The sequence below is a fragment of the Eschrichtius robustus genome, chromosome 13 (assembly GCF_028021215.1).
Source record: "Eschrichtius robustus isolate mEscRob2 chromosome 13, mEscRob2.pri, whole genome shotgun sequence".
Classification (NCBI taxonomy): Eukaryota; Metazoa; Chordata; class Mammalia; order Artiodactyla; family Eschrichtiidae; genus Eschrichtius; species Eschrichtius robustus.
The window spans coordinates 77,108,607-77,169,554 of NC_090836.1; the positions used below are offsets into that span (position 1 = coordinate 77,108,607).

The 60,948-nt window shown below is 37.8% G+C and overlaps 1 protein-coding gene across 1 annotated transcript; it reads right to left on the reverse strand.

Annotated features, from left to right (window-relative positions):
* Window positions 1-55,876: 55,876 nt before the first annotated feature.
* On the reverse strand, window positions 55,877-57,034 carry CCER1 (coiled-coil glutamate rich protein 1). Its single transcript, XM_068562110.1, has one exon. It carries the CDS (start codon window positions 57,032-57,034, stop codon window positions 55,877-55,879), a length of 1,158 nt encoding a protein of 385 aa, XP_068418211.1.
* Window positions 57,035-60,948: the final 3,914 nt, after the last annotated feature.

Consider the following 60,948-nt stretch of genomic DNA (forward strand, 5'->3'; position numbering starts at 1 on the left):
GAGAACTATAAGTTCTTTAAATTTATTGGCGCTTAACTAAAGTTGGAAGCTTAATTAAAATGATGGAAACATTAATACGGGGTAGATTATTAAGGGCACTATACACCACATAAAAGATGTAAGTATCCATCCTCAAGGACATAGGTGAACAAAAAAAGCTCTTTAAGTTAAGAGAGTGACAAGCTGAGATGTTCATTTCAAAAAAGTCATGCAGACTGCAGTACGGGGAACGGATTGGAGAAAGTGATTGATTAGACTAAGGATGACAAGTTAGGAGCTGATGATGTTGGTAAACACTGCATAAACAAACAAATAAACAAAAAATACTTAAATTAAGGAGACGGTAATGGCAATGGATCTGGAGAGGAGGGGAGAAATCCAAAAGATGCTAAGTATATATATATATATATATATATATATATATATATCTATCTATATCTGTATGCTCTAGGGAAAAGACAAATATGGGTGAGAAAAATGTCAGAAATTATTTCTACACTTTTGACTTGGGCACCTGAGTATATATACCTTCAGTGGTACCATTCACTGTGTTTTGTTTTGTGTTTGTGTTTGAGGGGAAGGAGGAGGAGAAATTAATCCATATTAAGCTATGTTGAGTTTCAGTGCCTATGGACATTAAATGTAGGTATTCAGCAGAGAGTTGAAAATATGGATCTGCTACTTAGAAGGCTGGATTTAAACTAAACCTTTGTCAGATGGTTTAGAGAAAGAGAAGAAAGTCGAAGAAAGATAGCATCAAGATTTAAGGTGGTGATTGGGACACAAAGAAAAAGGGACAGGGCTTAGAAGGAGCTGTCAGAGAGGAAGAAGGAGAAACAGATAAAATGGTATAACAGGATACAAATAGAAGACAGATATATAGTGATAATTATGTGACAGGCACTATTCTAAACATCTGATCTTTACAACAACCTTATGAAGTAGATACAATGATTATCACCATTTTACAGACTGGAAACCGAGGCACAGAGAGACTAAGTGAAGTGCCTGAGGTCTCGCAGTTCATCAGTAATAGAGACGGGACTTGAGTCTGAGTTCATTATCCACCACCCTGGCAAGGGAAGATACAGGTCTGAGAACGGGAATGGTCAGCAGGTTAAATACAGGGCTGAAAGAATCTCATTAGTTTCAGCAACAAGGATATCATTAATAACTTTTATCAGAATAGTGTCAATGAGGAGATGAAGACAGAAAAGCAGGCTTTGGTGTTGCCCATTGACATCCTCTGTGGCAAATTTTCTGACTTCAGATCCCCCAGTCCTTCTACACAGGTAGGGATTTTCCAGAATCAAACACTGAGACCATATTCAGGATGTAAGCTGTATATCACAGATCTGCTGTGCAAGAAAGAGGGAAGAAGCAATATAGGAAAAAATAAAAGAAGTCAAATTGCGATGCAGACCTGAAACAGTTTTAGCCAATCTGATAGGGAGATCTAGAGGAATTGTTGAGTATTAAAGTTGTTCTACATTGGGTTAAAATAGTTCAGCTTTATAACCACTCTTTTTAAAAAAAATTTAATTTTATATTGGAGCACAGTTGATTAACAATGTGTTGTTAGTTTCAGGTGTATAGCAAAGTGATTCAGTTATACATATACATGTATCTATTTTTTTCAAATTGTTTTCCTGTGTAGGTATAACCATTCTTGGCTCCGTCATCAGAGATGGCTGTTCCAGGAATAGCATGACCTTGGATGGGGGTGTGGGTGGTGCTCGAAACTGAAACAGCCCTTAAAATGATGACAGCCCGAAGCTGTTTGCCCACCCAAATATCTGCAGAACTTCTTTGAAGGAGAATGTCTACCACTCCTCCCAATAACTTTCTAAGCTTCTATTTCCTTATATTAAGTGTTCGTATTTGGGTAATTAAAAGTGGCTTTTTCCACTGACTGATACATAAACCTCAAGCAATTTTTGCATTATATTTTAATTATTTCCTTGATATCTGTCTCTTTAATAGAACAGTAGCATCTTAAGGTCAAGGAACTTATCTTTTCATCTTACTTTTTTCAACATCTAACACAGCAATATGACTCATAATAAAATGTGTTGACAGTTGAATAGGAGGGGCATTTGAGATGGGTCTTAAAGGATGACTAAGAGTTTGTTAGAGCACAGGACCAAAGGCTAAACAGCTTGCGTGCCAATTAAACTTGCAGTCGCTATTCTATTTTTCTTTGTGTATTTTTTAAATATATAAATGAATAGTTTCCATTTATTCACTGCATTGTAAAAGCTTACGCACTTCCCTAAGCAGAAGTGTCTCCAAAAACAATTGGAAGAATAAGTAAAACACACTTATTTTCAGTAATTTATTTAAATGTAATTGTTTCAGTGTGTGAACTATTCAGTGAATTTTTGAAATGTTTAAATTGAATTTGTAAATTTTATAGGTTTAAATTCAATATAAGATGAGAAAATTAAGGTGATTTTTTCAAAGACTTTTAAAAAATACAAAACCATTTTTCTGTTTGTATTATATAAGATGTACATTATTTTCTGCCTAATTTTGTGTGAGTTTTACTCTATGCTAGGTACTGTTTCAGTTCTTCTCCTATAAATAGGATAATAATTTATAGATTTTTATGAGAATTAAATTAAATAAGATCTAAGGTATCTTGGGTATAATAGATCATAAAAGATGCCTTATTTTTTGTACCTTAATTATCTCCTTATATGGGGAAGCAATTGCCTTTCAGCTCCATATTTTCAGTATCTAGTACAATGTTTGATCTAGAGTATGTGCTAAATATTTCCTGAATCAATAGAAAACCAATGAAAGCAGGATCAAAATTATGAATAAGAATTTTAAACAATTATAAATCAAAGAAAAAACTAGTCTGAAGAATATAAAGTAAGCATTTAGAATTTATATTGCATTGTTCTTTCTTCAACTATTAGCTTACAAATAATGTTTCTGCATCACCCAAACAAATTTTCATTCATGAAGTCTGAATGATGACTCAGAAAGGAAATCTGAGATTACCTACCCCTCCTTTTCAGATGATAATATTAAGGTTGTACAACTGCATTTGTGGTAGACTGAGGGATGGAAATTCAATCTCCAAACATATAATTCACAATCATTCTTTCTCAGTCAAAAATATTGATGGTAAGACTATTAATGTTTCTGTCATCTACTCTTATAGGTTTGTAAAGGATAAAAGCACAAAGTAGGTTTCTTTGCATGGTCAAATTATCTTCATGTTGTAATCCAGCAAATATTTATTTGGTGGCTCTGCAATGTGTTAAATTTCTTTTTTGCATCAGTAAAACTTTAAATCGGTAAAACTACTTGCATAATAGATCCATTGATGCAATACAATATAGTCAGTCCATAAAACACTTCTATTGACAGTTTACCCCAGCGCTTACCTAAAATACTCATTCCTCTTGTTATCTAAAGCCTGCCCATCCTTCACTACCAAGATCAGTTTTGTTAGGTGCCTAGGATATTGAAAATCACGGTTCTCGTTCTGGGTCACTTCTAACTTAAGCTGCATTATGAGCTTGAACTCTCTTTGTGTATAAAACAAGGGTTTATGTAGATGATTTCTAAGTTCCTTTCCTGTTTAGAAATTGTGTGGGCCACAGAGCTCTTTGCCTTATCTTACCCTTTCTTTTCTGATTTCCTACAACATTCTAGACCTACTATCATATAACTTGGTGCTTGGAAGTTATATGTATGTATGTTTGTCTTTTTTTTTAAAAAAAAGATTGCAAATTCTTCAAGAAGATGCTGTACTTAATCTCCTTTAGTCTCTCTCTCACTTACTGATTAGTAATACCAAGAACAAACTTGATACTTTCTGGTTCCTTTAATAAAGCCAATGTTTAAACACTAAAGCTTGGGAAACAATTAGGTGATGATTATTACTATTATTGTATAAAAGGAATCCATTGCTTTACTTCATTCATTGCAAAGTTCATTGCAAAATGATCCATTGCAAAGAACTGACATTTGAGAGATGTATGGAATTGTCAGAACTTTCCATAGCTTTTTCCAGGTAGACAGACTTGACCAGAGAAGGTTCCTAAATATGTCCATCACGCTTCTCTGCCTTCTGTCTTTAAGAACTACATTTACCCACACCTACCCTCCAGAAAATGAATAAACAAAGTTTGGACTACCAGTGCCAACTCCTGCCAGAGGAAGAAAGAAGAAACCAGTTGGGAAAATGGCACTTTGATGACAAATGGTGTGTAAGAGTTCTTTTCTTTATACCATCTCTCCTTCCCGCACCGATTAATCTGGAACGGTCTCCTTGTTCTGAATATGTCTTTCTCTCCTATCTCTTCCTCCACCTGAGCATAAGGCTCAAGAAATGATTTTTCATGTGCAGTCTGAATGGCACTTCAGAGTTACGGTCTCATTTGATCTGCCTAAGAACCTTGTGAAGGTTCTATAGAATTCTATAGAATTCAGCATCTAAATGGTGCAGAGTGAAGAAATTGAGCATTGAGGTGAATGAAAATGATGGAGATGGGTTCAGAATCTAGACTTTCTGAAGCAAATTCCTTCGAGTAACTATATAAAACTAGGAGGCAAATAATAGTAACATATCCTATTTCTCTACTTTTTGTATCCTAATTTTCTTTCTTTTTAACTTTAGTCCTTAAATTTCCTTTCTACTACACTGAGGTTGTTTAAATATTAAGTAATAAACAAAAGACACTAAACACTCTGAAGATAAAAGCTGAGGCATAGAGCAGTTTTCTTTTTAGAAAAATCATTATATCCTTCATTATGTGAATAAAATGAATAGACAGATTATATACTGTAATGTGAACAATATCTTAATATAAGATATATGTGAATTACATTAATGCAAACAGTTCTTAGATGGGTAAAATTCAGAGGGAGGGAGCTTATTTTTGAAATGTTAGGGCCAGTTTTCTCTCTTACCTCTGTCTTGGTAAGTGGTTTTCATGGGGATTATCCAGGAACTAGTAGGAGAGTATGGTGAACTCTCATTTCTTCCATATTCTTGACTCTGGCTTCTTGGAGTATCAGATTTTCTTTTTAAGCACTCTGCAATAAATCAAGTAACACCAATTTAAATTTAAAGAATATATGCCAAATGTTTCCCATAAAAAATTTTGTGATGTTATTACTGTGATCTGCAAACTGATCAACTTTGCCCTTTTCTTTTTCTTGTGAAAGCCTGCAGGTAGGTACCAATCCATTCCAATTAATATCTAATGATGATGATAAACTAAAGACAAAATCCCAGCTAACAGCTTCCATCTGTGGTTATGCATAAAATATCTGCTTCTGGCAAGTGATGCTATATGCAAATTTAAAAATTTCAGTGCTGCAGTAGTTACATAATGTATTCATATACACCTAAAATAGAGATTTTCCCCCTTTTCACCACCTTTCCTTTCTTTAATGTTCAGGAACTCTATAAACACAGTTAGAAATACATTTTCATCTTTATTTCTTTTTGTTAGTATGTTTCTTTTAAAATATTCTCTTGTCATGGTTGCCAATACCAATGAATGCATAATATTTTGGCTCTCACATTAAAAAAATATTTTGTAAAATATGTTCAATTTCACTGGTATTAATATTAAAAAATTGGCATTGCTTTTGGCATCACTGTAACATTCTTAAGGCTGGTGGCCATATGTAACTAGTACTATGTTCCCCTAGGACCTAATATTTAGCATATACTTGCTGCCTTAAGGCCTCTCTGTATTTGCTACCAGCAAAATTGTCCATCCTTATGAGTTACCGTACTCAGACTTAAAAATGGATGTAAGCAATATATTCCATATGCAGCTATACAGAGTTTTAACTCCTGTATTTCAGAAAGGAAATTGTCTAGTCCCCCTCATCTCTCTCCCTTTCTCTCTCTCTCTCTCTCTTTCTGTAGGAAGTTCCTGGTTGGTTTTAAGTTGTTCCAGTTTTGATGACCATATATTTATGTATTAGTCTAATATTAATTTCAAGACAGAATCAGCCGTAGGGAACCCTGTCCCTAAGAATGAATTGTAAAATTAATAAATTAACGTGACATTAAATGGATGATTCTTGATGGTATCCAAGGGCTCAGAAGGAATGTTAGCAACTTGGGAAGTCTCAATGACAAAACCTTTTAAAGCCAATGTGCTCTTTATGAATGTATTACTATGACTGTATGCCTGATATCAAGAAGCATGTGTGATTTAACAGTACAGCTCTGTTGTCTGCTAATAAGTATGCCATCTTACATGACTTGGAACCAGGTAAACTCTAGAAATTAAAGAAAGAATAGATGTAAAAAGTGAGGAGATCTCTTTTTAGGCGTATAAGAACACATTATATAACCTCTACAGCACTTGATTTTTTTTTAAGTCAAGTGGGAGATAGGAAGATAAGATTCCAGTATCTTTTGATGGGCCAGAACAACGTAGTTTTGGTTTTCTTTAAATCTTCCTGTGGAAAAGTATGTGTTCCTCACATTTCATTAACTCCTGAAGTGGGTACTTTAACTTGTAAACCACGCAGGCTAATTCTTCTCTCACATGCAGGATTCAATCACAAAACATAGTGAGAAAAGGAATTCTTAAGGTGTCTTTACATAGGTATTGTGCAGTGTTTGTGTTGACTTTTATTTTGTTCTTTTTAGATACTCACTGAGTTTAGCTGGGCTCTCTCCAAGGTATTAGAATGATGGCAATTTCATGATCAGTAAATGGTCTAGGAGTAGAACATCTTGAGTTTTGAGAAGGATGGAAAGGCAGGGATGTGTATCCTTTGGGATAAGACACATAATGAGGAATCACACCGAGCAATTTTTTTAGTCTATGAGAACTCTGAGAGGAACAATTCTCACAGCCAGATAGATGTTTGGGAGTAGCGATTCTCTGAATGTGGAGAGGGTGGCCCTGGATATGACTAATCAAGAATGAATGAATATAATGTTACAGGGATTAAACAAAAAGATATTGGAAAAAATAACATACCAGAGAAATGGTTTAGGCAATATACCTACTAACCTTCAGAAGGTAGAACTCAACCAATCATTTTGACCCAGGCAGAAGTGCTACTTTATTGGTGAACAGAGCTCCATGTTCAATGTCTTATTAAGCTTTGTAGCAGTTGCTTTTGGAAATACTGCCCAGTTACAACCACAATTTCTTCATCCTGTTTCCTCCACAATGACCAACCTTGGCACCCATTTAGATCAGTACATCCCTTCTGCTTATAGTCTTGATTGATTAAAACAGAAGCCACTGAGAGTCTGACTGAGAATATGTACATAGAAGAGACTGTTGTTTGGGGTAACTAACACAGTAAAGTACAAGTACAGGAAGCATAGAATGACCATATTTTATCAGACATATGAACTAGAGAAGCCAAGAGGGAAAAATAAAGAAGGTACACAGAGAAGAACAGAGATGTGAAACCAAAGTCAAGATGGCATGGCAGTCCCTTATTTCAGCATGTTTCTTCCTCCCTTGAGTTCCCATGAGACAGCCCTTATCTAAACCACTTCTGCCTTTTTTTCCCCATAAGCTAGTTTATATAGGTCACTAATAGCTAAATCCTAAAGCTTAACTCAAGTATTTCTTCTGTTAAGCAGTGAACTACTCACATTTTTACATTTCCTAATGAATTATTTTACATTTCCTAATGAATTATTTCTATTAATAAGTAGAGTCTGCAGAAGCAGACAATATCACCTAATAACATTCAAAGTGAGAAGCCTATTACCTGTTATTAACAAACAGAGATGAAATGCAGCAAACAAAAAAATTATTGTGGTTGTTGCTATGACTATTTACTTCCCTTTTATTACTGATTAATTTCAAAATTAAAGCTAATATAAATTACATTTAATTTTAATGCTTAGTATTAAATATTTAAAATACAAAAAAAATCAAAATTATGATCCTTTTCAGAAGACGTATTTTTAATCTTATAAAGGAAGAAAAAAGTATGTATAATTAGATTCAGAAATTATTTATTCAGTGTGGTTAACCCATCATCACTTTGATGTGTAGAAGCACTGGAAAAGCTTGCTAAAAAAATGTAGAGTGTGGGAGTACAGGTTAACAATTCTGATACTGCTATAAATGAATACTGGAGTTGAACAATTAAATAAATGGATGGTGGATGGTAGGATTCAGGTTTCTCACTGTTGAAGTGAGAATTTACAGGTAAGCAAGGAGAAAAAGAATGATTCATGTAGTGATGGAATCGAGTTGAAGACATCAGGAAAAGCTCATGTTTAGTTTAATATAGTTAGCTTAATAGCTTAAACACAGATGGTTACATACTGAAATACTTATAGATATGTGTATGTACACAGGTTAGTATAAACATATATATTTTCTTATTCTGTCAGCTGAGAGTACCTATAAAAAATGAGACCCCAGATGTAATGAGCACGCCTAGCACAGAGATCTTGGTGTCTAATGCCATTCTGCAATAAAATAAAACATGGCACCTCAGAGAAATGGCTGATTCTACACTTGGGACAGGAAACGTGAGCCCAGAGCATCTCATACTGCCAGAAAGTAAGAAAGTGCTAAAACCGAACCCATCTTAATAGAGACTATCAAAGGGGCTTAGAAGACAACTGAAAGAGCTCCCAATGGCCAATGCTGGAATAATTTGATCAAACAGAATAAAGTCATATAAGATTATAGCCCAAAGTATAAAATAAATATTCATGAATACATAGTGATATAAATAAATGGTTGAATAAGGTATTAAAATCGGAGAGAACAGACAAATCTCCCATGTATAACAATTCCAAATAATTTATGTAGATACTCTGCCCTAAAAGGAGTTGTGGGCTTAAGTGTGGTGTGAGTATAGAAACTTCCTTCCAAAGAGTACAGTATGAAAAAGGGAAAAAAGAGTAACGTAACAGTGAAGAAACCTGATAAACACTGCCTCAGCCAGGTGATCAAGGTCAATATCAACAATCATAAAGCACACTGATAGTACATACCCTTGATCTGCGACGTAAATGGAAATTTATCTCTTCCATTTTCTTCCCCCAAACCCATAACCTTAATCTACTTATGGGAACAACATCAAATAAATCCCCAAACTGCCAATGTTGGTACACTGTACATAATACTTTACCAGTATGCCTTAAAATTGTGAAGGTCATCAAAAATAAAGAAAGTCTAAGAAACATTCACTGACAAGAGGAGCCTAAGGAGATGTGACTATTAAATGTAATAGGATCCTGGAACAGATGAAGGACATGAGGTTTGAAAAACTAAAGAAATCTGAATAAAGTATGGACTTAATAACAATGCATCAACATTGGTTCATTAGTAGTAACAAACATATCATACTAATGTAAGATGTTAATAATAGGGGAAAAATATGTGAGGTGTATACAGAGACTTTCTGTACTATCGTCCCAATTTTTCTGTATACCTGAATCAATTGTTAAAAGATAAAGTCCATTTTTAGGGGAAAAAAGTAGATTCTGAGACCTCCCCAAAAGATTCTTATGTAAGAGGGCTGAAGTGGATTACTGATGATTCTGATTCCTCATAAGCACATTTGAAGGAACATTGCCCTAATGTGTGGTGTTTTTTCATGGTAGGAACAGTCTTGTTCATTGTTGTAGCTCCAGGCATCAGATGTAAGTATGTGTTAGGCAACCAGTAAATATAGTGTCTGCCGACTGTTGATTTAACTTGTCATTAGTAAATATATTTCGGTTACATCTCTGTTTAAGACAAAAACAGATAACTACCTTCCTGTGATCATCACTGTTTTGCAAGCTTTATAGTTTTCTTATTGTTTTCTTTTCCTATATGGTTGTTCATTTCAGGTACATCTCTATAATGCTCATGTATATTAAATTTTAATTTCTTCCCATAAACATTCATGGAACTATTGATAACAGATTGATACAATTTGTCACATTTATAGTATATACATTAATATAAAAATAAGAATATTTAATAGAGATCTAAATATAAAAATTGCTATTCAAGGAATCTATATTCTCAGATTACTTCCCTTTCTTTTGAGGATACGTGTGGTCCAACATGTAATACAGGATAACTTCTCCATCTTGAGATGCTTAACTTAATTCTATCTGCAAAGTCATTTTTGCCTTATAAGGTAACATTCACAGGTTCCAGAGATTAGGACATGGATATATTTTGTAATGCTATTATTCAGCCGCAATCAGTTATGAATCTGAAATTCCCTCCATAGTCTTTCTCGCTGATATCATGACATTATATCCTATCTCTTAACTTCAGATATCGTATCTTGGTTGAGAGCACCAACATCTTCATATTTCCCCCTTTTCTCTCTTCCAAATTCTGCTCTCTGTACTCCAACTGCCTACTAATACATTGCTACAAAACTTATTTTACATCTTGTAAAATTCAACTAGCTGAAATCAAAGTCATCAATCATCCTTCAGATGTGCCCACCTACATAATTCAATGTTTTTCTTACTTTTATTATAATCAAAACCTACTTATGCTTCAAACCTTACCCATTTTTGGAATCACAATATATCCAATAAGGCATCCGTCAAGTATATCATTTCTGTAAATTCTATAATGTTCAATTTACATTATGTCCAGTCCCCTGGCTTTAAATACCATCTGTATGCAAATGACTGTGAAATGTACACTTTCATCTCTCATGTTTCTCCTGAACTCCAAACTAGTAATCTAACTGCCTAGGCAATATCTCCATTTGAATATCCAAGAAATGTGATGAGAAAACAGCTGTTCTGAGTTGCTGCCTAGGCATTTTACAGTATGACAACCCTGTTTTCCCCAGAGTTTGGACAGTTAAATAAGGACCTGAGCTTAGGATTCCCACCACAAGTTCCTTTTTGTTTTTCCTGAGGCACCTTTTAAAATAACCTCTTAGAGGTGAGTCCACAAAAAGTGACCTCCACCCAAACATCTTATAAGTAATAGGTACTTGTTACCCTGCTCCCTCTCTCCTGCTCGATCGTGACCTGGGATGGAAGACTGCCCTGCACTAGCTCGTTGGATACCCCCAGCCCGTTTTCTGGAATCTCTAAGTAACAAATCTGGTGACTTGACTTCTTTTGTGTGGGTGTATTGAAACTGCACCTTCAATCAAAATGACCAAGGGGTTTTTACTTCACAAAAGTGGGAGCTCAGAAGCTGAGGGAGCTGTCTGCCAGCCCTATGTGAGGGGCTTATGCCTCCTCATTTAAAAGGTATAATCTGCATAGTCTTAATTTAATACACAAGTTATGCCCTCTCCCCCTGCCCAACACACCAACTCAAAAGGAATTAAGATCTCACCACATTTTCATAAATGCTCTTCATCAGGTTAAGAAAGTTCAGGTTAAGGAAATCCTTTTTATTCCTAATTTGTTGAGTGTTTTTATCACGTGTTTTATCAAATACTCTTTTTGAATCTATTGAGTTAATCATGAAGTTTTTGTCCTTTATTATATTAATATTGTAACATTGATTGATTTTAGGGTGTTAAATCAACTTTGTCTTCCTCAGAAAAATCCCACTTGGTCATGGTATAAAAACATTGTTATATGCTAATGGATTTGGTTTGCTAGTATTTTGTTGAGGATATTGGTATCGATATTAATAAAGAATATTGGTCTATAACTTTCTTTTCTCTTGTATTTGTCCAGTTTTAGTGTCAGATTAATACTGGCCTCATAGAATGAGCTGAGATATCTTCTCTTTTCTTCCATGCTTTAAAGGAGTTTGGGAAGGATTGATATTAATTCCTCTTTAAAGTTTTGGTAGAATTCACTGGTTAAACCATCAGGTCCTGAACTTTTCTTTGTGGGAAAATTTTTAAATTACTAACTCAACATTTTAAATTATTATTGGCCCATTTAGACATTCTATGTATTCTCGAGTCAGTTATGGTAGTTTGTGTCCTTCTAAAAATTTGCTCATTTCATCTATATCAACTAATTTCTCAGTTGTTCACAGTATTCCTTTATAAGTCCTTTTATTTCTATAAGATCAGTAGTAATGGATCCCTTTCCTTCTCATTTTAACTTATTTGAGTCTTCTCTTTTTTAATTGGTCAGTATTGCTTCAAATTTGTCAACTCTATTGTTTATTTTTTCAAAGAAATACATTTGATTTGATAGATTTTCTCTTCTGCATTCTCTTTATCTCCACTCTAAATTTTAGTATTTTCTTCTGTCTTCTTCTTTTAGGTTTAGTTTGTTCTTTACAATGAATTTTAAAATTCCAAACCCAGCAACATTTGACACTGCATAACACTCCATCCTTTTTACTATACTCTCTTTCTTAGCATCTCCCACCCAACGTATCATTTATCTTTTTAATTATCTGGCCTCCCCTCCCCTTCTAATTCTATTTTCCTGGCTTATCTTCACATCCTGGAACTTTAAAAGTTAGAGGTGTTCAAGGGTTGGTCGTAGCATCTTTTCTTTCACTTGTGGTGGATGCTTCTCAAATTCAGCATGGTAGGGCCCATTCTCTGGGAATATCTGTCAGAGAGCCCTTGTCTGTTAGAAGAGGATTCGTTCAATGACTGGTCAACAGAGGACTATAAAGGCCTGAAACCTTCCCTTAACTTTGGACAATTCTGAAATTCTGTTCTGGTTTCAGGTTCTCTGAGGCCTTTTATATTGCCTCATAGTGCAACTTCTCTCACTGCCCTATCCTGACTCTTTTTTTTTTTCATATTTTTTTGATCCTAAGAATACTCTCTAATAAATGGCCTACATGCTAATTCACATCACAGAGTTTGTTTCCTGTGAAACTCAAAGTGCAACATTATTGTATACTCTCTCCACTGGTGATTTCATCTATATCAATAGTTTCCTTTCCTATCTAGAGGTCTCTATCCCAGACCTCCTCTAAAAGCCAGACAATATATCTCACAGATGTCTCAAAATATTCACTTTAATACCTCAGAGTCAGCTAAAAATAAACACACCACAAATGGAAGTCATGATTTCTGTTCTGAAACTTTATCCTCCTGCAGCCCTGCTTAGTTTAGCTGGAATATATTCTAAGAAAATCTTTGATTTAGACTTTTCCAAGATCTGGTGGCATGTATAGGACTCAATACAGTCACCACAACACTGAAAAGATAAGTAGAGACCAGTAATTCTAATGTAAGGCATTTTCCTAAGCACTTTACGTGTATTAACTCATTTACTTCTCACAACAACTCTATGAAATAAGTTTTATTATATTTTTCTATTTTTATAGAAAAGTACCATACAAAGGGTATATAAATTATTCAAGGTCCTAATATCAAAACAAGGATTTGTATATCAATAATATGTGTCCTAAAATTCCCATGCTAATTATTTTCTTACACTGCCTCATTGATGCAACTGTTGGTTTGAGCTTTGAATGTATTTGGTTGAGATGGATGGGTAAAAGACACAGCTGTTCATATACATATGTGTTTGGTAAGAACCACAATGGGCAGCAACGTGTGATTTGACAGTGCTATCATTTTTTACATCTTTTGGGATTGTTGAAAAGAATATCAGCTTCCCATGACCAGAAGGGAAGATTCCTGATCCCAGGGTGCCCAAAGTCTTCCTGAATAAGCTCATACTATGTTCCTTTCTGTTAGTATGTTTGGAGTAATACTACACAAAATATAAAGCCTATCTAACTATCTAGCGTTTATCTGTATATCCTCATGTGTGTATACCAGAGTCAAAGATTTATCCACACATCAGCTGAGCAAGCTAGAAGCCAAAACTTGATGTTAACTGAAATCTCTCTATCTCTCTCACTCCTCCAATGTAACCAATGGTCGAGTCATATTATATTATAAATGCTTCTAAAAGTTACTTGCTTCTCTGCATCCAAGGCATGACTCTTACCACTACCCCTATAAATGCCCTTAGGACAACCTTTACCTCTACCCTTGAAGTTAGCTTCTTACTCATGGATCCTGCAAGGACTCCATCCCTGATCTCCCTCTATCTACTTTTGCCTTTCTAATCGCAGTAGCTTAGAGTAGCATTTTTTTTTTAATACAAGTCTGATCATGTCAATTTCCTGCTTAAAACCTTTCAGTAACTTTCTTTGCTCTTAAGAGAAAAACCAAAATCTATGATAAGACTTGCAAGGCTGCGTATGCTGGTGCTTCTTGCCTATCTTTCCAGTATCAACACTCAGTTATTACTCTTCTGCCCAACTTCTTTCAGGTCATTTGGTATGCACTATGCCTTTTCCCACACCAGGACCATGTACATAATGCTTTTTCCCTGTAGGAAGTTCCCAACTCTGTGTCTGAGTTAACTCACATTTCAGATTTCCATTCAGTCAACAATTCCTTGAGAAGGCTTGTGTAACTTCCAAAAGTAGATCAGTGATCCCTATTACAAACTCTCATAGCACTGTGCTTTTTTTCCTTCATAGCTAAGTTGTCCAGTAGTTGACCATTAAATACTTTTAAAATTATGGCCTAACCACATACAAGAACAACATGAGAAGCCACCCTTAAATATTTTTTGGACATCTTTATGTATTATATTCACAAACAACTAAACCCTTTTTAAACTTTTATTTGATTTAATGACTTCCACTGGTTAAAACATTTTATTTCAACTACATTTGGCTGGGTTCAAGGGAAAAAGCTAGCATCTCAATCAGTTTACAAAGACACCTCTGGATCCAAGCTTCCTCTCCATAAAATCAGCCTTGTTAAAAATAAATCATTAAGCATGTGAGAAATGTATTTCAGGCTTTAAAAATCTAAGAAAAAACCCCGACCAATGCATACATTGCCAAGATTCTGTTTGTTGATAGAATTGTTGGACATTTGATTTGTAAAGTATTTTATTTGTAACCAGTATACCTCCCTTACCTATGGAGGCGACTGTGGACTGAGACAGATGTATAAAATAATTATTAAAACCGAGGGAAAGGGACAAAGTGTTCATGGATCTGGGAACAGGAAAAGTCATTTAGCTGATATCCTAGACGAGGAGCATGAAAGTCAGGGAATCAGAAAGTAAGTGGGACAGGAGTGTAAAAAAAAAAAAAAAAATTGGTGAGACTGGCCTTTAAAAATGCCTGAGTCAGGACCTTTGTCCTAAATTGGCTATCCCATATTTCCTTCTGGGGACACATAAGAACCAGGTCATGACGCTAATGCCTGGGAGTAGGTTCTTTTTAAAGTGTCAGTCATATCATTCCCACCTGCCGTTTCCCGCATTGCTGTAGCGTGGCATATCTTGAGCAAAATGTGAAGATTTTAAGGTGTGATTACATCTTATTCTTCTCTACTTTCTAAACCATTTGTCTCCTCTTGAGAATAAAATATTCCTCAAATCCAGGAAAGAAAAAAGAAATATTTTTCATTGAGCACCTGGAGTGCCCCAGGACAATATTGTCACATTTAATCCATGCGGCAACCCTGATGCTGGCGATAACAGTCTTCATTTCATAGGTTGGGAAACTGAGGGTCCAAAAGAATCAATGTCTTTTCTACATCATAAGATTTCAGAGTTGAATCCATGTCTCATCCTCATGTCCACTTTGTCCCCATTATATCACGTTGGTCATCTATTGCCTTCCAGGTCTCTTTACTGCCCCCTGCCGCTGTCAAAATGTAAGCCCATTTCTATTTATTTCACACAATCTACTTCATACTTTGACTAAAATTACTTCACAACAGTTGGTTGCCTAAAACAGGACGTGTTTATTTTAAACAGGTCCTGCCTCCTTGTGATCTGAAAGAGTCAAAGAATTCCACTTTACTGAAAACAAGCTTCAGACTGCAGATGAGGGGTGAGGGATTGGAAAGCCCTATTAGGATCAGCTGGTTGGCTTTGAAGGTAAAGCTCACTTAACCTCTTTTGAGGGTGACTGCAGGCTGAAAGGAGGTTCCTGCTTCCCATCAGGCTGAGCTACTCTTTGGAGGAGAATGACCTGAGGGCAGGAGAGGCTGCAACTGCTCTAATTGCCTATTTCAGGCCACTGCTGGCTATTGGCTAGCTGGGGTTCCTTCTTCACTGGCTTCTTCCAAAGGGCTTTAGAGTAACATTTCTATAGTTACAGAGCAGATATTTTTTCAGAAACAAAATAATTCCTAAAGTTAGGGTCCAGATATCTGCCTTTTTATCAAGCCCTTAATTTCATTTTGGTAGTGGTGGCCCAAGAATCACGCTTTGAGAAACACTAACTTGCAGACGGTCCTTTCTGACTGTACACCTGCTGATGTGGGCTCTGTGCAGATTTCTCTGCATCTCTACGGCTTTTTTGCTAAACTTCCACCCACTTTCCTTTCCCCTCTTTCACCCACCCACTGACGTTATTTTAGTTAGTAATTTATCATTTATTTGTGAATTGTCATTTATGTTTTTCTGCTCTACAGATTACATATTTTTTTTCAGTCTCTGATGATACAGCTCTTGACAACAATGTAGTCGATAGGAGAGTAGATTTTCTTCATTAAAAGAAGTGTTACTCTTTTGGAAAAGCATATCCCCATGCTATTAATACTGAGAGGTGTTCTGAAGTTGATATCAGCTGTCATATTAGGATGGCAAAGAAACAGAAAGCAAGAATGTTGGCCAAGAGAAGAGAAAAACAAGTTTTGGGTGTGTGTGTGTGTGTGTGTGTGTGTGTGTGTGTGTGTGTGTGGTGGGGGGAAGTCAGGCTTGACCTTTATCAGGGTGATGGATTGAAATGACCCAAAATGTTGACAGGCTGCTTGTGCTGAGATGACCAGATACCACAGTCACCGAAGTAATTACAGCTCGGAAACAAGGCTAGTTGAAGTTAAGCCATTTGCCTAATAAAGGTGGAAAGGGAGGCAAGTTGTTGTATTTATTTTATCTTATATGGATCAATTTTGGCAGAATGGTTGAATTAGAGTTAAATTATAGGTTCCCTCTTTTTTTTTTTAATAATAATCTTTTATTTATTTATTTATTTATTTATTTATTTATTTTTGGGTGTGTTGGGTCTTCGTTTCTGTGTGAGGGCTTTCTCTAGTTGCGGCAAGTGGGGGCCACTCTTCATCGCGGTGTGCGGGCCTCTCACTATCGCGGCCTCTCCTGTTGCGGAGCACAGGCTCCAGACGCGCAGGCTCAGTAGTTGTTGTTCACGGGCCTAGTTGCTCCGCGGCATGTGGGATCTTCCCAGACCAGGGCTCGAACCCAGGTCCCCTGTATTAGCAGGCAGATTCTCAACCCGCCACCAGGGAAGCCCTGTAGGTTCCCTCTTTTGTTAGCCAGGTTCCCAAATAACAACATTACTGTATATGGCATTTTAAGGATAATCTCTGAACAGATTCTCTCTCAAAACCTTTGGCTATAAACTCTGAGGAACATTACCTAATCTCATTTTTTCATGTATCACAATTATAAGAGTGTCTCTCAAACCTATATCTCAGGTCCTTATTCTTTTTTAGGATATAGCCCTGAATTCCCAACACAAATTCAAATGTCCCACAAAAAAATTATCATCTCCTCACAATAGCTCTCTCCGTGGATTTAATTCTACTTTCGAAAATGCTACTAGCATTCTCTGAGTAACTAATGCTTAAAATCTGAGAGGAGCCTTTAATTTGTCCCATATTCTTAATCACTTACAACCAACTTTTCATCCAGGACTTTGAATTTTTACCTCAAAATATTTTTCTGATCTTCAGCATTATGACCCTTGACCAAGTCTTAACTTCACTTGGAGCTTTCATACATATCTCCTAACTGGTTTGGGGTTTTTTGGTTTGTTTGCTTGTCTTTTTTTTTTGTTTTGCTTTTTCCTCAAGTTTCTTCCCTATTCAGCAAATTCTGGACTCTACCACCAGATTAATATTCTAAATCATAGAGCTCATCATGTGACTCTAATTTTCAGTGGTTTGCCAATATCTATAAAATAAATTATTAACTTTGTGCCCAGGTATTGAAAGCCACTTCTTACTTTTCTAAGTCTGTTATAAAGCTCCCCTTTATATACTTTTAAATTCCTATAAATAGTTGTATTAGCTTAAATGATGGCCCCCTAAAAGATATGTCTACCTGGAGCCTGTAAATGTGATCTTATTTGGAAAAGGTTATCCTAGATCAGGGTGGGCCCTAAATTCAGTTACATGTGTTCTTACAAGAGAAGAGAAGGAGAGAAGACATAGAGGAGAAGGTCATGTGAAGATGGAAGGAGAGACTGAAGTTATCTAAGCCAAGAAACACCAGAAGTCATCAGAGGCTGGAAGAAGTAAGGAAGGATTCTCCCCTAAAGCCTTCCCAGGGAGTGTGGCCCTGCTGACACCTTGATTTCAGACTCATGGCCTCTAGAACTGTGAGAGGATAAAAGTCTCTTGTTTTAAGCCACCCAGTTTGTGGTACTGAGTTGTCGCAGTCCTAGGAAACGAACACAGTAGACTTAATCAAGTCTTCCTGAAGATGTCTGTTCCTGTGGTTTCCCTTGATGCTCACCATACCTCTCCACCTACTAAAATGATAGGTAGAATTTTTCAGCTCATATAACATGAGAGACACTGTTTTAAGACTTTCCATATATTAAATTCTTTAAGTATTTTATCAGCTCTATAAAATAGGTATTATTATGTCTACACATAAGTAGGCATACATTCTAGATGAGCTGAAGTTTAACAGAAGTAGTCTTACTCTAGAATCCATGCTCTTAATGCCTTCAAAAATGTCAAGGTCAAAGCTCAAAACATATCCCCTCTGTGAAATCTTTCTCGATTACTTGACTAAAGGAGATCTTTATGATTTCCTATAGTTATTTTGGTAAGTACCACTCATGAAACATAGCATACACTATCTCACATAGACTTTATTTATTCACTCAGCTAGCTTGTAAAATAAGTGACTATACCATATATATACATACATATATATATACATATATATGTATGTATATATATATAAATTTTCTTCTACAGAGGCTTGCATAACATTTTTTTCTAGGTTCAAAATAAATAAATTATTGAATGAGTACATCTGGTAGAAGACAAATCGAATGAACATATTTAAAACAAGTTAAACAGAGGGTGAAACCATTTGTCTGAGGTTATTTAAAAAAAAAAAAATACAGAAAGAGGCTGACCTTCAGATTTCTGAATCACCAAGGCATTATTCTCTAACCACTGGGTCTCCTCTTACTTTATCTAACAAACATAGAATACAGAAATATGTTCAAAATATTTGGTTTTAGTAACCTTTATTAACAATAATCTCCATATAGAAGAAATATAAAAAAATTAAATCTGATAAAAATGAGATTTTCAAAATCTTTTAAATAATGTAATAGATGAAATGAATATATTTGTTAATATAATTGGTTATTTGGTTTTATTTTCAAATTTAAATACAAGAAAAATCTAAGAAAGTCAATGCTTTGGGAAAACCAAATCAAGATGCTAAACTCAGTGACTTATTTATTCTGTGCAGGGATGGAAAAAAATGACTCACCTCCCTCTTTCCTTTCTAGACTCAGTCATCCTTCTTGAACAACAATTTGTGTGAAAGCAGAATCATCGCAAGAAAGATGAGAAACACAAAGTAAAGTATTATTTCATGAGTTCTAGAGAAAGGTTTTTCCCAGCTCCAATTTTATAATCTATAAAATTTTGAAAGATGATAAAATTGTATGTTTCAGTTCTAAGCTAATCAATACTACACCTATGGAAAAATATCTAAAATAAGCATGATTCTTATTTTTTTTTCTTTTAGAAATAATGAACATGAAGGAAACATTTTAACAACACAATTTAAAAATCATTCATAAAGAAACAGTATTAACCATAAAATCTGAGTATACATGAAAAGCATAAAGCTAAATATTTTTCCCTGAGCTTTAGTTCCCTGTCACTGAAGAAAAAAGTTGATGGAAGTAAGGGCATAAGCAAGGAGGAATGAATAGAAGTCACAACAAAGTGACCAAGTGAACACACATGCTTGTATCAGTTAGCAATGTTTCAGCTGCTAGTAACAGAATATGCAAATAGTAACACTTTCAATAAAGGTTTATTTGTTTATGCATAATATGAAATCTGAAGGTTGACAGCCACTGGTGATGGTTCCTCAGCTTAGCAATATCCAGAATCTCCATGATCCTCTTGGTTTTTTTCCCATGTTCCTCATCTTAAAGAACAGGAGGCTTTAGTTATCTGTCTAAAAGAGTACAGAACAGATGAGTAAAAGACACTTTATCAGAAAAGCACAAAGCTTCAAGGAAGCCCCATTCGATTTGCTCCCTTTGACATTCTATTGGCCAGAGCTGTGTCAGATGGTCACCTCCGGGAAGGAGGCCAGGGAGGGTAGGAGTTGGATCATCCAAACATCCAAAATAGTATCTGCTACACAATCACAATGGGAAATGACAGTGATAGATTTTATTGAGAATTTTATAATCACAGCCTGAGGATATGTTTTTCTTGGAAGATAATTTGATTCTATATATTTACTTAAAGAATTTGGAAGCGTTTGATAGTTGAAACTTCCTCAGTGCAGTGATATCTGTAACTGCAGTCTGGGTAGTGCATCTTCCCTTTTTTGGAATCATTCTTCTTGGAATTATCCACATGACTGAATCCTTTTCAACATTTAGGTCCCATCATGGGATCCAAACACTTTGTGGCACAATGGTATTCTGAGATAATCCTGACCTACAGGAAAGGATGTCCAAGGCTCTCCTGAGAGCACAGACGCCTAGACTTATGATGCAGACTTAACCACCAAGGCCGGGATTATCTTGAGTGGGGCGGGACTTTGTCCTGGAGAAGTTTCTTGATGGACAGCTCTGCCCCAGTCCTCCCAATAGGGAATGGGAATGATACAGTGCCCTTTAAGGCAGTAACGAAGATAACTCCGTTCTTGGCCAGACATCTAGAGCGATGCTACTGGGCCAGAGTGGCAGGAGCAATGGCTGTGGGATGGTGACTCAGTAGAAGCTGAGACGGTCTTGCTGCAAGGGGCACACCTGATGACTAATGCTACCATGAGCCTGGAATGGTGGAGCCAGGACAGAATCTTTCATATGAGAAGCAGTGTGTCACACAGGCAAGAGAAGAGGTCACAGGATTAGCAGATGGAGTGCTCGTTGTACCGTCCATCTTGCAGTTGTGGCTTATTTTACCTCTAAGTGTGATTGTGATATCTGTTAGCCTTAGGTCAATGAATCTGAGACCTGGAGTTAATGTTGAGGCGGGAGGGGTTAAGACTGAAGTGTGAGTCTGAACACTGGGACTTGTAATTATCTTATGAAAGCTTCCTGAATGGTAGAAAACAAATCTGGCTCATAATATAGCCTATTAACTCTTAAATTAGGAATACTTTAATACTTTGATGCTGTACATAATCACAAATCCAGTCAATGGAAACAACTATTTGATACAAAATGCGACGCCCTTTAAACAATCACTTGTGGAAGTTTCAGTGGCTGAATGACTGTGCTGGGGTGTTGGGGCTGGGTGCTCGTTTTTCACGACAGTACTCATTCTGCTCGGGCAAAAAGGTTTTTGGCTGTTCCTCAAACTCATGAGGGCGCTCCTGCCCTAGGGCCTATTGTCTACACCTGAAGCACTCTGCCCCCGATAGATGGCTTTTTCTGGTCTTTGCTCTTGTGTCACCTTCTAAATGAGGTGAACTATCTCCCTGAACTTCCACTTTTAAAACTGCAATCTTCCCTCCCACACCCTGCTATTCCTTATTCACCCCTCTGTTGCATTACCTTTCTTCATATCACTTATCCCCTGATGTGCTGCTTAATTAATTAGTTTACTGAATGGACACCCCGACCCCATCAACAAGAATATAAACTCTATTACAGCAGAAATTTTTATATGTTTTGTTTATTGACATATGCGCAAAGCCTGGCAATAAACGTTAAATGAATATTGGCAGATGAATGAACAAATGATTACATGAATGAATGAAGGTGAGAATGGGGGAAAATCACTGTAGCATGAAACCTGAATTAATAGGAACCAGGAAGAAGATAAACTCTAAGTTATGGGGCTATAGCAGAGAAAGTGATTGTAACGCAGTAGTGAATTGTTGGGGAAGCATGACAGGGAAGGAAAATTCTGCGTTGGTCCACATAAGAGGAAGTGTTAGAAATGAGTAAATTGTTACATGTGTAGAAGCGAAGGATTGAGCTAAAGCACAGATGAACAGTTAGCTGGACATCTGGAGTCTTGATGTATCTAAAAATCAGGTGTATGGGATGGTGTAGTGAGAAGAGCTAGAAAAGGTACATGCATCAGCCAGATTGCTCTTGGCTGTGAGGACTAAAACCGTGAATGAAATTTTACCCTTAAAAACACTGGCATAAACAGTTAGACATTTACTCCCTCTCACAATTGAAAACCCCTAGAAGGGATGCATCAGACTGAGATGAGTCAGCAGCTCAGTGATATCACCCAGGACCCAGGTTCTTTCCATCTCTCCACACCCTTCAATTGTTACATAGGCTTCCTCCTCAGGTCGATTCCAAAATGACTGCTACAATTCCAGGCCTCACATTTTCAACATTAACACATCCAGAGGAAGAAGAGAGATTCTTGCCTCTTCCTGTGGGTCTAGCTTAGAAATAATCAACCTTCTCAGAAGACACTTAACACGCTTTCCCTCACATGTCATAGACCAGAGTTGGACCACATGCCCATTTCTGAGTAGCTTCTTCATTTAACAAATGCTTAGTGAGCCCATCTAATGTCACCAAGCACTGTCCTAGGCATCTTTAAATACTACAGCATTAAAATAAATAAAATCCTTGCCTCCGTGGAATTTATATTCTGGTTGGAGAAACCAAAAATGCACAAATTAACAAAACATACAATGTCAGGTTATAAATTCTGTGAACAAAAACACAGTAGTGTAATAGAGAAAGAAGAATAGATATACAGCAGGGGAAGAGTTTGGGGTTGGGTGGGCAGAGAAAGAGTCTCTGAGGAAGTAGCTTTTAAGCAGAGAGACCTGAGTGAACTGAAGGAGGGAGCCATGTGAATATCTGAGAAAAGCTGTTTTTATACAGAGAGAACAGCAAGTCCAGAGCCCTGAGCCAAGAATGAGTTTGGCAAAGCTCAAGAAACACTGTGGAAGGTAAAGCGTCTAGAACAGAATAAGAAAACTAGAATATGTAAGGAATATGTGAGGTCAGAAAGTTAGCAATGGGGGAAGATCACAATGGGTCCTAGGCCTTGGTAAGGATGCTGGATTTTTTTCTAAGGGGGATAGGAAGGCATTGAATGATTTTGAAGAGAAGAGTGGTGTGATCTGATTTACATTTCGAAAAGGATCACGCTGCCTACAGAGAATCGATTGTAGGGGGGCAAGTGCAGAATCAGAGATAGGAGACTAGAACAGAAGTACAGGTGAAAAGAACATTGTGGCTTGGAGAAGGATGATAGTGGTGAAGATCAGAAGTGGTTGGATTGAGAATACATTGTGAAACTAGTGAAATGGCTAACCTCTAGCCAGCTGAGTGGACTACCCCTCATTGTTTAAACTGACCTTCTGGAAGGCATGCATATGGAGGAGTTGAGCATAATGTCCACCGCAGAGTATACTGGCATCAGATTATGAAGAAACTTTAGCTATGTGCATCTCAACAAATGTTGGCTGAGTAGCTAGTAAACGTGTAGCAGGTTGATTTGTCTGAGAGGCAGACACGAAGATAGAGCTGGGGTGCAGGATGATTATTAGGCCGTCCCACAGGCTCTACACCCAGAGCAGCTGGAGTTTCTGCAGTGCCTTTCACAGGTATTACCAATGGTCTATCAGGCTGCAGTTTCTGAGTGGTCTGGTATGTACTATAACTAATAGTTCCCATAGTTATAAGCCTACTCCCACTTCTCCTTTGATGTATAGTGTATCATCCTGGTCTGATTTAATGATATGTGGGAACGTGTTCTGGTTTATCAAGTGTTTGATGATAAACTAGAGATATATTGTTTTTTTACTATCTTGGAGAGGGAAATTTTCAGAGGCCTTCCCTAATATGATAGCTCTTACCTCATAGGAGCAGGACTTGATGTGAGAGTTATCCCAATTACCAAGTATGCCTATTCCAATTATACGTTCAGAGAATGATAAAATAACCACCATCTGTGTCTGTAAACTCAGTGGATCCCTTGTGGGCTTGATATTGGCCAGAACTCCATTTATTACCTGGTCCCATATGTACACACTCAAACAGGAAGGCCATGATTGGTAAGTTCAATAGCCCTCCAAATGTACAAGCATCACCCTTTCCTCAGTGCAGTTACCAGAATAAATGGCCATAGTTACCTCTGGGAATAAATGGGGAAGATTGTTACCATGTTCATTTGTCAAAGTATTGCAAGATATTTCCTGCTGGGAAAGATCAATAAAATTGGGTCTGAAAACTGATTCATATACAGGAACTAGACAAACATGAAAGATAGAATGGACCCCTAAAGATGTCCAAACCCTAATTCCTGGAGCCTGCGAATATGTTATGTTAAATGGCAAAGGGGACTTTGCCATTGTAATTAAGGTTACAGACCTGCACCTTAGAATTGGGAGATTGTCTTGCGTTATCTGGGTGGGCCCAATCTAATCACAAGAGCCTTTTCAAGTGGAGAACATTCTCAGGTGGAGTCAGAGAGATGTGCAAGAAGAGGAAGGAAAGGGAGGTACAGAAAAAGGGAATGTCCAAGAGAGTCTACAAGGGATGAGGATTCAGTGCTGGCTCTGAGATGTGGGAGCCCACATGCAAGGCTCCTACATGAAAATGCAAGAACAGAAAGTGACTTTGGGAGCTAGGGGCAACCCCCAGCTGACAGCCAGCAAATAAATGACAACTTCAACCATACAACCACAAAGAACTGCATCTGGCCAACAACTTGAATGACCTTGAATGTAGAGTCTATGGAAAGAAGTGGGGTGAAATGAAAGTCTGTAATTCTAGCTAGCTCATGAAAGATCTGAGAAGACAGGCTTAGACTGCTTACAAGCTCCTCAGAGCAAGACAGTCTTAAAGAGAAGACCATGCCAGGAGCCAGAAGCAAAGAGGGAAAGGAACTAAGAGATGTCCAGCTGAGAAATCACCAGTTAAGGGGATCATCTTGGGAAAGGTCAACCAAATACTCCACCTCTGTGGTGAAAAGAGTTTTTCAGACTTCTACCAAGAGGCCATTTGACAAGGGTCATCAGCAGAGTGCTGGGAAGGTGGTGCTATTACCAGCAGTAAGACAGCAGGTTTAAAAGGCTTTAGCTCTAACTATAGAGAGAAGGCCTTTGGCATGATGAGGAAACTGATAAGACTCTGAATACTGTTAGGAACAAGAGGAACCTGGTAGAGAATGACCCAGAAAGGATCAATGACTATTTAAAATATATCAAAAAGAAGCTGAGTTTTTAAAATCAAAACTGGTTGAGAGTACATATCCTGTTATATAAAGAAAGATATGCATATACTGTAAGCGGAAAGCCATAAAAAGCTCATTATGGCGATCACCTATTTTCTCCTCCCTCGGGTTGTATCTGCTTCTCTGCACCACATCAGCTTTCTCATTATTTTATGCTCCTCATAATTTTAGTTTGTATATCAATTTGTTGGACCTTTTCTCTATATCATAACTTTTCACCTTAAACTCACACTGCTCACTGGAAAACATTTCATGTGTTTCTCATTCCAAATTTAAGTTTATAGAAGCAAGAAATAGACAGAACTGAGTCATCTTTTCAAGTCAGGCCATAGGGCTTGTTGTTGCCTGGCCAGCCTATAGTCAAGGGACCATTTGTTAGATACATGACAGCTCAAGCAGCCAATGTTGTCACAGAGGTAGGCTTGTTTAGAAGTGAGTGTGGTCAGGGAAGGTGCTACAGCCAATATCTATGTAGCACGCTGGCTGATGTTTTCATATAATGCACTCAGAACCCTTTGATAGTATATTCAGGCCATCCATGGCTTCCTTTGTTCACACACTGGGCATGGAAGGTAGAAAAGCCCATTGGTTAGATCTTAGGAATAAAGTATTTCTCCAAAGGGGGAGAAATATATTATTATATTTGGATTATTTATATTGAATCCATTCCCTACTCCTAAACACCCTCCTCACCTTTTCTGGAACTCTTTCTAGAATAAGCCATCTGAGTAAAGCCACCTGAGACCCTGACACTCTCCAAAGGATACCAAGCAACGGTCTTTAGGAAGATTGAGCTTTCACTGCCCTCTAGTGGGAGTGGAAGAAGTAGTTCCATTGCTAATAATTGGGGTGCGAGTTTGAATGGATGAGCAGGATCCATCTTATTGTCCAAAAAGAACCGTTGTTTTTTACATGGAGGAGTAAAGAAGGAGGACGTATAAAATGCCAAAGCAGTCTGGGAAGAAAGGAAGAGCAAGGAGGAAAGCCTGAATGCCGGGAGGTCCAAGCTTGGAGAGCAAACATAAGTGAAGATGAGACCCAGAAGGTACTAACCAGGGAATGAAGAATTGTCTGAATGACAGGAGCTGTGTGGGAGCAAAGTCTTCATTAGAGGACTGCCTGCATAGCCTCACCTGAAGGGGATCATCTGTGCAGAAGTCATCCATTTTCAGCATTTTCAGGCTTTGAACCACCTGCACCCAAGTACGTGTCTAGAATAATGTCAAACCCAAGCCACCTCTGAACTCTCCCATGGGATGCTTCCCCACAATCTGCCTTCAGCTCTGAAATCAATGCCTGGAACATAATTAAGTGCTCAGAAGCTGGCTTCATGAGCTGTAACATCAACAGGGAAGACTAGACCCTAAGATGAATGTTGAAAGGAACTTCTGCGTAATTATGTGAATAATGCAATAAAAATAGCATGGCATCCCACCTAAGATATTGGAAAATGGATTCCTATGTTATACTTAAAACAAATATTTTTCTTGAAATCACTCAACTAAATATTATTTGTAACCAAAGTAGCTGGATGTAGGTAGACCTCTGTACAGACCCAGTGCAAATATGAGGCATACGCTTGTCCTTTACAGCAGAAAAGTATATACTGTTGAATAGCTTACCTGCAAATTGTCAAGCTATTAAGCTACTTAGGTGAGTAAGTATGGATTCATTCTTAAAACTAGAGAGTAAATGCATAGTGATGTATAACTTTAACTGTTGTAACCAAGATAACCCTACCTAAACCAAGAAGACCTATTTGTCTCCCATGGGGTTTGTGGTATATTGATTCTAAGCTGAGTACACTGTGTCAATGGAAGACTGTAAGCTAGTTATTGTGGGTGATGATCTAGCTGGTTATTACAAAAACATCTACTTTAGATCATCTCATATCATCCACTAGGAGATGTCTAGCCTGTGAGAGTCAACCAAATATTTATGAATAATATGCTGGAGACATATTGTAGGAAAAATGATAAATTGTCCAGAGTAGTCACTAAAAATGACTCTCAGTAACCTGTTCTACTGTTTGAATGTTTGCAGTTTACATGGGCCATGCAAAGAGACTCTGGGAACTTCACCCAGCGAGAAATCAGACTGCATCCCATTGAATTTATGGATAAAAAGAATCCCATTGAACTTATGGATCAGTCATCGAAGCAGACCATAACATTCCCCAAAGGGATAAACACCTTATACCATAAACAAGACACAGGGAACATAGTATTGATGTCAAATTAGAGTGTTGTTGGCTAGCACAAAATAGCTAAGACAAGAAATATTTTCTCAATTTGGTGTTGAAGAGCTAGGCTTACCTTCTGTGTTTGGGAAGAGAATAATATGGGATTGATCGTGTTAAATATACGGCATAAATTTCTGTTTAATACTAATTAGTAAATGCAATCTCTTATCCCCTAGGCCAGGTAAGGAGGCCCTGCAAAAGAAAGAGTCCCTATACCCATGTTCTTGTCAGTGTACAACAGCATTACCTGGAAGGCTTGTTCAAACACAGATTGCTGGGACCCCTTGTCCTGAGTTTCTGACGCAGCAGTCTGGGATGGAGCACGAGTATTTGCATTTCTGAGTGCCCAGGTAATGCTGATAATGCTGATCTGAGAAACCACATTTTGCAATCGCCCTTTGCAGCATGTTGGACTTAGTATTTTTGAAAACTTTAGGAACAAGAATGTGGAGGTGACACACATCAAGTTAGAAAATGAAAAAAAGGAATGCAGATGACTGATTCTTCCTCTCCCCATTTCTAACCCTATAAGAAAGGGAAAGAACCTATGCTAATTTTTTCTTATGTTCTGTGTTCTTTACATACATTACATCATTTAATAGGCACAGTAGTCTTGAGCAAACATAATGTTATAAATTATATTATATATAAATAATAAAATGTATAAAGCCCAAGCATCCTGTGGCTCTTTTTGTCATTTTCCATTCAAAGAAACGTTAGTTTGATATCTAGAATAATTGGGGAAAAATGCAACTTTATGCTAAATTTCTTTTTCAAAATACCAAAAAGTGAACAATGCTCATAAGGCATACCAAAAGTCTTTTCTTCCCATCTCTTTTCCTTTCAACATCTTTCAAAGGCATATGTAATATACAAATATTTTTCTGGAATACCATGAAAGATTTGGGGCCATAAAAACTTCTATAACCAGACCAAAAGACCTTGTGTCAGCCCAATTAACTGAGAACCCAGGGAATGTGATTGGGTTTCTCTTTGGCTCTTAAAATTTGCGTTTGAATTACATTCACCAGAAAAAAGAAAAATCCCAGTGAATTGAGGTGAGTTTATTCCGCAGAGTCCTAAATTCTCATTTAGCCCAATCCACATTCTACTTTAAAGATTGCTATATTTAAAATTATAGGGATATCCTAATATCTATCTTGAAGTGGTTTTTGTAGAATCGATTTTGATCAGTTAAAGTGTTGTCCCATGACTGAAACCCAGCCAATCACAGTACCACATTTTCCTTGGCTACAGTGACTGAGCTAGACTGATTAAATTCCCTCCTGGAGCTTTTCACCTGCAAGTAAAGTTTCTATCTTTCCATCAGGATTGCCAGTGGCCATTTTGGAATAAGGGAGATAGCATGTTAATCAAGCTAAGAAGAGACAAGCAGAGCTGGGAAATAGACAGAAATAGAGGATCCTTAGAAGAGACATAGGAATGTATCCTTAGAAGCAAAAATCATGGGAAACACTGCTGTATTTGAATTCCAAATTTTCCACATACCTTGGGAAAGTTACTTAACCTTTTTGAACCTTAGGTTATTCATCTCAAAAACAGGTATCTTGTAGGGTTGTTGTGAGGATTGAATGAGTATATATATATATATATATATATACGCATACATACATATATATATGTATATATAGTGCTTAGGATAGTGTCTGACACATAGTAAGTACTGTATACATGTTGGATATTTTTATGACATCCTTTGGTCTCCTGTTCTACCCAGTAAAGTGAGTAAATAGGTCAAAATACCTTATACTAGCCTCTATCATAATTAATAAGCACAAAAGATATCCACATTTCTCAAACTGGAACTTTAGTGCAACAGTTACTGGATGTATTAAATCCCAGATACCTTGAAAAAGAGTATAGTATTTGTACAATGGTATTCTACTATATGTACTTAAAGAGCTGTACTTCATTTTCTTAAAAATAAGATATACAGATCCCTATTTAGTTGTTCACCTAGTATATACTGATGTTATGAATTGGGAAAGTATAAATCAGTGAAGAAAAACTATATTATTCAAGCATATAATATATCCTAAACAATAATTAATTTCTTCTTTGTAAAATGGGGAGTTAAACCAAGTTGTCTCTTTTATAGTTTTTGGTTCTAAAAATTCTCTAAAACTGTAGCTCTTTAAAAACTTATGTTTTCAGAATCATAAGACTTTGTTATGAGAAAACATTTAAGAATCATTAGCTAGCCTTTTTTATATTAAAGAGAGAGGTCCACATGACTTAGTATAATTTCTTCAATATCGTTCTAACAATGGCAGGTGCTTGACTTAAAAGCTTCCAGGAAAAAGAAAAGAGAGAGTTAAAATGGAAATACAGTTAAGTCGAAAAAAAAATTTAATTTTTTATAAGGCAAAGAGTGGAGAAAATTGAAGGCAGGTCAGGAACCCATATGAGACTGCTAGAAAGAGCACTATAAGAATACATTTCTAGAAGGAAGTAAAAGAGATTGCTTTACAATCCAGGTGGAATGGTGACCTTTATTTTTTATTAGTAGAATATTATGGATTTTGCAAGTACTGGCTGTTGGGGCCCTCAGTTGTTAGAGACTCAGGAATATCCTATAATTTTGTTCCTTTTTGTTTTTTTCGCTATAAATTAACCTTCAAATAAGCCTCTCTAGTTTTGCAGAGTGATTTCCATATTCTAATCCAAGTGAATGGTGTGAAGTATTAAAACTAAAACAAATAAAAAGAGAAACTCATATGAAACCACAGCTATTTATAAGATAAGAACTATTCAGTGAATCTAAATTGAGACTATTGTTCACTCATCCTAGGTCAATAAAATGTTAATATAATAATAAGTCCCTTGTTGTCTTCTTCTTTATCATATGGCCCTTAACCATGCATGGATTACTAAAATCATGAGTCTGTGCTGGTGTAAAACACAGCTTTTAAGTAGAGAATATTAAAATATTTCAAGAAATCCTCCATGGACTCTTCACGATCAAATGCCCTGTCTGCAAGAAAAAAAAAAAAAAAAACAACAGTTAAATAACTATCTTTGGAGAAATTTTCTCTTGTGAATCTGAAGAAAAAGTTTTAAAAAGATATAAATATATGTTGATGCCAAGACATGAGGGAAGAGGGATGAAAGAACTTTTGCCAAGATGCTGTTTGGCTCTTTCTCTTCACTTCTTCATTCTTATCCTCATTCCTATTCCCTCCCACCATAGGATTATTTCTACTCTTAGTGGATCCAGTTTACCGCCTGCCTCCTAGGACTGGTTTAGCTCTAGGCTCCTGACCTCATAAGACATTATTTGGCATCAAGATCATTCTTGCTCCTGGGCTCTACATCTACTGCTCAGGCTGTGCTTAATAATGCTCCCACTTTCTTTGGATCTGAGTGGTGAGACTTCTTTTCCTTTGTCCCTATCCCAGGTTCCCAGCCTATATTTTAGATCCTATGTTATGGCTTTTCAGATATTCACCAAGTCCCTCAAGGAGGATCTGTTTTACCACCCTAAACCTCCTTCCGTATACTGATGGCCTAGAATACTACATACTCTTATTCCTCAAGTGGAAAGTTCTCAAGCTCCTTGCCTTTATGGACTGCATGCCAATCATCATCCCTTTTGTATACCCTCTGATCATGTGTTAGAATCATCTGGTATAGTAATTGTTCTCCAGTCCTAGCGTCCTTCAGTTTCATGCTGTAGCATCCGAAGCCCTAGTGTTGATTGTTTGTGACAAATAGTCTCAACTCTATAAAATAAATCTAAATGTCAACTATAAGGATTGAAGGAATCATGAGAATAAGGACTTCCAGTAACACTTCAGCAGACAAAGAATGGCAAGTATGGAGAATTCACTGGGGAATTAATAAGACATGAATAGGAAGAGTACAAGGCAATGGCAAAAGCCAGTTGAAAATGGAGAGCAAGAATCTCTAATTGTTTAATTCTTCATGATTTTGAATATTCCCTAAGGATTACTAAGTGAGCTTGTTTGGGGAGCTTGGGCAGTGGTTACTAGGAAGGAATTCTCATTTGGGATTAACAGAGATGGCTTGAAAAGTTTCTGGCGGGTGAGGGCATTGATTGTATTAGGTCTGATGTAATTGAGCCAAAAGTTTAGAAGAGGCAAGGGGTTAATGCTACAGAAACCTCTGTTGTTCTGTGATTCTAAATGCTTTAATTATATTTTTGATGATTAGGTTCCAAAGTTGCTGTATGGGAGTATTAATTGAAAGTAACACGTGGTGGAAGAGACTAGGTACTGAGGTGGAGATTGAAGAGAAGATACAACAACTTTTAATGTTTTATTTCCAGTATAATGAGCCATGAGAAGGCAGTTCTGTGGGGGGTTAATCTGTCTTAAGGAACTGGGGAGCTAAAACAGATACAACTGACTCAATGAACAGGATGAAGGAGAAACATGTAAATGGACGGATAGTGCCAACAGTGAATCTAAAAGAATAATACAAAAAATGTGATGAATTTGTGTATATATATTTAAAGTAGCACTTTAAATGTCCTTAAAAATGGCAATAAGAAGCAAAGAAAACATTGACCCCACTAGATCCTCCAGTTTGGTGATAAATAAAAAATAATGGCATGGCATAACAGAACAATTAATCTATCTGCAGAGTAGAAAAAGATGACAAAGGGAGAGGGTTAAAAAAGTTTTGGGAGAAGTGAGTTTTTTATTCATAATGGAGAGGGGAGAAAAGGAGTGAGGTGAGATGAACCACTGCAGAATGGGTTATTTAAGTAAGTAGCAAGGCTATAATTGGAGTTGCTTATCTTCCTACCAGAAATGACAAAAGAATTGAGGAGGACACACAAATTATGAGACAAAAGCAATAGCTATCATGGGGTTGACTGGAAACACTTTTACACAAAGTAGAGGGTGGGAGGGTTTGAATATGGGTAAGAACGAAAGATGAAATAGAATTTCTATTAAGGTCCAAAGTTGTGACCTTTTCCTAATGCTTATTAAAATTTCTTCAGTGTTCACTAGTATTTTAATTGACTTGTTTTTTGCAAAGTTTATTTCCCCAAACCATAATGTTTTTTAATATTTCCCAGTTCTGTAACAACAACAACAATAAAACTCTCTTGGAAAAATTCTTAGAAAGTGCAACATGCAAATTATCTTCAGTAGATTAACTTTTTAAAATACACATTTGCATTACAGTTTAGCTAGCACACAGAACTCTTGCTTTATAGTGGAGCTTAGAAAGTTGTGTTGACTCTGATGTGACATGGTATATGCTGGAGCTCATATACCATTTTGTCCATTTTAAAAAGGACAAAGTGAAATGTAATGTTAATGGCTCGAAGCTCTGAAAATTTCTCTTGCCTCTGCTGTGTCTTCATTAGTGTAACATTCTTTTATCCGCTTTGAGAATTCAATTCATAGGCAGTTAGACCACTGATTTTAGGATCACACCCATTGAGTAATATTTAGAAGTTGAATATGGGCTTCCTGCCTATTGAGTCATGTCCCAAAGGAATCAAACTAAACATTTTTATTATTTTATAAATCATATCCTTACAGTTGTGATCAAGATTCAAATATAACCTTGTGGACAATGTTTATAATCTGACTGTGTATGTAATGAAGGGGGTCTGACTGAAAGACCATGCAATCTTTTCCAAAACAGACAAACATTAAAGCAGATCCTGGTGTGCAGCAAACATTTGCTGAAGTTGCCATTTATCATGACACTCCTCATGTCTGAGCAGGTGTATGTTGTACAAAATGCAAAGAATACTGGTTGCACTTGGATTTCATATACACCCAGTGCCAGTTTCAATTAAATCTATTCTGATAATATTAACATAGGTATAGCTTCAAACTTGCAAGTGTCCTAATACTTTTGCTAAAAGCAAAGAAACAAACAAACCTAGAGTTATACCATGTCCGTTTGCTAAATTTTATGCAATAAAGTACCCTCAAAGGACTCAGTCCTGACAGGCTTTTATGAGCACAGAGATTTAGCTCAAGTTGTTAATCCAACATCAGCCTGGTCTGGCTACTTGGGCAACACAGGACTAAACATTTGCTTGGGGTATGGACATCAGAAAATGGTCTCAGGGTATTACATTTGATCTGGAACTTGTAGGCTAAGTAAGATTTTGCTAGGAGTATCTGGGAGGAAGGAGGTTTGTGGGCAGAAATAACAACACCAGAAAAGTGTCACAGATCTGAACGTACATGGCTGGGTCTGGGAAATGCTGAGTGCCCCAGAGTGAGCTTGGACCTAAGGATGGTGGGAATGAGACGGGAGGGGATTTTAATGTTGTAATAAAAAAGAAGAGCCCACTGGAGGTGTTTAAGCAGAGGGATAAAAGATTATAGCCGAAATTTTAAAGATTAGCCTGGCAGATGAAGGGAGCATGAATGAATTATAAGGCAGGAAAACCCAGTAAGAATCCTTTCCTAACATTCCAGGTGAGAGGTAATAGGCACCTGGAGTAAGACAAAAGCAAGGAAAGGTCTTTGACAAATAAAAGCCATTTCTACCACCCTCCAGCCTCATTTTCATCCTTCTCATTCTTTTTTGGTGGGTAGGGGGGAGGCGGTGGCAGCATTTAAAAAATTTTTTTTCTCGATTTCTAAATGAAAGACTTTTCCCCCTCCTTTTCATTCTGTAACAACTGCCCCACAGAATTACACTGAGGATTCAATAAAACAGCACATCTGAACACATAAATAACAACATACATATGCTATGTATTTTGCATACATGTCTCTACATTTATAACATACATTGATTGCTTTCACTTTATAGCACAAGGATTTTTACTTTAAAGGACTTAAGATTGTTTCTTTAAGATGTCCTCCAAATAATCAACCCTATTCCAATTTCTTGCACGATCCTTACCCAATTTACCAACTTCCCACTCTTACATTTCCACTTAAATGTCTGTTGGCACATATACCTGGTATGAAAAGGAATTCAGTTGGTTGCTTCTCCTGAATTTCCTATGACCATGAATGGCTCACATGTTTTTTTAGTAACTCAGGCTGTAAGGCTTAGCTTTCTAGGTGTGAAACCTCTGCAAAGCTTCACGTGCCTGTCCTCCTTTCTGTTTCTCCTGCTCCCACCCTTTCATAGGCCTCAAAATTGCTCAGGAACTATATCCAAATCCGCAGACCTGCTCCATGGGCTTCCTCCAGCACACTGCTGTAGGATGACCCTTCCTAAAGTGGAGGCTCCTCATAATATTCCTCTGATCAAAAACCTCCAATTACATTTACAAGCACAGCCTGGTTTTCAGTCACATTTCCTGTTTCTTACCTTCACAAAGTCTTAATATGCCTCATATTTTTCGGACTTGGAATGTGTTCTTTCCAGGAACATCATTTCCCTTATGAAGCTTTTTTCTGATATCTTTTTCCCCATTACCAAGTATGGTCTCGATCACCATTAAAACTCCATAGCATTTTTTTCTTTTTTAAGAAAAATTATTTAACTTGATAAAATGTATCTTTGGTTCTTCTTTTTTTTTTTTTTTTAACATCTTTATTAGAGTATGATTGCTTTACAATGGTGTGTTAGTTTCTGCTTTATAACAAAGTGAATCAGTTATACATATACATATGTCCCCATATCTCTTCCCTCTTGCCTCTCCCTTCCTCCCACCCTCCCTATCCCACCCCTCTAGGTGGTCACAAAGCACTGAGCTGATCTCCCTGTGCTATGCGGCTGCTTCCCACTAGCTATCTATTTTACATTTGGTAGTGTATATATGTCCATGCCACCCTCTCACTTCGTCCCAGCTTACCCTTCCCCCTCCCCGTGTCCTCAAGTCCATTCTCTAGTTAGGTCTGCATCTTTATTCCCATCTTGCCCCTAGGTTCTTCTGACCATTTTCTTTTTTTTTTTTTTTCTTTTTAGATTCCATATATATGTGTTAGCATACGGTATTTGTTTTTCTCTTTCTGACTTACTTCACTCTGTATGACAGTCTCTAGGTCCATCCACCTCACTACAAATAACTCAGTTTCCTTCCTTTTTATGGCTGAGTAATACTTCATTGTATATATGTGCCACATCTTCTTTATCCATTCATCTGTTGATGGACACTTAGGTTGCTCCCATGTCCTGGCTATTGTAAATAGAGCTGCAATGAACATTGTGGTACATGACTCTTTTTGAATTATGGTTTTCTCAGGGTATATGCCCAGTAGTGGGATTGCTGGGTTGTATGGTAGTTCTGTTTTTAAAACTCCATAGCATTTTAATCCCTTCTTTCTATGCGTCTTTAATGTACATTATAGTGAATAATTGTCTTAACCTCAGAAATGCACTAGATTTTAAACTTCTTGTGGGCAGAGCCTATGCTGTCCACACCTGATGCTACTGCAGAGTCACGCATGCAGAAGCAGTTCACTAAGCGTCAGATTTATTTCATTTTATTGAACGTACCCTCAAAGCATGTATTTTCCTAATGTGGGTACAGCTGTTCCATTTTAGGTGAATGTGAAGGATTCCCTCAGGCACCTTTCTGCTTTTGGTTATCAACACCACCACCAGCATATTCATTATCAAGAAAGAGCCATTGAATGTCTGCAGTTTCAAGGCATGCTCAGTTTGGTAGAACTGAGTGTGGTCAGCACAGACCCAATGCAGATTTTACTCCCTGATTTCATTGGTGGTGATGGTCAAAGTTAAGCAAGTCTTGGTGACAATGTCAATGCATTTAAATAATGAAATGAGATAGCTACGGCTACTCTTCACATTGATGAAATGCAGATGTTTAGGCACTGCCATGATTTTGTTGGGAGATGGAGCTCACTTCTTGTTAATTAAGCCTTATTAACTGTGAAGCTTATCAAACACACATATCTTCACCATAAAGCACATCACATCCTTCTTTCACTTTAGAAACTCTAGATAGCACTTCAGCACTATGCTTTGGGGCCATTTTAAGTAGCGAAACCACTAACACAAAGCACATGGCAAAAACACATGGCACTAAGTAGACCTCGAAAAGGATACTTGTTTACGGTATGAGAGCTGAAAGAAGAAGACGGAGGAGTTGCCTTGTTTGACCTCAGCTGGGAACGTGCAGGTTGGGTGACTTAAACTTGTCATCACTCTGCACATGTCTAGGTAAAAGCACCCAGGTGTTGATATGGGAGTTTCAGATACATTTTAGCATGTAGAGGAATTCACAAATATGGAATCTGCAAATTATGAGGTTCATTTGAACTAAGGACAATTCAGCCACCAGGCAGCCAAAGATTATATAATCTTTTTTTAGTTCTTACTGAAGTTGAAATGATGTTTATTAAGTTTCTTACAGTTCCTCAGCTCACATTTTATACTAAAGGTAAGGAGCTGTTTATAGTTGCCACATATATTCACTGTTATAAGCCTCTAAACTTTTAATTATATAGTTCCCTCTGCCTGCAATGCTGTACTCTTTTCTTCATTACTTAATTCCCATTTAATCCTAACAGCTCAAGTTAGTATATCTCCACCAGGAAGCCTACTAAGTGATCTCCTGAAAGTATGCACTCCTCTATCTTGGCACATGGAATTTAATACATTTTCTGTCTCCTCTATATTGAGAACTTCTTAATAAGGCTTACATTTACCCATTTTGTAGCCTTAATATCTAGCACAATGCCTGGCACATAATAGGTGCCAAATGTTGCATTGAATTGAACTGAACTAGGAAGGGTGTAGGAAGAATTGCTAATTTTAAAAACGATGAGAATGTAACTTGAATATGTAGAAAAACAACTTTAAAAAATAGGACTGAATTTAATCAGTTTGAGTGAAAGATAGTACAGTGAGGAACAAAAAAACAAACTCAACTGGTTTAAGAAAGACTTTGTGTGCTCAAGTACTGTGGAGGTGGGGGGATGGCTTAATCCTCATCATATAACACAAATTGATGACTCAGCAGCATAAGGCAATTATTTAAAAAGCTAACATTATGCTGGAATATATTTTAATAGGAGTATGACAAGCTTATCATGAGTAGTAGTCTTTCTCCCATATTTGGCAATAGTCAAGGCTTTCCTGAAGTATTTATGAGTTATAGAGAAATTGGAGCTCATTCAAAGAAGATCAACAAAAATGAAAATGAGACCATTAGAAACGATGAAAGGGACTCTGGGGACTCCAAGGAGGTCAGAGAACAGCTAAGAGGATCATGAATTAGAACTTGTTGTTAAGCTCAGCCCCATACTTGGCACAAGGCTCAGTAAATAGCTCGTTGATTAATTAAAGTACTCAAGTTGAGGCTCAAAGGACAGATACCAGTGGTCCTGCATTAGTATACTAGCCAAAACTGGGTAAAATAGATTAAAATTCTAGAAATAGATGAAAAGTTATTTGAAGGAGAATCTGATGATCCAGTGATTAAACACTGGAACAAACTTCAGCAAAAGCTCTTGAAATATTCTTTCATACCTATCTATTAGAATCATTTAGATGACAAACCGCTTTGAACGACTTCTAAGTCCAGCCTAGGAACAGTGGGATGGACTCATTGCCCTTTCAACCACTATAACAGAATTATAATACTTACTGGTATATTACATTATTTTTCTGATGTAGAAATCTGTGACTATAGTTTTATTTAATCTATTTAACCTGTGTCCATCATGACTATTTTCATATTTCTCACTTTCACTCTCACACATATTTTCCTAGGGAAGATGAAGAAAAGTGTCTCCATTTATTTCCTTCTTAATATTCTCACCTGGTAATAGATCTGAAACAAGCTATGGGAAGAAAGACTCTTGATTTAGAAAGTTGACTACATCTCTTGCATAAATAGTAACAGTAATAATTATTTTTATAGTATCTACTAAGAACGTAAATGTTCCAGGGACCAGGATGGGGTTTACATGCTTTATCTCATTTAATCCTAACAAAAATTCTCTGAGGAAGGTACTATTATAATCCCTTTTACGGATGAGGACTGGTATACAAACAGTGTAAAGATACGTAAGACTACCTACCCTCATGGTGCTTATTTAGTGGATAAATGGGAGAAACTGTCAACGTAATATTTTTTTTCCCTATGGCAGATGGTGACATGCTGTAAGAAAAAAAAGTAAAGCAAGGGAGAGGGAGTTCAAGGGGGAGGGTTGGGTATGAGGCAATTTAGGTGAAGCTTCATTAAGCTTTTGAGACATTTGAGCAAAGGTTGGAAAGAGATGAGGAGGAGATACATGAGGACAGCTGGGGAAAGAGAATTTATGTTGGAGAAAACAGTCCTGTGCAAAAGCCTCAAGTAGGGGCATGACTACAATGTTTGAGGAATTGCCAGGTGAGGGGAGGGCGTGGAGCTGGCCAGTGTGGCCGAATCACAGCCTGCAAAGAACAGAATGGTAAGAGATCAAAGCCAAAGAAATAATAGGATATTGGAGCCCAGATAATGCAGGAGCTCTGTGACTCATTAAGGACTTTGGCATTTATTCTGAATGAGTTTGGAAGTTATTTGAGGGTTTTGAGCAGAGGTGTGAATGATCTGACAAAATTTAAAAGGCTCCCTCTTATGTGTTAAGAACAGACTGTAGGGAGACAGAGACAAAAATAGGATGAGAGTTAAGCTATTGCAATCGTCCAGAAGAGAATTGGTGATAGCTTGGACCACGGTGGTAAGAGTGAAGGTGGTGAGAGGTGGTTGGATTCTTGATACATTTGGAAGGTGGAACGAAAAGAATTTGCTAATCAAGGTTCCACAACTTACTATTTGGCCCTAAGCAAACTACTTAATTTCTTAGAGCCTTAGTATTCTTTCCTTAAAATATGGGCCAATGTGTCTACTCCAGTGAGCAGATTGTGAGAATTAAATGAAAAAAATATATGTGATGTGCTTGGCATAATGCTTAGAACACAATGGACACCTAATAAACACTATTTCTTCTCCCCTATCTTGTCTCCTATCTTTATCAATGGGCTTTTACTTTCATCACTTCATTTGGTCTTAAAAAATGTACTGTAAGGTAACACGGCAAACGTTATTATCTTTAATTTATAAGTGAAGACATATAATACCATTAATCTAAATGTTTTATATGAAACTGCAGCAAAAGTTAAAATATCTCTGGACTTAACTTCTATTACAGTGTACCTTCAAGTGTAGAGTGAAGCTTCTTACATGTTGATGTTTGAATCCTTCCAGACATCTCATGTCTCATAAGAAGGAAAATTCACCCTACTTTTGGTGGCTTTTAAAAGTGTGCTCTCCAAATTTTAATTTTAAAGGTTTCTTTTAAAGAAACATATGCTATCCCAGCTGTCTACATCTAATAAAGCAGCCACTGACATAAGGGGAAAAAAAGGAATGGAATATAACATTTCAGGGGTTCTTCAGATACACTGCAGACTTTTGAACAAAGTGAATGCAGTTAAATCAGGTTGACATGCAAGTGTAGGGGTTGTGGAAGAGTGAAACTCCCTATAATGCACATAGAATCCCAGACTTTCAAAGCCAATACTCTTTATTACACATACATTATTAACAACAACAACAACAACAAAATCACAGGTTATTAAAGAAAAACAAAATGCTGGATGTTTCTGCTATTGATGTATTTAAAATCACGACATGTTTATCTGTAGGATGTTTATGTAAAACTTCATTATAATAATATTTATAACGTTTCTCTAACTCATAGCACTATGCAAATAATTATACAGAGAAGTCAGTGCACACCTCCACGTGTTTTACTTTCTCATGGTCAGAACAAGAAGTACTGCAACAGTTTATGGATACTGTTGAAAAATTTTTTAAAGTCACAATAGAAAAAAACAGTTTTAAAAAAAGGAAAAAACATTATAGTTACTAATAAATAATGCTGCAATTTCAGGTTGAGTCAATAATTTAAATAAAATTATTTTTCATATGATTGGTAGTGAGAGCTGATGTTTTATGTTATTCATTGCATGATTTATTTTTCAAAGTCAATTTGGTTTTGGACACAGATCATTCTAATCTCACTTTGCTCTCAAGAGGGCAATAGTAATAGGACAGCCACGGTCCAAAAGTAAAAATGAGGGCTCCCCAAGCTGCCATCCCCCTCTGGATAAGTCTCCCCTTCACCAAAAATGTCCAAACAAACAACTACAGAAAAGATAGTTATGGAAGTCCAAAGTGAGTGTCACAGTCAGAGTCATTGGAGGAGCTTATGAAACATGCAGAATTCCCATACCACGTGCAAACTTTCCCAAATGAGAATTTCCATGGCAGGACCCAGAAACCCTACTTAACAAGAACTCTGGATGATATTTTCATATACTGAAGTTTGAGAACCACAAATTCTAACTTTAGAAATAACATGAATAAGTTATTGCGCCTCACTGATCCTTAGTTTCTTTATCTGTAAATTGGGGATAATTATATTCACCTCATTCAATCATTGTGAAGATTAAACTAGATAAAATCAAGACAAAACATGTAAAGCATGTGATGTTTTGTACTATTTTTGATCATTGTTGACCTAGGGTTCAACCAGTTTTCTGGGCTGGTTCAATGGAAAAGCAAAGGATTTGAGGATGTTTTCAAGAAAGCAGTTCAAGTAATAGATCGTGAAATTTAGACGTATTACTGATTAACGTGAAGCCAGAAAAGACTTGGCAGAGTGAAAGAAAAATGAGTGTTGGAGGGTCTGAGAGTCTCAAAGAAGTCAAAGAAAAATGTGTAGTGAGCCTACATGGAGAGTTGGCAGGATGGAGAGTGGAGAAGAAAGTGTGTTCCCTTTCCTCTAATTTCTGGAATGGAAGTGTGTGTGTGTGTGTGTTTGTGTCTATAATAGTTGGAAGTGTGATAACATTATCAAAAGTACATGATATCAACTACAAAAGTTGTGAAATATATGACACAGGATAATTTGATATGGGACAATTTAAAACCCTCAAGACAAAACCAAAAGCTCATTTCGACTGCATCCAAAGAATCGGCTCCTCTCACTCTTTATGAGCGTAAGGGGTTAGAGAACAGAATAAGAGAAGAAAGTGGCCAAAGTACAGGAGGTTAAAATTTCAGATTTCATTGGCCTGGTGGCTCTCAACTTTGGCAAGTCTGAGGATATGACGACAAATGAAGTGACTATGTGGAGCTGAAGGACAATGGGGTTGAGGCCAAGAGGCCATGAAACAGGGACTGGTGTATGGTTTCTAACCGGCTAGGAAGATGGCAGCGTTTGGGGTGGAGAGGAAGGCTGTGCTCTAGAGGCAGTAAATGATCCATGGAAGATGGACAGCATACAGGAGGCTGGTGGATGAAGAGAAAGTGTTCGATGGCTACCATCATGCTGTGCACCTCGTTTACATTAGGTTGGAAGAGTAATGGTTTCTGAGTGAGGCAGCATTATGGAGCTGGGAGCTGTGTCTCCCACCCCCACCCCAGTTCCCATGGGCATGTGAGAGTAAGCAGTGCATGCTCAGGCAGCTTCAAAAGACGCCAAGTTCCTCGAGGGAGCACCAGATTTCAGGAGGACAGAAGGCTCTGTCTGAGAAAACGCTGGGAATGCTGGGAAAGCTGCTCACCATGGCGGGGTCCACTGGGCTTCCTATGTGCGCTCCTAGGGCCCACAAACAGGGTCTCGCCCTCAAAAGGGACTCAGCACTCTGGATATCACCTTGAAATTCTTCTCAATTTTATTCCTGAATTTGTGTTTTGCAAGTGAAATCTGATCTGGTGGGATGATGGAGAATGCATTGGGGGCTTAGAAGCTCAGCTCACCTGTTATCTTGCCTCCCTGGGCAAGACCTCAGCCACCTGCTCCCACCCCATTGTCCCGTGATGCTGCCGCCTCCAGGGGACCTAGCAAGGGGCTTGTGGAGGGATGGGGATTAGCAATACAAGCCCCGCACTCAGACTTGTGCCAGCCTCCTGGGCAAGTCTATACTCACCCCGCGCCTGAGGGAGCTCGACACAGAATGATAATAATAAAAACCACCAGAACGGGTTTAGAGAGAGATCACAAAAGAAAGGAAAAAAAATAGGTTTTTTTCCCCTTGTTCTTTTGCACGAGGAGACCTACATTTTCATTTGCACTGGGTCCTGCAAATTACGTAGCAGGTCCTGACTGGAGGTCTCCAAAGGTAACGGGAAAGATGATAGGAGAGCAATAGTGAGAAGAGGGATTGGTGAGAAGGGGCATCAGCGAGACCTTAGGAGAGGAGGAGGATGGACTGATAAACTGAGACAACAGGGGATGGTGGACGTTGTATTTTGAGCAGTGGCTGAGGAACAGAAAGACATGGGAGTTACCCTGTCACAGATCTAAATGGAACTCTGGGGCAAGTCTAGCGTAAGCGGACTGAACTCTAATGCTCAGCTTGATTGCTGCTGGCTTCCGCTCAGGGTACCAAACAGGAAGTTGAGAGGTTCTTACAAGCTCGTTCAATAAAGCCTTTCCCAGGGGTCATTTAGCTTAGAAACTGCACTTCATATTGGAAACAGCTCCTCTAGTGGAATATAACAGCAAACTCATGGTATGTGTGGGGCAGGTAGAGGCCAGGGGAAGGCAGTGGGGACAGAATTTGGGTCTCATTGTAAAGAGCTGGATACAACCCAAACCACTGAGCTTACAAAGGAGAAAAGAACAGGCTTTGAGTGCTAAAAAAACCCAATTTTTAACTCTGATTACAGACCTTAATTTCTTTGAAGTTTATCTGTAAAATGGGGACAGTGATAATTCCTGCCCTCTGACTGCTCAGGATTGTTTAAGCGTTAAAGTATTTAATAAATGTGAAATTGCCTTGCAAACAGCTACATAAATATTAATCGGTACTTTAATTCTATATTTTTTCTTTCTCTTTTGAAGGATTATGGGATACTTCAAATTACTCTGTAACAGCATTTAGGAGAGAGATGCTGGAGTCATGCTTCATCATTGCCAGCCCTATGTCTCTTGAAGGTTAAACCTCTAGATGAAGAAATGAAACATTAAACACAAACCAAGCAAAAACAAAAGGTAAGTTCCAAAGCAGATGAAAGCTAAGTTTATATATATATGAATGTCAATTGTGAATGAGTGACTGTCCTAGAAGATATATATCAGGGTGAAAAGAATGTGGGAAGAGGAAAAACGGTTGTATCTTTGTGAATTTTAGAATATTTTTCACTCCATATCATGTTCTTACATCTAGGTAGTCTCTCTTTTTCTGTGTTATTCTCTCTCTCTCTCTCTCTTTTTCAATATAGTATGGAAGAGTCTAAAATGCAAGGGGGCTTAGCCCTACTTACTCACCTTCTCTCACTCACCAGTGGTATACCCACAAAAGAGCAACTGTGGACAGTGTGAAAGAAAAAAATAAATTTACCAATCTAAAGAGATCGATGAACATTTCATTAAATAATAATGTCAGGATTTTAGAAAAGGAGTTTTAGACAGTTCAGAAACTAAAATTTGAGTAAAATGCTTCAGTCACTGCCTTAGTTAATTAAAACCCCAGCTTAATTCAAACTAATGTTTTTGAAACATCTTTTCTCAAACATGCATTTAAACTTTAAAGTAGATAACATTCATCTCTTCAATCTATTGAGATTTTGGAGACAAAATTCAAAATCATATTGTGTCCCCAGATTGTATCTTTTTTTTCTCCCGGTGGAGATGAAAATAGCAACTAGATTCGGGTATAAATATTAGGTGCTGATACCAGCTCAGTTCTTTTAGGTGCAGGTGCAGGCAACGCTTCTTTGAAAAGATCGCCACCTAGGGGAAATTATGAGTCAAAGCAACATCTGCAATGCACCACACATGCTGCATAATACCTGGTGACATACTTAAGAATAAAAACATGTAAAAGGTTCTCATATTTCAGTAAATGAGGTGAACCACCTACGAAACCCATACTAACTGGTGGCCCTAGAATGTTTGTTTGTGTCTAATTTTATGTTTATTCGTAAGTAACATTAGAACTGCATATAGTTTTTGCTTATGCATTAGGGCTTGACTTCTAATTTTTTAAAAGTAGAAGTACTTTTAGAAAATAGGTATCCTGACATTTGAGTACAGGGATAAAAGTTACATTGGGGGCAAATTCTTCAATTTAAAAATAAGCAGAAATTTTAATTAGGACCCTGAAAATGTTTGAGCCTAACATGTCAAAGATTTCTGTCTCAATTTAGTCTTAGAAATTAACAAAAACATTTTCTCCTTAAACTCATTTGCTTCTGAGCATTTCTGCCTACGTCCCAAATCAGAACAAGTAGAGTGAGAGATAATTTAGTTGGTTGATTCAGGTAAATATAGGCTATTTTTCTTTGCTTCAATTTCTGTTTTTGAATCACTGCATTTTCTGAAAGCAATTCAACATGAAATATGATCCATGTAGTAATCTTTACATGCTATGCTACGAATAAGGGAACTTGAAAGCAAAAAATCTTTAAGGTAGTTTTGAATGGATGATTTAGCAGCTGTGAGAAATTTATGTCCTGTTTAAGGAAAAAAAAGCTGCTACCTTCAAAAGTTAACTCTCTCAAAAAAACCTCTTAAAAGTAATTTCGAATTAAATCACATGTTCTGAAGATAATTTTTTGTTAATTAGATGCCTCAGGATTGTGAATTTTTAATGCATCAAGTATTATAGAATAGGCAAAAGTATAAATAGGGAGAAAACAACTTTATGGATTATTTGAAGAAGTTTTATTGTCCTGTGTTTACCCTCATTAGATCAGTTGTCATACTGTTTAGTGACTGGCTATTAACTCCTCAATCTTCCCCATTAAATGGTAAGCTCCTTGGAGGCAGAGACTCTGTTTTGTATGCAGTCATTTCCAGGGTGGTATTGAGCCAGTGTCTGCTCTGATTAATTGCTACCCATAGTAAATACCAGTGGTTAAATATTTTGAATATAACCCATACATGTATCTATACCACTTAGAATGTATATAGTGCCTGACATTTAGGAGGGATACAAAGCATAATGGGTGAGTGAATGGCCTCCAAAATTGGACCTACCCACTGCCTCGTGTATGTTTACTGAATGTACCACTTTCCCACAAAAAAGAGAAGAACATAATTAAGAAGTTAATCTACTGTAGAAGGCATAATTAACATTTGTAAAGGCAAAGGCAAATATAAATTATTCTCATCCCTTTTTAGGTTATCACTAGACTAAGCATCTTTATAGGTAATCAAAAGATAATGGTCACCAAAGGGAACTATTTTATCATACAAAATTGTATTTATATGTAAACATGTATAATCATATAATGATATGTATATATATAAATAATCATATAATTATATATATATACAAATAACTATAATCTTAGGAATGAGTAGTAACTTTGGTAATAGAATAGAAAAGATTCTTAAATATATTAAGATGGATTATAAATTTATCTACCTAGATAACTAAACTTGACATTTGATCACTGCCTAGTAAAATTATTTAAATTACTTGGCAGTTCACATGTAACACCCCTAAGATATGTTAAATCCATCTAGTACTGATTAACGTCTGTCTGCAGAGCAGATGTGTTATGAGTCTAAACTTTAGTGTGCTATAGTTTTTTTGTAAAAATGGCTAATAGTAATGAACACCCTAAATGCTGAAAAATTCTGCATCCTAAAACATTCTTGACGTCCAGGATTTATCAAAATCCTGTGGCTCTGTCTTGTATATGTAATCTAGCCCGATCGGCTTTCTCCTCCTATCCTTCAACAATGCATCACCACATTTGAATCCCCATCAGATCTTATTCTCTTCTACTCCCTACGGTCTCTCTTTCCCTCAAAGCAACAACTTTACCAAACTGAATAAACAAATCCGTACTAATATACTAATATGTTCACCAGGAATTATTAATTGCCAACTCTCTCCTGATATATACAGAATATAATAGTTGACTTATAAGGATAAAATTTGTCTTAAGCTAAAGGAGTGGCGACGCTTAAGGTGAGATGTTTAAGCTAGAGAGAATATGAATATGCCAGTGACCAGTAGAAACTATTTTAAAGAAAATAGAGTTTTAAAGTACAACAAGATGTAAACACCCTGTCTTTTGCCTATACTTATGGCTGGGTCTGTTGGTAATCTTAGGGACATAGGAGTTGTAATACCTTACATGGCATTATTCCTAGATAAATTCTTATTTCTTTTTATGTTTCATCCACATCTCCTATTCAGATTCTTACTCTAATTCCTGATACTTTCCTTATGGCGAAACTATCTCAGCTTTTACACTTGGATTCTTCATTAGACCCAGATGCTTTCAACTGACTTCCTGATATTGGTGACTGCTTTTACTTTTTATACTGTATTTAATTTTTTCCCCTAACTGTGACTGCCATGTGTCAGCCCTTAGGCTCTTCTCCTGCCAGTAGCTAGCAACTTTTCATTTCCACCCACTTCCATTAGTGACAGCCGATTCCTAATTTAGAGAATTAAGAATTCTGCAATAAGAGTGAGCTTTATACTTTCACCTTAGAAGAAAGAGGAAAGGGGCCAGGAAACCTCTCGAATGATGTGAATATTCCAGCAGTTTTGCACTCTGCTTCTTTTCTCTCTTTGAAATCTCTCATCTCATAAATAATTTATCACAGAACATTTGGACATCAGTTACTGAGACTCAGCATTTTTCCAGGACAGTATTACAATATGCAGTATGACTGCAAAAGTTTGACTTTGAATATTGACTCAGAACTATATCCTTGAATAATCTGAGCTGAATTTAAAATTTCATCATACTCCCATCCATTTCACAGAGCAGAGTTAATGATATAAGGAAACAGACTGTGTGGCTTCCAGCCTCTGTCACCTATTAGCTGTGTGACTTTAGGTAAGTTGCTCAATAGCTGTTAGCATCTGCTTTCTCATTGGTAAACTACGCACATGTGCTTAGCCCAGGCCCTGGTACAGGGTAAGGGCTCAGCAAATGCTAGTTTAAACATGGAATAAAATGTGTTGGCTGTTTTCAATTTCCAAACCAGGTACTTTAAACTGTAGAATACGTTTTAAGTTTATTATAATGTGCACCTAAGAGAAGAATCGTCGTTGCGGGCATTATCAAGGAGGTTCATACTCATGAATCTGTGGCCCAGCAGGTCGGAGCCAAGAGCTTCCCTATTACATCAAAGGATTTTGTGTTCCGTTCCTATAAGGATCTGTCTGTCCATGAGGACCAGTCTGTTGTATAACAGAGAATTCAGGCTGCAAGAGATGTGGTCGGGTACCTGCTCCTCTAACAGCTCCTTCCTTGCTCACCCTTCTTTATGCTTTCCTACTGAAAGCGGTTTTCCTTGCTCACCCTTCTTTATGCTTTCCTACTGAAAGCGGTTTTCACACACATCATGAATAAGTCACTATGCCTCCCTGTTAGAACTACCTGATAATCATAGTTCATTGCATATGATTTAGTTATACCTATTTTTTCATAATATTAAAAATGTTTATTGAGGGCTTCTTATATGCAAGACTCTGCACTGGAAGTAGAAAATCAGTTCCTTGCCCTATAGGATTTTCTAGGCAGAAAAGAGCCACAGTCAACTATAATTGTAAAAGGATAATGGAATTATTAATGGAGTGAGTGTGAAGGAAGTACAAAGCAGGAGTACCTACTCTGGGACAATTGATGAATGCATTATTAAGAAAGTTGTAAATGTGGAAACTAACTGTCCAAGGCAGAGCCAGTCCTTAGCACTGATTTATGCTTCCAATAGAAGTGGTTAAGCAGCTGGAAAGAGCTGGAAATAAGGCAGTAATACGAATATAAATTATCCTCTGGGTACCAGACCAACAAATAAACAGGTTTGTCTCTTTCCTTAACAAATTGTGCTCTAATAAGTGGCTGTGATCATTAATAAATTAAATGATGCTCAAGTCCTAGGAGGTAATTGACTTTCACAAGTCTTGCATTTAAAACTAGGCCAAGGGACATATACTCTCATTTTATTTATCAGGATTAGAGTATTAAGCTTTATTTAGTTTAGGAATTTGGATTTAAACTGTAAACATATAACTTCCAGATTTGTTAATTTTCTTCTCTCTTGTCAGTATTAAAAGCAAAACACATATAATTGCAGATTGCTAATGTTAATTAATGGAGTTAATGTCAAAGGGAATCTAAAATAGATTTTTTTTGTAGTAATGCCTTTAAACTCTTATTAACAGTGAAATTTATTATAAGTATAAAAATAATAACCCATGGAAATCCAAGGCCTCTTGTGGGTCTATGTTTTCCCTCTTTCCTTTACAAACTCTGATAGTTTATTTTTGTGGCTTAGTCTCATCGGGCAAGAAGATACTATTATTAACACAATGTATGGCAACACATTCAAATAAACAATATAAATATTTTAATATGACCCTTTGTGCCAACACATTTGCAATACTCCGTTTATATGTGTCAATGTATTATGTGTCACCAAAAATGCATCTGTAAATACGACAGGAACACCATGACCAGTAATATTTTTATTTGAAGGTTTTATTAGGTTGGCCACAAAGTTCATTCAGGTTTTTCTGTAAGATGTTACAAAAACCCAAATGAACTTTTTGGCCAATCCAATACCTTTGCCACTAGGTGGCACCTAAATATTAATAGTTGGTGAGCATATGTTAAGAAGGCAAAATAGAAAGTAAATGAGAGAAAGGAAAGTTAGTTTTATTAACTTTGTTTTGTATCTAAATATTTGTGCTAGTGTATATTTTGAGGTCATGGGTTTATTGCAAGAAATAGTGTGGAATTCATAAAACATTTTTTTAAGAAAAAGAAAAACATAAACTATTTTAAGGAAAAATAAAAAATCAAGCTTGACTTTGGAAAATTCCCTGGGAGCAAGGGAAAATGTACAGCCATTTAGTCTTGACCTCAGCTTGTTATTTTATATTATAATCTCTCAGTTCAAGGGAATGCTACAATCAATAGAAAATCACAAATAATACAATTATATATAGCAGCATTCTATATTCCATTTGCATCTGGTAGTGCTATTTAATGATAAATGCCGTATGAATTATCAAATCTACTAGTGATTTTTGTGAGAATTGATAAATTAACATCAGTTAAAAGTCTTAAATTACTAGAACTAAAAGTAACATGCTAAAATCTAAATATATTCATAGGAGGGAATATTCAAATATTTCATGATAACATAGTATCAATCATAAAAAGTTCAAATGCCATATGAAAACATCAGAAGATGCTAATATCAATGGTTTATCTTTAGGTGTAGCACAAGACAGAACCTTCAATAATGTGGTTATATTATGAAAGTTAACCAGTTATCTTATACACATAAAATTACCTACAAATTTTATGAATATTTTCCTACAGTAAAATTTTGATTTTACTTTAATTATAGATGAACAGCACCACAACAGTATCTTAGGCTAATTTATTCCACTCAGGTATTTTTTTCCCACCAAATATGTGTATGTTGGTACACATATACATAAAAATATTAATCAACAATTTGTTAGATGGTCATTATATGAATTATATAAGCTATTAAACTACTACTAACAATTATAATTGTGACGGAGATATCAGTATTTCTTCCTTAGGTACCGTTGTTACCGACCGCACACTGAAGAGACTATATTTTTTTCTACCCTCTTTGGAACTCAGGTTAAGCTTATTAAAGGAAATTTTGTTCCTAGAAAGATTGTTTTAAATAAGACAACAGGGAGATATGTTCCAATAATACTGTACAGTGGACCCACAACTTTGAACTCAGAATAGAGGACTTTAAGTCCCGAAACAATTTACTTCTTTAAATTGCAGGTCCTTGATCTGTAAAAGGAAAAATAAAGCATTAGTTCATAGTGTGGTTATATGTGATAATGCATGTTAAAATCTTGCATATACTTAAATGTTTTCTGAATTCTTAGATCTCTGTTCTGAATAGCTTTTGTGTTCTGCATAAGTGGCTTACAGTAGGTATTTAATATTTACTGAAATTTTCACTGTCTTCAGGTATAGCATAAGACAGAACCTTCCTCTTTAAGCATTATGATACATGCATTTTGATTTTGAAAAGATGCATTGCCTGTATGGGAAGGAATGATCTTGACTTGAGTGGTTAATTCTTAGCTCTAGCTATTAGAGTATTAATGTCAGCCATAAAAAGAAAGGAAACATCATGACCTGGTAGTAAGGGGAGGAGATAAAGGACAGAAAGTGTACTTGGGGAATGAGTTCAGCTCTAGAGATTTAAGTGGTTTTCACAGTCCTGCACAATGAAATGTGCAGCTCAAAGTAATGTATCTGACTACAGTTATCCAAGAGAAAACAAGACAGTTAGTGAATCGTTTTGTTAGTTATCTTGTGAGATATTACACTTATACTTGCTCTAATTACTAACAGGTGACTTTTAGATACCAGATGTCAGTGGTATCATCTGTGCATGTATTAAATACTTATTATTATAACTGGTAGATATTGAATATATCACTGTTCTGTGTGTGTGGTAAGCACTGACCCATTTAATCATCATAATCTCATTTACTACCATGAGGTAGATACTATAGATGAGGAAAATGAGAAGCTGAAATTTCAAGAATATGCCTTAGGTCACACAAGTAGTAAATAACAGAAGTTTTGAACCCATAAGCCACAATCTCAATCATTAAATTCCCAAGAGGGCTCTACGATGGATCAAAAACCCACAGAGCTTCTAGGTTTTTCATGTGTATGCACATCACTTAGACGTCTTTATACAAAGCAGATTCTAATTCAGTAGGTCTGAGCGATCGGCATTTCTAACAAGCTGTCAGGTGATGCCCCTAATGCTGGTCCATGGACCACAGCTTCAATATCAAGGCGCCAGGGCACTGCATTTGCACATTTTTTTTTTTTTACCAGAAATCAAAACCGAATTTCCAGGACAAGCTGGTTCGTGCTTAGTTCAGTTAGTAACAACTATAATATCTAGATATCTCAGTCCAACAAAACTACAATGAGATGAGGTTTCCTGAGCCTTGTTAATGGATCGAGACTGACCTAATGTTCAGAAATTGAGATGATGTAAATTTTGGAGACTAAACCCTTGTCGGTCACATCATTAGCAAATATTTTCTCCCATTCTGTGGGTTGTCTTTTCATTGTGCTTATGGTTTCTTTTGCTGTACAAAAGCTTTTGAGTCCCATTTGTTTATTTTTATTTCCATTACTCCGGGAGATGGATCGAAAAAAATATTGCTGCGAATAATGCCATTTGCAGCAACATGGATGGACCTAGAGATTGTCATACTGAGTGAAGTAAGTCAGAGAAAGAGAAATATCTTATATCACTTATATGTGGAATCTGAAAAAAAAAGTTATACAAATGAACTTATTTACGAAAAAGAAACAGACTCACAGACTTAGAGAACGAATTTATGGCTACCGGGGGGGGGGGGGGAAGGGGGGGGGAGGGATAGTTAGGGAGTTTGGGATTGACATGTACACACTGCTCTATTTAAAATGGATAACCAACAAGGGCCTACTGTATAGCACAGGGAATTCTACTCAATATTATGTAACAACCTAAATGGGAAAAGAATTTGAAAAAGAATAGGTACATGTATATGTATAACTGAATCACTTTGCTGTACACCTGAAACTAACACAACATTGTTAATCAACTAGACTCCGATATAAAATAGAACGATTTAAAAAAGGAAAAAATAAAATAAATACATAAAAGAAATTGAGATGGTGGCTTTGATGATGAAATGTAGTTTTGTGTACAATAACAGTGATTTAACAGTATATAATGAAGTTGTTCTTAATATTTGGTTATTTGGTCTTCACAATCGTTGTGAGTGGTAATAAGGTAGGACAACTATGTCTGAGGAAACAGAGACCCAAGACTACCACCACCGCTCTCAGGCAGCAGTGACAACATACAGATGCCCAAACTCTTCTCTTCCGTCAGCTGACCCTGAGGTGGAGCTATGTTCCATTAACTGGCTGAAAGCTAAATAGATGTAGAAAAATGTTAATACTGAAACAGCTAAGATACAGCCATATTCTGATTTTGCTTTAAATACACAGATAATCAAGGCCAAAATGATTCAGAAGCATTAATATTAAGAGTAATTTTCAATTGTGATTACGTTAATTTGAACCTGTAAAAATACAAACAATTTAGCCACAAATATCATTTTATTATGCTGTTAAAATCAGAATTAAACTGAAGAAGCTATTTTCTCATCCTATGTACTCCCTCACCCCAAGACCACCTAAGGGGTGATATTCATATCATATTCTTCCCAGACTCTGTGGGTTTGGTATAGCTGGGTTATTTAACCTCTTGTGTTTATTTTCATGGAACTAAATATGTTGGAATAACTCTTGTCCTCATATGCAGATGTTATAAAATTTTATGAAACCATACTCAGAATTCAGAGTTGATCTCTAAATGTCAAGTGTATTTACCATCCTTAGAAGACTAATATTTTCACAGAAAAAAAAAAAAATCCCTTTAAGTTACTGTGGAGACAAAGTAATGAAGATAAATCAAGAAACGCTGTCAGTCACTGGAAAGGAAAATACCAGAATCTCTCACGTAAAAACACCTGAGAAGCGACAGCAAACCTAGGCCTTCTAAATATATTTATGATTTATTAAGTTATTTTTCCGACAGTTTACAAAGGAAATAATACTTCCATTCTTGAAAGACATGGCTAAGTGGCACCTCATTAGCATTGTGTCCACTCAAGTTTGAAATGATTTTGAGAATGAGAATTTTTAAAAAATTGTGAATTTTCTTCAAGCACACTTACCTCTAAAACTAAAGACGCGGTTTATTCTGAGCCATGGTAACACTGATACTCCCGAATCATCATCAGGCGGTGTGGAGCATTTCCAGGGAGCCCCAGTCATGCTGAGCAGCAATGCCTAGGACCCTGTCACTACATGGTAGTGGGTGGGTAAGTCTCTGAAAAGTGTAATAGGTGTACTGGGATGTCTAACCCTCCCATCCCCCGACTCGATTTAATCACTTCACATCAGCCTTCAGGGTTAGTAAAGGGACCATCACAGTATCTGGCCAATAAAAAAAAATGAGTTCAGGTAGAGAATCATCAATGACTAATTGTTTTCTCCTTTCATTAATTTTTTGCTGGTGTCTATTCAGAAGATATGGATAGTGCAGAAATGAGCAGGTAATATGGCTTCTGCCTACCGCTCTCACTTCTCATTGGCCACTCCTTCAGGACGCTGTTGTCCTTCTGTCCTCAGTTCCTCAAAGGCACCAAGCTCCTCCCAGCTCTCAGCGGCCTTTAGCCTCAAGGCTCCCTCTGCCCACAGTAAACATCCCCAGCTTCACTCTTGGGTTCCCTTGTCATATATCCTTTCATAATAGTGTGTTTCCTTTAGAATTCTTGCAATGACTAATTTGTCTAACTTCATTTAGTGTCTGTCCTTTCAACTAAACTACAAGCAGCATGAGAGTGGGGATTTTGCTTACTCACCACTGTATCCTTATCACTATTCACTGTGCTTGGCCCCTAGTAGTTCCATAATTATTTGTTAAATAATGGTTCCTGAACGAAACCCTTGAGGCACTGCTCATATTTGCATCCCTTCCAATGACTACTGGGTAATGTCTTGCGTATGTGGAGGCAGTTAGTGTGTGCTGAATTTTGTAACGTAAAAGTGGAATCTTTTATAAGAATAACTTGAGGATTGTCTTGATATGACTGTGAAGAAATTCAGTCCTGAATGAAAGTGTTTCTTTAATGAGAACTTAGTGATTGAGGATCATGGGTGAAGTATTTTGGGACTATGGCTTGTAAGGATTTATTGATCAATATCAGCAGCAGGATTCTTGGTTTCCCCCTGTGCATTAGAAGTGCATAATGGGTGGTCAGTTTTATACTACTTTTATAGGTCACTCAAAAATTGCATCTTGTAGAAAATAGTGATTTCTTAAGAGTATAATAAATGTTTGGTTATTCACTGCTGTAGTTTGGAGGGTTTGGTGTGATTTTAAAAATCCCACAATGTTTGTGTGAGTTTTTCTTCTTATGTTCATCCTGTTGGCCACTGAAGTATTGCTGAATAAGAGGTCTGATATTTAAAAAATAAGAAGTGAGAAGCAGTTTCATTCAACACTTTAATTATTTTATTATTTATTTTTTAACAGTTTAAGCTTATCACCCGTGAAAGCTGCAATAAAATCAGCATCCAGGCAAGATATCACTCTAGAGTTTTCTCTTCACTAAATACTAAATTATGGTTCAAACTATACTTAGAAGTATAGTTTGTCAAAAGATGTAATTTTTGAGAAGTGGGGCTCAAATTTTTCATCTAAGGATATTCTGGAAATATGCTATGGCTGGAACCTTTATTAAGTTATGAGTATTAAGGGTCCAAGAAGAATGGTATTACTTCCTAAAAATGTTTGAATAAAAGCTGTTTTTTTGAGTGATGAATTCTCCGTAGGTAATTGTTTAGACATTAGAAACTAGCTCACGCAGGCTTGCGCTTAAACATATTGGTTTTACTCTCCTTTATAAGGAAGACAACTGGGAAAGAAATTTTAAAAAAAGATATTCCACCCCCAAAAGGCCAATCATCTTTAAAAAAAAAAAAATCCATTCTGCAAAAACTATTTTTATTATTCCTGTGAACTTATGACAAGGAATATATCCAGGAAGAAGGCTTCAAAATCTAAGCTATGTTCCACTGTTTGCAGTTTCCTTGGATTTTAACTAGGTGTGCAAGTTGACTTCTGACCATGGGGAATCCTCTCCATTCGTGGACTTGTGGATTGTTGAGGCCATGGCAGATAACCAGCTCCACAGAAGCAACTTCACGTTCTTCTGAGGAGTATCCATAGCACTGTGGAACAAGGAATATAAATGAGCGATGCCACAAGAGACTGCAAATGGGGTTACCAAGATACAACCGTCAAAAATGGGCTCTGAAGGTGGAAAAACTACAAGAAAAAAAAATTAAAATAGGCGTTTTAAAAAGGTTTCAGCTATCACGTTAAGAGCACTGATGGACATTGAATAGACACGGCACATGCTTCTTAGGCATGGAATGTATAAATCTGTTATAAAAAGAAACATTTTCAGCATTGCCAGAATTTAAAAACAAAAAACAAAAACCTCAAGCATCTATAGGGGAAAACACCAAATGAAACTATTCGAACTGTAGTAATGAATATTTGGCCTTTAATCATTTCCAGTTAAATTATATTTGAAAGCTCCCCCTCCCTCACTCATAGTCATACAGAAACACACCAATCTTTAAACGTTTTATAATGGCCAAAGAAGGGGTTTACATAGATATGTTTATTAATGGAACTCTTTTTTAATTAGTTTTTAATAAGTTGCTAATTCATTTTAGCCTCACATCAGTTCCATCTCATTCCTCAGTCCCTTTCCTGATGTCTAACAGTTAATGTCCTGTACCATGAGGAGAGCTTCCTGTGGCACTTTGGGAATTATCTGTTTTGGGTTTAAATTAGTACAATTTATAAAGTTCTCTCTCTCTTCTTCCGCCCCCACTAGGATCGATAAAGGCATTTCCAGAGGCAAACGATTCTCTTCCTCCCTCTGCTCATCCTCCTGCAGCCCCTCCTCTTCCTCCTCCTCCCTCTCCTCCGCAGAGTCAGACTCTTCGACCTCCTCTTCACCCTTGGCCTCTGCCTCTGCATCCTCCTCCTCGCTCTCCAACCCCTTGCCATCACACTCCTCCTCGTCACACCCCTCCTCCTCATCGTCATCGTTTTTCTCCTCTTCCTCTACCAGCTGTGGGTTTGGAGACTGGTTTTCCCCATCCGGGTCAGGACTGAAGGCTAGAGAAAGATTCTGCCCGAAGCTATACAAAGTTTCCCGCAGCTCCGCGTCTTCCTCGCCACCGCTGGGGGGCGCATCGTTTCCGAAGGAGCCGGCCGGGGACGCGGTGCCGCCCGCCTGGGCCTGCTGCGCGCGCAGCGCCTCCTGCTGCCGCATATCCTCGTAGATCTGGTTCATGATGAACTGGGTGGTGTTCCGCGGCGCCCGCAGGCCGGGTACCCGCCACCTGGACAGGTTGACCGGCCGCAGCAGCGTGCTCAGATCCTCTGAAGGGCTCCTCTGGAAGGAGCGGCGAGGGTCGCGGCGCAGGCCGCGGCCCCGGCGGCCCCAGTGCTTCTTCCTGCCCGGGGGCCTCGCCCAGCCGGGGTTCCAGGGCCCGCGCCAGCAGGAGCAGCAGTAAAGGCAGAATGGGTGCAGGCCGTACACCTGGATCACTTGCGCCCGGCCAGGGGGCTTCCGGAATCCCTCCGGAGGTGGGTGCCAGGGTCCTCCCCAGCGCCCCCAATTAGAATACACGGCCCAAGAGGGACGTCTGGGTGGCAGGAACCAAGGTCCTGAGCCGTGCTGTTGCTTCGGCTGTTTCCTCGGGGGCTCATACTCGGCCTTGGGACCATAGTGATGCCACCACCTGTAAACCGGAGCGCCCCTGCGCCTTCGATGGCAGGAAGACCAGGTGCTTAATGGGGCAGAGGACGCCCCCCCGCGGCCCAGGTTAAGAGGATCCTCTTTGCTATCGAGGGGCTGGGTCATGATTCAGGGAGCTCCGAGAGGTCTAAACGGAAGCGTCCTAGGAGCTGCCGTCAAGTTTGGCCAGATCTGACGGTCTGAAGAGCCTCGTGTCTCTCTCTCTCTGCGCAGCACCACGTGCCTGCCGCTGGGATCACGCCTTTCTCTCCAAAAGGACCCCTCTTCTCTGCTCGCTCGATCGTTCTTCCACGTAATCTCTGACCCTTGGCACCCGGGTTGTCTCGTCCAGGTGAGTTTGGGTGGGACTGGGGCTGGGTAAGGATGGTGGGGGAGGAAGCTGCTGGTGGGCGACGCGCAGTGAGACCCGCTCCCGGGTCCCACACACCCCCGCCTCACTGGAGGCTCGGGCTGGGGACGGGAGAGGCAGGGGTTGCGCGTTACCTTGCTGCTCCCTCTCAACCCAGGTGCTTCACCGTCACCGTCCTGGCTAGACTGAGGCAGGGTGGGCAACGGCAGCCTTTAAATACCGGCCAGGGGCCCCGTGCGCCCACCGCATCCTTGGTTGCCCCGGGAGACAGCCAATTGGGCTTGAGGTCGTTCTCCCTGGGCGTGGAGTTGGGGTTACGCCCAGAACGAGGTTGCCCGTGAACATTCGCAGGGGGCTTGTGACGCAGTTTTTGAGGGAGGTGGCGAGGGGCGGGAGGCTGGGTTTGTGCTGCCCACGTTAGGAAACGGTGGAGGCAGTTTATTTGAACCCTTAAACCACCTGGAGGTGCGAGGTTGTAGAAGATGGACCTTCGGCTGAACCCAGAGGCGGGGGTTGGGGAAGAATTTGTGTATCGAAAAACAATATCCTACACCTTTGGGGCGGCCCAGGGGGTAAAGAGAAAGCCCTCGGAGTCAGAAAACTGGGCCCCACTCCTTACCTTGTGGTCTGTGCCCACTCTTCTAAATCCTAGGAGCTCTGTGTCAACGTACCTGAAACAAGACGGCAAACGTTTATTGCGTGTGCTTACTGCGCGCAGGTGGGCTCATGGCACATAATCCTCACACCTACTCAGGGAGGTAGGCATTGTTACCACATCTCATAGATTAGGAAACGAAATTAATCTACCTAAGGCAGTGGGACTGATGAATTTCAGGGCTAGTATTTAAACCTGAGCCTGTTTGACCTCAGAGTCCAAATTGTCAATGAGATTACTATATTACACTGCCCAAGCACCTTAAATAGCACTCTGGTGATGAGTACAAGGAATCTGTATGGACAAGCAGTTTACTAATTGTAACATATGCAAAACATATGTCCGTTGATTCAACATTACCAGGATGTATACCGTGGGTTTGTACCTAAGAATGCTAGTATGCCAATTACATTTTTCCTTTTGTTAACCAGACAGTGTGGTACCTTGGGAGCCTTTATAGTATTAAGGTTAAGAATATGGGCTTTGATTTAAATAGACAAAAGCCTACCCTGAATGATACTATATGGGTACAAGTCATTATACGTTTATCCGAATCTGTAGAATGTACAACATCAAGAGTGACCCCTAATGTAAACTATGGACTTTTGGTGATAATGATGTGTCACTGTAGGTTCATTATTAACAAAGGTACCAGTCTGGTGGAGGATGTTTATAATGGAGGAGGCTCTGTATGAGTCGGGGGAGAGAGTGTATGAGGAATCTCTGTACCTTCTTCTCAGTTTTGCTGTGAATCTAAAACTGCTCTAAAAAACAAGGTCTATTTAAAAGTAGAGGTGTTTCAACTTCAACTCACCAGTTAACCTCTGGAAGCCTCCAGTTCCTTACCCATACCATGAGTACAGTTAGAGTGCCTGTTCCAAAGAGTTATGTTAAGGATCAAGTAAGGTATTGATTAAAGCACTTAGCACAGGTACCCTGTGAGCACTCAGTAACTGTGAAGTATCATCATTATCATATTTACATGCTTTAGGACTTGTAAAGAAATTGATACAGTATACATAAAGATAGCTCACCCTGTGCCTGATGCAAAAATAGACATCCCCATCCTTGTGTCCTTTTCTTGTCCCACTTTCCTTGTCCCAAGGAAGTGCTACCAGCCTTGAGCCTACAGAAAACCACTGAGCATATCTCCTTATCACCTTCCTGTGTTGAGGGGAATTGTGCAAAAATGGGACACTGCCCACTGGGAACCTGAGTCCATACAAGCTTTCATTGAATGATAGAGAAGCAAAATTAGGGGAAGCCCCGATGCTTGCAAAGGTCATTTATGCCTTCCTGCTTGAAAATTGAGAACAGTACATGGATTCTTGGTTCAGCCCTCCACCCTTTGCTGTGGGACCTATAGATTCCACAGGCATCATTCAAGTTCATTTGCTCTGTGGTTTGCTGAGGAGACAAGCCTGCTTGACTCAAAGTGCAGAATGCTGACATTTTTAGCCTCCAATGTCTCTTTTTGGATGGAGACTCACACACTTGGCCTCAGCCTCTGATCTGCTTAACTTGAAACGGAATGGTGATAATCCAGATTTATTTTTCTAAGAATATACTTGGTATATGATACTGAGTTTGAATTAAGAGCTTTAGAAATTGATCACGTTGCTTAGTGGAATTCCCATCAATTTCTTCTTTTTTAAAAAAAAGATTGACTCACAGGTAATTAAAGACATCATTTTTTTGAACAGTTGATGTGAACTTTATACCAATAATACTGGCTTTATACACTTTTTTCATGGTGAGATATATATCTTTCATATTCATCCTCCCTATTAAAAAACATTAATGCAGGATTGTCTTGTGCTACTCTTTCTTAAGAGAAGCAGCAAATTACAATTTATGATTATTGGTTTTTTCAATAGATTGACATTATAATACAGATTGTTCATGTACTGGTAAATCACCCAAGAAAATTAGCACCAGAACATGTTAAACACCACCGTCAGAAATGCAACTAAGGAATTTTAAAGACTTTTAAAATTGACCCATACTCTTTAAATACTGCAAAATGAATTATTTTGATTCAACATTAAAATATAACACACCGTGTTTTTATATATTGTATTCATTTATATTGCTACATAAAAAGTTCCCACAAACTTAGTTACTTAAAACAACATACATTTGTTATCTCAGAGTTTCCAAGGATCCTGGAACAGCTTAGTTGTGTCCTCTGCTCAGGGTCTTACCAGGGCTGTGGTCAAAGCATTTGGCCGTTTGGGTTCTCATCCTGCAGCTCAATTCGGGAAAATCTGCTCCCAAGATTATTCATGTTCTTGGCAGATTTGTTTCCTTGTGGCTGTATAACTGAGGGCCACACCCTTTAGCTGTGTGTTGGCTGAAGGAAGCCTTCAGGTTTCGAGGCAACCTGCAGGTCCTCGAGGACAGCAGTGGTACTAGCGGCTGCCCACAGTTCCCTTCCATGGGCTTCCTCAGCATGACTGCTCACCCCATCAAGCCAGCCGAGAGCATCTTCTTAGTGCTTCCTAGCACAATGAATACACACACACACACACACACACACACACACACACACACGTGTGTATCATAATCATGGAGCTTGACTTTTGTGACATCCATCACCTTTGCCATATCCTATTGGTTAGAAGCAAGGCCCAGGTCCTACCAGCACTCAAAGAGAGAGGGTTACACAAAGGCATGAACACCAAGAGGCAGGAAATCATTGGGGATCAACTTAGAGTCTGTTTGCCACATGTTTCAAGTCAATGCAGTAAAATATGTCCTTCATATTAACTAGTTACAACTTTATTTGGGAGATTTTAATGATATTGTTGCATTTTGAAATTCTGGTAAGTGCCATGTGACAGCATTGGTTTTGCTATGCTTTATGTTATTCAGAGCACTATGTTGTTAAGTTGAAAACACTGCAATCTTGGTGTTGATTTTTGTGCATTTGGGTGACTTGAAAAGAATGAATCCTAACACTTGATGGCAGTAGTAACTCGTTCAAAAATTGTCAGTGAAAGTCCTTATTTGAAA

Bases quoted from the DNA above. Each gene is read 5' to 3' on its own strand.
- CCER1 (XM_068562110.1), bottom strand. From the start codon at position 57,034: ATGACCCAGCCCCTCGATAGCAAAGAGGATCCTCTTAACCTGGGCCGC.